The sequence below is a fragment of the Astatotilapia calliptera genome, chromosome 5 (assembly GCF_964374335.1).
Source record: "Astatotilapia calliptera chromosome 5, fAstCal68.1, whole genome shotgun sequence".
Classification (NCBI taxonomy): Eukaryota; Metazoa; Chordata; class Actinopteri; order Cichliformes; family Cichlidae; genus Astatotilapia; species Astatotilapia calliptera.
Genome location: NC_137426.1, coordinates 2175249 through 2247149, shown reverse-complemented (window position 1 = coordinate 2247149; position 71901 = coordinate 2175249). Strand labels below are relative to the sequence as shown.

Here is a 71901-nt window from a genome sequence, read left to right as displayed (position 1 = left end):
AATGCGGAAGCGCTCGGAGATGGTTTTTCCACCCTAGCAACAAAAAGTGCCCGAGAGAAGAAATGCTCTGAAAATGAGGTCATGGGCTCTCCAGTGCAGAACACGGTATCTGTGGACTGCAGGTCCTAACACTAATCTGTGTGTGTGTGTGTGTGTGTGTGTGTGTGTGTGTGTGTGTGTGTGTGTGTGTGTGTGTGTGTGTGTGTGTGTGTGTGTGTGTTTTTGTTTTAAAGCAAGCTTCTGATAACTTTAGCACTCCACGGCGGGCCACATGCTAACGTCCAGAAACAAAGGGGTGATATTACAGTGGCTACGTCCATCCTTTATATACAGTCTGTGCTGTTTCTGCAGACAAAAGAAAAACATGTGGATATTTTAAAACTTAAATATTACCAGCTAAGGTGAATATGATCTCCGCTAAGTCAGGGATGACTAAATAACTGAGGCAGAAATTTAATTAGTAAAATATTTTCCCCCTAAAATCAAAAGGTTTAAATTCTTATTTTTTTCACCAGAAAATTCAGTGAATAAGTGGAAAGCACAAAGTTAGAGTGATAGAGAAATTCAGTGGAAAGATACCCATTAAAAAGTCACCGTTCATCCATTCTCTTCCAGTTCAGAGTTGCAGGAGGGCTGCAGCCTGCTGCAGAGGCGGGTTACACATCGTGGACGCGTCGCTGGCCTGTTGCAGGGCTAACACTAGACCGCATCAAATACCCAGAAACTGATAAAAACTCAAATCAAGATGTTGCTGCCATGGAAACACACCTCTTCCTCTTTAACACACTGCACAGCACGCTGCTCTTACACCCAGGTCAGAAATGAATAGACCCACTGTGTCTTAACATGAAACGCACGACTCAATCAAACGCTGTCCAGGCCGAGGGTTTGCCCTGAAAAGACGGCTATGTTTTCACAGCAGAACAGAAATAAGCTTTTCTTTTTTCTAGTCCTGGAGGAGGAAGAGGAGGAGGAGGAAGCGGGTGAAGCGGGTGAAGCAGCAGCACTAACTCATGATTAGAAGTTGGAGGTGAAATTGGACTGAAAATGTGCTCAGAGACTCTTCTGCCAAAGCTTGGAAAAATACCCCCAATCTGCTCCACATTTAAACTGTAACCTGGTCTGTGTGCTTTACACACACACACACACACACACACACACACACACACACACACACACACACACACACACACACACACACACACAATCAGAGCAAATGCATCTGTACGAGTTTATCACGATATGCAAATAAAAAACCACGTACACACCCACATGCATGCTGTGAAGGACATCCACAGCTGCAAACGTAGGTGCCACACACGGCCTGCCAGATAAAACAGCTCTGCTTTACTTTTTAGCAGCTATTGGCTCGGCCACATGATAAAATTCTTCCCAAACATGTGTCACGGAAAAAGCTCTTTTACTAAAATGTGCAACACGGGTCAGCGTCGCCCATCCAGATCTGATAGCAATAAAAACCTGGCACAGAGAGGTTTGGAAGGAGCGGGGCAGATATGGAGAGGTGGCAGTGTAGAAAGATGTGTCCGATTTTATTGCTCAGTACTTTATTGATGCAGGTAAAAGTCCCACTAAGGTAAAAGATCTGTTTTCAGGAGTGACCTGCAGAAGAGGCCAGAAGCCATTTTAACTATTAGAAAATGTGCACGCACGGCCAAATGCAGCCTCCGCGAACTACAAATGAGAATTCGGATCTTACGCAGTAAAATATTGAAGACAAAACAATAAATTTTTGTGCAGCCTTGAGCTCAGTCACACTGAGAGAGAGCGAAGCATTTCTTACTTTGGTAAAAACTGTGCACCGCTGAATGAAATGTTGATGGCAGTTTTTAATCAGAAGGATTTAACATAGTCTGCCCTCCACAATCACATTCTTCTGCATGTGTATGAAGTTACATTCGATTGCTTTCATGAGGGACGGCCTCTAATCGAACATTTCTGCTTGGTTTTAGAAAAGTAGCAGAGACGTCAGATTACCAGTGTGGGGTCGACTCATTAAGCTGGTAACAGGAGCCAACATGAGTTTAAATAATGTCTCATTTTAATTTTCTCATGTTCAGGTCAGATTGGATGCTAAACTGACTCGCTGCTCCATGTTTTAAATTGTATTATTAGATGAATCCAGCCTGACTTCAGCCAACACAGCCGTTGTTTCTTCACATTCACTGTTGTGGTGCTTCCCCGAGACTGGGGGAACACGAGGCTCGAGTTAGCTGATTAGCAGCTACTGAACTGTGAGTGAGGCGATCATGAAACGGTAAATAAAACCTTGGTGTGTGGTAACATTAAGCTTTTGTGTTATTAGGGAAGTTTTGCTTTAGAAATCAATCTAGAAAAGAAACCTGCGGCTCCTCTGTGATTGCATTGAAGTTTTTCACAACTTCAGCTGTTATGATGAAGAACTGGTGGCTCAGAGGTTGAGCGTTCAATGCCTTCAAAATCTGGGAACCACCTTCGATTGCACCAGTCACTTGGTTGGTGGCTGCCTCTTTCCAAAGAATCTTGGCCCGACTCAGACTGACTAGTGGAGGTTTGTGAATAACTGCTGTCTTCAAAGTGAACACAGATCAATTGCCAGTCTGAGTCAGTTTGCATTCAGACGCCTTTAATAAGTCTCCTTGCAATATTTGAGTCAACTCAACTGGTTGTATTCTGGTTATATTTCTATATAACAGCTAATGTCATTTTGCAGTTCACGACATCACCATTTGGACTCTGAACGGCTGTGAATGTGTATTTCTGTGTATGCTGATGGATACAGATTAGCTGGTTTATCAGTTAACGGCTTTATTATCACAAACAGATCTAGTATTCTGCTGCACTTCATTCATTTAAATCAGATATAAAATTAAAAGACTCACACACTTCGGGGTTCAGTATGCATCAATTAAATATAAAGTTTTAGCACAGCAGCTACCACAGAACGGTTTTTATTTAGCTGTGTAAATGTCTTAGTGTGTTAAGATGTGACACCAGGGGGTCCTGAGCGTCATTATGTGACGAGTTGGAAGGGTTAGATTACTGCCAGACCTGGCAGACTCAAAATACAACTAAGAAGACAGAAACATTTAATGACTTAAAGAATGTGCAGAAGAGATGTACGTGAGGAGGAGGCAGGTGGAGAGTGAGCATGCAGACATGCTTCAGAGGAGGTGGAAGAGCTGGAGGATTAGCTAAAATGCTCAAGTGCTAACCTGAGCACTGCTACAAAAACAGCAGAGAGTGGGTGGACAAGCCAGACTTTATATACTTGCAGGTGAGTGTTTAGGTGATCATAATCAGGTGATCAGTCCCGCCTCCACCTGGCTTCAAAAGCCCAGACAAACCCTGAAAGTGAGAACCGAGCACGGAGTGAGAACAGGACATTTGTTTCATGTATAAGAAAGAAAATCTAGGCAAATACAGAAATAGATCATAATTAGTGATTCATGACCAGTTATCAAAGATTTACTCCATGAAAATGATAAAGTTTGGAAACACTCTGAGGTAACTTACATTATGAATCGGCATAACATAAATAAACTATGTAACTAACAACTTCCTAACATGAAAAATTCAGAGCCTGCAAATGCAAAAAAATGCGATTTCGTTTTTTTTTAATGTAGGACTCCATTGCAGGAGATCTGGACCACTAACCCTGAACGAGGTTGTGCGGGCCTGGATTTCTCTGTGGGAACATAAGAGCCTTCCGGGTGTGTGTGGTTCTCTCATGGGAAACGCACACACAAGCGCTTTTTGCAAGCATCATTGTTAAACAGTGTAATAGGGGCGACCATTAAAGTTGTGTTCGATGAAGTTAAGCCCTGTTAAACAAGCCTCCCTTTTCAGCGTTGACGATGGAGGGCATATGGTTCTGATTACATCCGAGCGGGGAAACACAATAGGCCTCTTCAGCCCGGCTCTTGATCCTGTTCGCTTGGATTCAGCCTGACACTTTGCCACAATTCCCGGCCACAAACAGCGACAAGGAAACCCAAAACCTGTAAACAGTCCGTGTTTCTGCTTTACTACACATTTCTGGGCCTGAGAAGGCAAACCGCGGAGTTCACTGCGACGTAATCTGATTATGGGCTCCGTGGAGGGAGGGGCTGACGTTGCTCGGGTCCAATAGGACAACGTCAAGGGTTACATGAAGAGTTCATATACAGTGTATGTCCAGTTACAGGAGTGCTTCTTCGTTAGGCACCTCTGATGGCATTACTTCATTATATCACACAGAGTTTCTGATGTCTTCCTGTTGGTGAAGATTGGTGAACCATTCGTGTTTGAAGCTGTTTACAATGCAGGAGTACAACAAAGTCCTCAGCCAAGTTCTTTTTAGTTACAGGAGGGTCGATGTTCAGAAATTCAGAAGACAAAATCATTTCTACACAAGTGAACAGCGACAGGAAATAGAATTAGACTTTTGAAGTGCTTTCCAGTAGCAGTGTGAGGAAATGTGGCCTGGAATTAACATGGACCTTGGGTGATCCAGTCACCTCTTCATAAGCAGGAAGCAGGAACGCACACATCATATTAAAATGTGACAACAGAGTAGTATTATGTTACGAGTGTGTCAAACATGGTGAGGAGGAAATGACCCGGCCCATGTTGTTTTTCCTTCTTCTAATTAATGGCAGATGAGGCAGTGCATTTGACTGCTGTTTTGAAGGTGACCCTCCAAACGTACTCAGTCACTTGACCGTCCAGGTTGACCAACCTAAAGAAGGTCCTACTTTAGGGTCCGCTGACAATAAATGGGAACATGATTTACAGATTTATCATGTTTAATTCAGTAAGACTGAAACTAGTGATTCAGACCATACGCTGATCATCAGGGTGTTCACTACTGCTATTTTCTGTCACAAGTTAGCTAACAAACTAATGTTCAGTCCATGTTCTAAAAACCTTTCACTCTATCACTAGACAGTGTCTATGATAGTTTTTGAGCATAGGGCTCCATGGTGCAAATTAGTCTTTATACATATAGTGTTTCATCTCAACTTTAACAGCAATACAACGACTTTGACCAATTTGGGCATCCTCCTCTCTGAACTTGGCTCCATCCTTTGAGTTTAATGGTTGTGCCCTCTGCCCTGTATGCATGGAAGACATGGAGCCCATCAAAAAAGATTTCCCAATGCCGCAACGTACTGCAACAACGTTCTGCATCAACATACTGCAACATACTGCATTAACATACTGCAACAACGCACTGCAACACCATACTGCGACGATGTACTGCAACACCATACTGCGACGATGTACTGCAACACCATACTACATCAACATACTTCAACAACGTACTGCAACATACTGCATTAACATACCGCAACAACATACTGCAACAATGCACTGCAACGTACTGCAACAACGTACTGCAACAACATCAACAATGTACTGCAACACATTATTGCAAGGTACTTCAACAACATACTGCCACTACGTACTGCAACACTATACTGCGTCAACATACTCCAACAACGCACTGCAACACCATATTGCATCAACGTACTGCAACAACATACTGCATCAATGTACTGCAACAACATACTGCATTAACGTACCGCAACAACATACTGCACCAACGTACCGCAACACTATACTGCATCAGTGCACTGCACCAACGCACTGCATCAACGGACTGCATCAACGTACTGCAACACTATAGTGCACCAAATTGCATTAACATACTGCAACTATGCACTGCAAAACCATCCTGCATCAACGTACTGTGACAACGTACTGCAACACCATACTGCATCAAAATACTTCAGTAACGTACTGCATCAATGCACTGCAAAAGTATGTTGCAGTACGTTGTTGAAATGTACCGCAACGTACTGCATCAACATACTGCATCAAAATACTTCAGTAACGTACTGCATCAATGCACTGCAAAAGTATGTTGCAGTACGTTGTTGAAATGTACCGCAACGTACTGCATCAACATACTGCGTCAATGTACTGCATCAACGTACTGCAACAACGCATTGCAAAAACATAATGCAACAACATACTGCAACGTACCTCAACAACGTACTGCAACAACATGGCATACTAACGATTTTTAAGATCTCTTACTGGGACAAAGTACACACTTAAAGTACACACTTAAAGTACACACTTAAAGTACACACTTAAAGTACACACTTAAAAAAGTTAATAAAGCACTGCTGCCTTTGCACACAATGTTTCTGTGTATGAAATGTAATTTTTCCTTCATGTTTGTAAAATCATCTAGAAGCTGACGTTTCAGAGCTGCAGTATTTTCAGTGCTGTGTTTGGGAGTTTGCAGTGACTTTAAAGTCTCCCATTAATGCTTTTAATATTTTGTTTGATATTATTTTTTTCTCTTCTTCTTCTGCCAATGATGTAGCTCAGCAGGTCATCTTCCTCCATCACCCTGTTCCAGCATCCTCCTCTGTTACAGTAGCTCTCTTCGTGTCCTTCTTCACTACATCCACAAACCTCCTCTGAGGTATTCCTTCTTTCCTGGTAAGAAGGATAAACATCTTCATCATTCTTTGTCCAGCATATCCACCCTCCCTCCTCCGCGCATGTCTCAGTCTCTCCTCTCTGAACTGTCCCTCTGATGGACTAATTTATAATCCTGTCCATGCTGCTGACTCCCAGTGAACATCTGAACATCTCCAAACCATCACAGCAGCTCCCACTACCATCTTTAAACCTTCCCTTTCACTCTTGCTGCTCTCCTTCTGTCACAAATCACTTCTGACACTCGTCTCCACCCACTCCACCCTCCCTGTACTCTCTTCTTCTCCTCTCTTCTGAACCTAGCTTTGTCTCTTTCCCATATCTTCATAGAACGGCTCATCAGCGTTATCCCTCTGTAGTCACTACAGCTCTACACATCACCTTTGTTCTTGAAAATCAGCACCAGGCATCCTCTCCAAGATTGTGTTAAACAGTCTGGTGAAAAACCCCACTGGCCTCTCCTAGACATCTCCATACCTCCACAGGTAAGTCATCTGGACCAACCATAGATTCTCTTAAATCTGCCTCCTACTTAGTAATTCTCTGTTGATATACTTTTAGTTATGTTGAGAAATTCTTATCCCCCACTAAAGCTTAGAGACACTGAAAACTGTAGCATCAAACTGACGTATTTAAGGAATATATACACAACATCAAGCCAAGCATAAACGGGAACAAAGTGAAACGTACATCTGAAGATGTGAGTTACAGTAAATATACTTGCAGCTTCCAAGACATTGTGTTTCCTCTTAAACAATCCCACTGCATCACAGGAGGAAGAAACACATACCGTGAAGTCAATTTCCTAATTATGCTTCATTTCCTGCCAAGCCAACACACTTTTCCATCGTCATAAATCATAGGAAATATCCGTCTCCATAAATCATACACAGAGATTTAAATCAGCTGTTTGTACAATCCAGTGCGTGTATCTCAGATGGGCTAATGTGTACAAAATGTGTGATAATTAAAGCCAGGCGGAGCTCTCTGTGGGGAATACCATTTCCCAATGTCTATCGAACAGCGCTGCGCTCGATACCTCCTTCAGCTGTTCACAGCTGAGCTTGCAGGGCTGCAGTAGCACAGATAAACCTCTCAGCTGATCCGTTAGCAGCTTGCTGTGGCAGCAGACTGAAGCCTGGTTTAAGATCACTTCACCGGTGACCTTTAACTGCCTAACAATTAAAAATGGCGCTGACAGGACCTGCGGTCTTCTCCTGAATAAAAGGTGTCAAGAAACGTTCTCCACACCGCTGAGCTTTCAGCAGCATCTCACTCTCTGTTTGCTGAGAGTGTCTGAGTTCCTGCACTGATCGCTCGTGCTCTTTCTCTTCATACATTTTTGTTGAGCTCAGTTCTGTTTCATGTTTTGCCTGCTGGAACACAAAAGCTTCACACATTTGGGACAAATAACATGTTTCTTGTTCTTATTATTCTTAAATGGATGCAAAGGTCAACAGGATCCTAGAGCAAGACAAACCAAAGATCAACCTACCTTAGCTCTGATGTCACTGCTGGGCACGCTGCCGTCTACGTGGGTGCAGCGGTGCGTGTAAATTAGGCATTTAGTTATCCCTTGTTCCTAAAATATCCACCTGTCCAACTGTTTCCAGTTCGGATGTGATACAGATACCTTGGCTTCTTCTATCTGCAGACGTCGAGTTATTAGCAATTAGGCCGTAATCCTCACTGGGAATGCTGTGCTGTGCTAGACAACATCAGGCCTTACTTAAACATTGTTTTAATTATTTTAGGAAACTAAATCCAACACATAATTATGTGCAACAATATACGCTCACTGACTTTATTAGTAGAATAATAAATGAAAACAGAAGCTGTTTCAGGCACGAAGCGCCTCCAACCTGCTGTTGTTGCTGTTATCGCTTCTGCTTTAGTGGAAGCTGGAAAAACAAAGACTGGGACTGATTCATACCTGATCCAGCTTCACATCCAGGTCAAACATCCCCATCTGTTACCTGTAAATGAATGATTTCAGGTCATTCCTATTTCCCCATATTTTCAGAGTGAATTGTCCTGATAAACATCCTTATAAATACGTTTGGAATCATGTATGATTTTCGTTCCACTTCTCACGTGTGCACCACTTTGTGTTGGTCTTTCACCTGGAATTCCAATTAAATCGATTCATGTTTGTGGCTGTAATGTGACAAAATGTGGAAAAGTTGAAGGAGGCCGAATACTTTTGCAAGCCGCTGTATAAGACCCATAAAGAGGGCCTCAACTTATTTATAAGGATGTTTATCAGGACAATTCACTCTGAAAATAACTTTTTCATATTTTGTCTTTGTCACAACAATTTCAGTGTTTAAAGTTAAACAGTTTAAGAGACAAAAACTTCATTTAGAAACATTAATATTAGCAGTATTGAGACAGATGTATGTAACATGAGTGGTATAAGTATTCTGTGAATCTACTCTCAAAAGTCCAGTTGTTGTTTTAAAAGAAAAGTTGCCGTTGCTTGGGTGGAGTTTTTTAGGTGGGTCTCTGGGTGGGAAAAAATAAACACAGTGAATATCTCTTATCTGCAAACACCATTTGTTACACGAAGCCAAAATTAGCCCTGTCAGGTCTGAGTGGACGGGTTCCTTCCCACATCTGAAAAGAATGAGCTGATTGTTAACCGGCACACAAATCAGACGCACCATAAATCAAAGAACAAACTGAATTTTCATCAAGTCAAAGCTGCAGTAAACCAGAGGTATTATGCATTTCATAATAAGGAAAACCACTCGGGGCATGTGCATCAAACTCGAGGCCCATCTCTCATTACAGGTTCTCGGTACGTTTGGCCTGCTGTGAAGCATCCTGTGTACACACCAAACCAAACATCCATCCATTTTCTGCAGCCTATCCCGTCGTGGAGACAACAGTTTAACCAGACACCAGACTCCTTCTCCACAGCCACCTCCCACATCTCTTCTGTGGGAACATTGACGAGTTCCCGAGCTAGTCTAGACTTTGACTGAGTGTCCTGGGTGTGCCCCAAGCTTCCTGCTGCTAGGACATGCCCAAAACACCTCATACAGAGGCATCCAGAAAGCACCCCGGTCCTGGAGACTGGTTGTGGAACACGAGCTGTGCCCGGCGATAAAGCTTGGGCTGTTTTCCCACCTGAGAGCTGACACTCCATGTCCCAGTAAGCAGCTCCAACAGTCTGGGAACGTTTTAGGTGACACCCATGAGACCTTAATGACTCACACGATGGTAGGCTGGATGACCTGTGCACCGCAGAGTCACATGTAGATTTCCTTTACACCTGTTAAGAATGATGAGAGACTAATTTATGCTTAATAGGCTGTGTAACATTCGTGATGAGTTCCAAAAACCTTGATTTGGCTCCATAAAGATAAAAATTGTTTGTTTTGGTCAAAGATTGCTTAAAAATGTCTCCTTTGATTGATGTTAGATGAGTTGGAGCTCACAGACTTCCTGTTTAACTCTTGACATGTTGCTCATTTCCCCGTGCAGCTCAACACATGCTAAACAAGCACAGGTTCAGGAATATGGGATCATAGCATATATAAGATGAGTTATAAGATGTCCATTTGGATATCCCAAACAGGTAAAATTATAAATAAGGAAGCAGACGCGAAGCCAGACCTAATGTAAAGGCGGTTATTATCAAGACTCAGCAGCTGCTGCACCATCGGAACAAGTGCTTTCTGGACTAAATGAGCTCCTGTTGGGGTTAAAACACAAACTGAACAGCCCTAATATTCTCAGGTTCCAGTCCCACTGAGCCTCTCTCTGCCTCCACCTCCTCAGTTCAGTATTTTGGGGATGGGGGTGGGGGTCATACCACTGGCATGCCTCAGCTTTGATTAAAGGAAATGCTTACATCAGTCCTTCTCCAAGAGAAACAAGCCATCCGCTCAGCACAGATGGTTTTATCCAATAGCTCGCAAGCTTCACGGGCAGGCAGGCAGACAGGTGTGCTCGCTGCTGACGGTAGGAGGCACACGCACACACGTTACTGCTGTTGCGTGCGTTCTGCAGCAACACCATAGATGCAGTCATCTCTACAGCTTCACACATTGTCAGGTTTTCCTCAGAGTCTGCGCTTTCTCGAGTAATCGGAGGAGGCAGAGAGAGATTATGAAACCACCAGACCAGGACGTGAACATGTTCAAGGCCCGTTATAAGGCACGTCTCCCTCAATGACTCTGAACAACAAAGAACTGATAGTTTCTAAAAGTCTGATTTAACAATTAGGAGAAGCTGAGAGTGATACTTTCTTTTCTACCGTTTATTGTGAGGAAATGAGAAAATCTACAATATTAAATATATTAAATAAATATATGACAGTATATGGTTATATGATATATTTTGAGCATGCACAACCAGAAGAAGAACCTGGGGCAGACACAGACTCCTGAGAGTCCCATTGGAAATGCTGGAGCAGAGCAGCTCTGGGGGTCTCTGCAAACTCTCTAGTATCCACAGCCCAGGCTCAGAGCAGCAGCTGAGGGTGGATGGACGGATGCTAAATGGACTGGTTCTTCATACCTCGCGCCTTATTCACAGCCATTCTTACAAGCGGTTTCTTCCATGCTTAGGTGCTTCCCATCACTCCGATGGATCCTTGGTTTAGGATATTTGGCATGCAGGCATCTATTCACCAACCTTCCAATCAGATGACCTTCTCTACCTCGTGAGCTGCAGGCACCCGGGATGGATAAATGCAGTGATGCATTTACAAGTGAGCTGACAGAGTTTCTTAAGCTTATCTGGATCTAGTTACTTGTAACTGTTGTGTTGTAAGTCTGCTCAGGCTGTTCGTTTGTTTTATGACTTACATAATAATAATTGGTCAAACTGGTTCTTCCTCAAGTGGCGATGAAACTCTTGAGGCTTTCTCCAAAACCAGTCAGTCCCCACAAACGCCAGTATGAACCCCCTCCAAGGTCATCAGCTGACCTTAACCCTGTGCAAACAGAGCTGTCTTTTTTAAACTGGTCTCCTGAGTTTTGACAGTTAGCACCTATGATAGCCCCTCTGGGGTTTAAAAAGATGCTGCTTTAAAGCAGAAACGAAGATGTTTACAGCGTGCTACAGAAATAATTTTGGTAACTGAAGTCCCTGAACTGGATCTTTGGACCAGTTTGTGCTGTTAGTCAGTTTTGGAGTAAGGTACATGTCGGAGTGATGCAATTATCTCTGTGGTTAGCCAGATCGTCTGAGACGTCTGTGCTCCAGTTTTATCTGATCTTATCTTATTTTATGGGGCTTAGTGCTAACTTACAGATATATGTACAATTTATTAATGCAGCTGATAATTCACAGCCAGCTCCGGCTCCAGAGGAAAAATGCTGACACTGAGATTTCAAAACGTGGAGTCCACAGCCCAGTGGGTTACATCACAGAGGCTTCGACCATCTTTTATATGTAGTCACCCAGATGATGAATTCAGCGCCTGCAAATCTACTTGCAGAGTCTATAATAAAGAGATGGAGCTGGAAATGAGCAGAACAGGTCCCCTTTAATAGGCACAAAGTTAAAAAACCTAACTCCTCGTAATTTTAACTAGACCTTTGCAACAGTTTATCAAGCCAGCCAAGTAAAACACTCATGTTCCACATCAAACAGTCATTTCTGGGTTAAATTGTAAATTTGGCAGCTGTAAATCTCACAAATTCCTCCGATAGTTTAGTCTGCAGATCCTCGAGGGGGTGGGGGGCAGAGGTTTTCACTGATAGGAGTTTGGAGCTCAGTCAATTAGACATTTTTTTATTGAACACGAGTTTATGCAGCTTTCCCAAATTTGGAGCAGGTCAGATGAGCACTTCATCCCTGGCTCGTATTTATACATCAGAAATTCTTGACATGCTTTACAAAAAGGTCTTGGATAAGGCATACAAATGACTTCATCAGATAAGTGCTGGAAAAGAGCATTTTTAAGTATAACACTTCATTTTTCCAAGGCATTTTAAACTCTTTACAACAATCAGCAACTTGATACAAATCTAAGAAGAAGGAAAAAGTCCGTACGAAACAGTCCAAACGAGTCTTTCTTCATCAGGTCGTGTTTCCATTATTTGGATTGTATTGGATGCATATTGCTCATCACTACCAACATCAACATTACACAGTGAGTGGGCGTTTCAGAGCATCACCTCCGTGAGTTTATCTTCATCTGTTTAGTCTTAAATAGTCTCTGGTATGCATTCTTGTAAGCCCACTTGAGTGTGAGGAGTAATGTGCGTTGCATAGCAGTGAGCCTGAAATACCAACTCCAGTTTTAGCTTTGAATATAATATTGAAAAGTCTTTGCTGTGTCTGCTACCTGCACCCGCACGACTCCACCACCATGTCCTCGTATTGCTTGTAGACGACGTTATTGGCCGAGTCGATGTAGAGGATGCTGATCGGGCTGAGCCGTGTCGGGACGCAGCAAGTGGGCGGCGTTGACTCCGGGTCCATGGAGTTAATCAGGGTTTGTATGATAGCGTGGTTGGTCGGCTCCAGGTGTGAGCGGATGGGAAAATCGCAGGCGCCGTCGCAGTGATAGGCGTCGTACTCCAGCGGCGCGATGATCCAGTCGTCCCAGCCCATCTCCTTGAAGTTGACGTGGAGCCGTCTCCGGTGGCAGCGCAGCCTGGCCTTCACTGTCTGGTGCTGGGATATGGACTGTGGCAGGGACTGCTGCACGGGTTTTTTGACTCCCCTCGCAGCAGGTGCCCGTCTCATCCGTCGCTGGGTGAACAGGTACTCGTAGACTGTTTTGTTGTCGTGGCCGGACCGCGCTTTGATCTCTTTGTAAAAAAGGTCACGCTTCTTGCTTTTCCCAAATGCTAAGAAGAAGGCTTTTTCCTTGTTGGTCCTGCCGTGTCGAGCGAATCCCAGAGCGCGAAGGTCCATGGGGCGACCGCCTCCGTGCTCCAGCGCTTCCAGTTCAAAGCACAGCTCCTGGGAATGCTGGCCTTTCTGGGTTTTGAAGCCCCTGAACACCTTCCAAACGTCAAACACTTCCCATGTGCTGCTGAACAGATCCTCTACGGCCTTCATCTGGACAAGAACGGCCTTTTGTTTGCCTGAAGCGCAGGTGTGCAGCCTTAGGAGCGGTGACGGGACTCCTCCTCCTTCTCCTCTGTAGCCTATCAAGACTCTGCGAGGGTCAGGCAGGCGCTTCCTCAGGATGTGTAGCTCGGCCCCCAGGAGCCCATCCCGTTCCAGAGAGCTGATGTTGAAAAGATACCTCTGCCGTCGCAGCTGGGGCCCACGTTCATCTGTGATTAGAAACGAAAGCGCAGGTAAATATTCACCGACAGGCAAAAAGAAAAATAGTGTAACAAACTTTTCTAACACAACACAGCAAGTAAGGACTGTTGAGTAAATGAATGAATCTGTAATGTGAGCCCCAGAGAGCCATCAGCTGATGGCCACCCGTCAGGTCATAAAGGATGGACTCCTGCATATAGGTCATGAAATACACTGACAGGTCCATACACTTCCATAACTGACTCTTTCTTTCTTTTTTAACTAAATCTTTTACGAGATCTCCCTACTTGAAATCTTCATTGAACCCATTTTAATAATCCAGATATTGTCTGATCTCAGATTTTGAAATATAAAGAAATACTGTACTTTCCTTCAGTGCTGCTCCCCATCACAGACTATAGACTTTTATTCATGACCCTTTTTATCATCACAATCTTGGTATTGAGCTGTGGGTCTGACTGTGAAACCAAGTGATGCTGAAGACTCACTGGACAGGGATTTGTGATTGGCATGTATTTAGCCGAGCTGGAGCCTAACCTGGATAAACATCCTTTCTCTTAGAATGACCATAATGTAGAAAATAAGTGTGCTCTTCTGCATTGGCTCTGCTGTTATTCTTTTATACTGTTGACATTTTCCCTCCAGGTAAAAATGGACCTAATAGTTTTTCTGGATCTTGTCTGTTTTATAAAAACATTACTATTGTTTAGATTTTTATTACCCTTTAAAAAAGGAAAGAACAGCATTCTTGACTTTATTTTGGGATTTCTTTTATTTTTGAAGACATCTCAGACTAAAACATCGTAATAGCTGCCAAGAGCGAAAATGTGAAGTGAACTACAGTTCCTCAAATATCCATTGATTCAAAGGTTTATCAATAACATCAAATGGTAAAATGTCCAACTTAACAACAAATATTTTTATATCCTGTTACAATTCAATTGGTTTTGGTTTCCATTTGCTTCCACTTATCCTTTTCAGGGTCGCGGGGGCGCTGGAGCCTATCCCAGCTGTCACCCTGGACAGGTCGCCAGTCTGTCACAGGGCTAACACACAGAGACTGACAATCATTCGCACTCACAAGTCAGACTCTTGCTTCTTTTTGTTCAACGGGCCAGTGTTTGAAATCTTGGTGTAATATTTATTTTATTCTGGGCTTCAACTTGCTCTCATTCCTGTTTCTTTCATTTCAGACACATTTCTAAATTGCAACATATGGTTTCCTCTGCTGACCTGGAAAAACACATTCCTGCATTTGTGTCATCGTGTTTAGATTAATCCCCGTTTACTATCTTGGGCAAAGCATCTCTTTGCAGTACGAAATGGCTCCAAATAGATTTTAGGATTGGTTTTACAATGTTTGTATTAGCATTTAGCACTAAACAGCTAGGCATATGTAGCTTCTTACAAAATACACCATCTTTGTTCACAGGCTCTCTGAAACAACCTAACCAATAGATTTTACATATTTAATGATGTTACTCAGACTGTATGGATGTAATGTAGCAATACAGACACCTGTTAATTAGTGCTATAGATGCAGTTTGCTAACAAAGGGCTACCAACAGCTGGCAACTGAGCTCTCTACCTTCTGGTCCAAATATGGTAACTCGTTGCTTTAAATAAATAAATCAATAAAAACATGGTGGTAGCCAAAATGTAAATGTTGAAGCTTCAAACCACAGATGCAAAAACTGGTGAATGAAGTCAGTTGCCATATCTACAATAAACTACTGCAGGCATTATGAAGGAAATCGACATAAATAATAAGAATGAGCATCCAAAGACTCGTGTTTAGAGTAACACTTTATGGTTTACTTTATATTAATTGTCCTGAAATTAAAGTAATGTCCTCACGGGTAAGTGAAAAGCTTTAAGTCCCCATAACATATGTAAAACAAGTATACACACTCATGCTGTGTGCACAGCATCAGAAAGCATGAACTGAATGGTGTAGATGGTTTTCTGTTGTTGTCAGTGAGGGAAACTGTAAACTTCCCTATCCAATGAAACCCAGCAGATACATGTGTTTTAAATTCTCTGTGAGGACCCAGGTCGGCTAATATATTCCCATGATCTGAGCCTAATTTATCCCTGATCAACCCTGAACCCTGAAACGAATTCTGAACCTTCAAACAGACCTCTGAACTACTGTCCTCATGTTCCACACATGTCCTCACTTCAAAGGTCAGAGAAATCACTCCGGTCCTCGCAAAGTTAGCTGTGCATATGCACACAAACTGCTTACATGTTCTCACAGCACCCCCTCCTGCTGTCCAGGACTTTATCATGCATTGAAAAGTACATTAGAACCAGGCCGGGAGACCGCAACGCTCTGTAAACAGGCCTGTTATTGTGGACCTGCAGCTATTCACAGCAGACAGACAGCAAACACACACACACACTCCTCTTTGGACAGTCTGATTAAAGCTGAGAGGAATTTGGTTTCACAAACTCTCACGCACTTGTAAATCAGCGAGGATAAATAATGTTGGAGGGATGCAGAGCTCTCAGGTGTGGTCTTTATCACTTCAGAACGCTCAGAAAATCAGTCTTTCAGGAGCGGCTTGGAACAGATTATTGTGTATGTAAATGCAGAACACACAAGATTAAATGTTTGGCTTCTTAACTCTGACTTCATCCCTCTACTAACAGCTTTCAGGATGTCCAGTGGGGGCGGGGCTTTAAAATAGCTGACAGAAGGGCAGCGAGCAGCAGCAGAGCTCTCAGGTGAGATGTCTGGCTTTGGCCCTTTGTCATCCAGTGAAAACTTATTTATATTACAGGGCTCACTGTGCCAAAACAAGACTATCCAAAATTTACAAGATCAAACCAACCTCCTGAAACCAAACATCTCTGCTTTGCTTCTGAAAGGAGCTTTTTCAAACTCATTTATTTATAACTCAGTAAAATTATAACTGACCAAAATTAAATAAGATTTACATTTCTTTTTGTCACATGAGCAGATATATCGAGGGCATCAAACACGTGGTCCAGGGGCCAAAACTGGTCCAGGAAAGGGTCAGAGTTGGCCGACTGGATGAGTTTATTAAAGCGTGTAAAGTACAGCGTTGTTATGGGTTACTGTTCATGGAGTAGTTTTACTCAGGAGTTAAAAGTTAATGGACAGTTTTATTAAGTGCTGTTATTAAGGGCTTTTAGCCTTTATCTAAGCAGGTGAGTGGAGAGTGGACAGGAACGCAGGGACAGAGCGCAGGGGAAGAGATGCAGCAAATAACCCGGGTGGATTCGACTACTGCAATAGCCTAAAGTATGTGGGTCACCTGCTCAAACAAAGCTCCAAAACACCAAGATTTAGTCAAGAAAGACTCTAAAATTCAAATGTTTTGTGATCTATAAATTGAAAACTCAACATTTCAGGCTGATCACCACTCCTAAAATTATGAAAGTAATATAACTACACAAAAAACCTACTTTTGTCTGGAAAATGGCGCTCACTTGCACACATGGCTTCAGCTTTTTTAACATGCTGGCCCAGGTGAAGAAGATTTCTCACTCTGGGGGAAAATGACCAAATCACTCCTAATCCCAGGCGGGTCACCAGAGCTGAGACAGAGAGATGGACTATTTAACTATTTGCACCAACTAACCTAACCCCACTAACTACACTTTGGGTGGTGGGAGGAAGCCAGAGTGAACTCACAGAGACACAGTGACAACATGCAAACGTCACACAGAAAGGCCCGATGGTGGAGTCGAAACCAGGTGTTCCTACCGAACTTTTAGTCGACTAATCAGGGTTTTAGCTGCTGTGCTTCACACACAGCATCATTGGAGGCCCCAGAGCAACGCCTTGCTCTAGGGCCCCTCAGGAGGTAGGTTCAGCCTTGCATGTGGCAGGAAGAAAGAAAGGAGCGGCAGCAGTAACGGAGGAATAAAGGCAGAAAAAAGGAAGCGAGTAAGAGTGAATGAAAGGATAGAAGGTAAATAACGAGCGTCGGGGTGATCAGTTCCTCGTCTCAGCATGTGGACGAAGTCAGCAGCGAGTCGCTGAACAAATAAAGGCCACATTAAAAGTACATTAAGTGGTGGAAATGTAAACCTTCAGCAGCAGCAGGAACATGAAACTGCGCTCATTTAAAGACGCTTCTAAAACTGTTTTACATCGTAAAGACAACATGACACGGAGGGCTGTGAGCACTGTTTATTTACCCTCACGAGGCCGTATATATCACTGAGAGCCGACCAGATGTTAGAAACACACGGCAGCACACACACACAGACTCACAACTGCAAAGGAATAAATATACATAAATATGTGCATACATGTGCACAGACATGTTCCAGACGTTAAAACTGCTGAAAGTTTGACAGCAAACACAAATTATTCCTCTGCTACACTACCTGCTGTTACCAGACTAATTAGTTATTGGTCATTAGAAAAATGCTTATTAGAATGCATTTCTAATTTCATACATGTAAACTCACTCCCTTGGTCCCCACTGTTTGGTTTTCTCCCACCAAAGTACCAGATATAGACAAACATAGCTGCCATCACAGCTTGTAACCCCCTCCTGGCTGGTTACAATAAAGCCCATAAGCCCCGCCCACCGTACGCTTGCAGAGGTGACCCGAGCCAAACTGAAGCCAATCTGAGAGAGCCATTCCACTTCCTGTCAATCTCAAACTGGCTGAAATTCAAGTGTGCAGCGGAGGGTGCCCGTGAGAAAGTCCTCAATAAACAGGAGTGAAAGGAGCTAAATAATTATTTCCAGCTGTTTGTAGAAAAAAAAGCCCAAGTTTTATTTTAGTTTTCACAAATCCAGCATCGATGATGTATGCGGCCTAAATTAAATCTACACTGGTGTCCTTTAGGGTTTTTTACACTGCAATTTTACAGCTGAAAATGAAACATATCTATTGGCTCAGCCGGTTCTGTCAGAAAAATCCCAGAAGTGCACCCTCCATGAACCTGGAAGTCCAGAGAGTGGGATCTTTTTTTTTAAAAAAGGTGTATGTGTAAAGATTAAAAGCTGTAATCTGGTTTGATGAAAGTAGTTGTGATACACCTGCAGGCCTCTGTTTATAACTGAAAATCAAACACTTTCACATTTCTGTGTTCAAATGCAGTTTAAAACCTTCCAAAATTAAATGAAGGCATCATCTCTGTTTCTGCTAGAGATCAACTTCCTTCAAATTCAAGCCAAGCTGTCTTTTTCTTGTAATACCAGTTTGCACCACAAGGTGGTTTAATGAGTCAGTGTCAGCTTTTACATAAACATACATACATAAAGGAAGACTGAAAGAAAAATAGAATAGTGCTTCTGATTGGCTACGCCTCTCAAAAAACAGATTAAACAGCAGGTGGGTGTGGCTTCTGTGATGGGAGGACCATATAAGGATATCTAATCTTACTGACATCACACAGATCCAAATCTAGAAAAAAAATATCTAAAACTGAGAGTTCAGAGTAGCCTTAGCTTTTGGATGACTGACCTCAGTATTTAAAACATCACATGACTGCGTACTGCTGGAAGAGGAGAAAAACTAAAAGGAGAAAATTACGTCCACTTGAACTTCTCGGCTAAATCACATCCTCTGTTAGCTCTGGATGGAGCTTTTTCTTTAAGCTAAGCTAATTGGCTGTCAGAAAGGGAATCTGACGCCCAGTTTGTTGAACGCTCCTTCTCATCATACTCCACTCACTGCTGACCTCCTGATTTTAACGCCACAATCCTCAGCCTGTGCCCTCAGCACCACCCTCATCTGGTGCCCCCCACACTGGTCTCCAGTCCCTTAAAGCAGCTCTCATTCTGTGGCACCTGAAGTTCCAGTGACATCCTTTTTATACTCCCCATTTTTTAATTGTTAATGAATTGTGGATGTGAGGTCTGGACTTGTTGTGGATTCTAAAGTAAGACTTTAAAAGCAGCTAACAGCCACTCTGCTCATCCTCTGGCTCCTCAGATCTCCTCTAACCTCCTGCTCCAGCTGCTTTTTTAATCCCCCAGAGTACCAGGGGCACAAACGCATCATGAAGTAGCTGTCCTGCTGCCCCCACAGCGTGGACCCCCACCCACCCATCACAGCTCAGCTGGGTGTGTGTCTGCCACCATCCCTGCACTAACAGCGTGTCACTGTGTTTCTTTCATGGGACTGAAAAGTGACGTGGGAGCACGCAGAGAGGCTCGTGGGTGATGCGGTTACCTTGCCCTTTATCCACGAAGCTCGTGATGGTGTTGGCCAGGCCGGCCTCGTGCAGCGCGCTGCCGTTGACGTCACCGCTGGAGAGAGACCAGTACAGCGCGAGCATGTAGTCGTGCGGCGTCACGAGCGGCTGTTTGTGGCTCGCGGCCCCCCGCTGCGCCGCCGGAGCCGGCGCACTATGGGCTCTCTGCGGGGACGCGGTGCGCGCGGCCGCAACTTTTCCCAAACTTCTCCCCGATGAACCTCCACCTCCTCCACCCGCTCGTGCATGTGCGTTAATGGCAACGGGAGCGTGCGCCTTATCGTGCGCATCCCCGCCGAGGAGCCGGGAGCGCACGGGATCCGTGCGCCCTGAGCTGGTCGCCCTGGTCGCCTCTCCTCTGATTACCGGCGGACCTGCGCGGACACGCGCCGTGGGGCCGGGATGCAGGTGAACCAGGGTCCAGCAGCTGAGCAGCAGAGACAGACGCGTCACAGCTTTCATCCTAAAGCGCGTTCGCCTCCCGCCAGGCTGTCATCGTAGCGAAGTGCAGTGAGATCACAAGGAAGCTGAAGTGGCAAAGAGCAGTAAATCCGAGTGGGTCATCCTCACGAGAAATGCACAAAAGCTGCTGCCCCCGCCTGAAACTCGCCAGAGACACGTGCCAGGCGGTGAAAGCAGAGACTGTAACGGACGTCTACAAGCAGAAGAAACAAATCCCGCACAGCTTTATTGTCCCACGCGTCATGTGTGAGGAGCATAGTGCTGGAGAGATGTACCCGGCACAGCAGAACGCAAAGCCCGGGCTGAGAGGCGCATAAACACTCCGCGGAACTGTTGGAAGTCTTGTAAGAAACTTCTTTAAATCCCCCTTTTTTTCTCTCAGAGGGAAGAATGGCGTAATGCCGCAGCCCTCCCTCCCTCTCTCTCCCTCTCTCTCTCCAGAGTTTGAACTCCGTCCAGTGAAAATATTTCACTCACACACCAACCTGCAGGTGCTCGAAGAACTCCTCCAGCGAACCTGAGCGCAGGAATTGGAAACGGAATTCCAGAAAACTGGTTTAATTACCGCGTGATGTCATGCTGCCCAAACTCATTTAACAGCGATATTTCTCCTCAAATCTTCCTCCCTCTTTTCCACCAATGACTCACTGAAGCTGCAACACGGAAAGGACCCCCCCCCCCCCCCCCCCCCACGCACACACATACACGCGCGCACACACACAGGAGGGTGATGAAAAAGTTCACATCACTGAAAAGAGCCAGAAAGCACAGAAATAAAAATCTCCACTCATCGGTTTGATCTGTGTTGTGTTTCTCAGCAGTACAGATTATGACACTTTTCTGTTTTGTGTCTCTTTGTTCTCATTAACAGATATTTTTATCGCTCAGCAGCATCTCTGGATGATTCTTTGCTTCACAGTTTTTATAAAGGTAAAAAAAAATCCAACCTTCTAAACTGAAATCTGTGACATCATTGTTGGTACATCCACCTTTCACGTTTTCAGTCGTCAGCACTGTGAGCTGCCATCCTGTCCCACTGCATACTCAGGTATCGATGCAAAACACGAAACACTTGCTTCTCATAAACCTGCTTTAAAAAGCCTTTATTCTGTCTTCCAGCAGCCACAGTCACTACTTTCACCTGTCATCTGTCAGCATCTCACACTTGTTTAGAAGACATGAAAGAAGAGTGAGACACGGGATGAAGAACAATGACATCAAATTTATTTAAACTAACATGAACAAAAACCACCACCAGTGAGGCTGTGCGCTGGTGGAGTCATGTGGAAGAAGAGCTTCAGAAGTCTGGTGACTCCACGGTCTGCTCCATCCACCATCACCCACTGCACTGTGGCAATAGACCACACAGACAAGACTATACAGACTATACAAGCAAGCAAACCATCACAAAAGCTTGTGTTGGTGTTACCTATCCCAGCATGCCCTGCACCACCACAGCAACCAGCGGAAGGAGTTTCCGGGTAGAGAAAAGAGACCACATGTTTGTCACCATGTCATCAGCCAGCCTTCATGACTGTACCGGTAATTGTTTTACTGTCATTATCCTCTCCGTGTTTTATCAGAGCTTTCCCCACCAGGAGGCAGCGTTTTCACAGCGTGCTGGAATATCTTCAGACTTCTTCTAACTCAACTTCAGCTGATATCTTCTCACAACATGACATAAACGTTATTTATTCTCCTTCTTTTCATAGCAGACGGTGACTTTGGGAGGTTTAAAGCTATTATAAGTACAGAAATTTAAAACGAGTTCCTTCAACATAACAGATGTCCAGGCTGTGTGGACCACCACTGATGGGACAGTGGAGGGGATTAACCTGTGCCGAGGACATTGCTGAGACACCACTTTGTGCACTATGTCCACTTCCACTGTGCCGAGCTTTGTGGCTGTCATGTTTACCAGAATGGGCCTTTAGGTCACTGCAGGACTTCCTGGGAATTTTGGCATACTGACTAGTGTGATCCTGGAATAATTAATAGCATACTGGTATCTGAAGTCCCTGCTAATGTCACAAATGCCTTTCTGTTGTGTCCCCTGGTGTGCAGTGCTTTAGCTTATACGTTAAGTATTTTGCATAATTATAACTGTACCTAAATCTTAAGAATTGGCCTCAGGCAAATGCTTTGCCTGAATATTAGTAAATATGTCGTTTTGGGCCACAGTTAGTACCTGTCATGCTTTTAGCTTGACTGGTGTTGTGGGGATTTGTTTTTCTGTTTGCCTCTTGTACACCGTTAAACTCACTTTGTGTATTTTTTCTCCATCTATTTCTGTCAGTAGTCTACACAGCCATCAACGACTGTACTGCATTACAGTTTTAATGTATTACATCTATTTAATTTTACTATATTATCCTGTTTAAATTACAGTTGACACACTTGTGGGTCTCATATTTGACTGTTTACATTATTAAACATTAAAAGATTATAAAACCTGGAGTTTTCACACATCCATGTTGACAGTGTTTTGGTCTGCTTCTCTTCTCGGGGGACGAGGCGGTCGGTTCTGATTCTAACACTGTTTGCCAGTTTAATTTATGATGCCACGAGCAGCTCCAGCTCGGTGCCATAAATTTAGTTTCGACCAAGCTCAGGGAATAATTAGCAGCCAGGGTTCAGACCCGGAGCTCCCGGCAGTGGAGCTGGTCTCTGGTGGTTTGTAACTGGAGCTGGTTCTGGTTCTGGTGCCGTGTTTGTCTTTCCCTCTCTTTATTCTCTCTGACCTCAGCTGCTTTTCTGCCCCCCTCAGTCTCTGTGTGCGCTGATCATTGACCATGACAGATGGACAGGAGTGATCGGATGATGCTGTCGAGGATCGCACATAAACTCAAAGTTGTTGGGATCGGCTCGACTGGATGTGACCGGTAACAGACTGCGCTGTTGCACATTCAGACCTGACTCCAGGTGACAGCGCCTTAAAAACACATCACAACTGAACGTCATTAATTGCTGACCAGTGTGTTTTTACGGCATACGGTGAAGCACATGAGGCGACTGATTTGGTGCTAAGAGAATAAAATTGAACTGAACTGAATGAATGTTACAACAGTGTGTGAAGGAGCTGCAGTAACGGTTTTCTGTGTGACTTTATGGGTCGTTCATGTCGTTGTGGTAATATTTCGACCCACACTTCTTCACAGTTCATTGAGGTTTGTGTGGATTCATTTGTGCACATCTCGCAGCATTTCTGTCTGGTTGAGGTCTGGGCTTTGACTCGACCGTTGCAGCAGCTTAATTCTTTTAATTTCCAGCCTTTCTGTTGGAGATTTGCTTCTGCGCTCAGGATCATCGTCCTGTTGTTGACCCAGTTTGGTCTGAGCTTTAGCTGCCAGACAGACGACTTCACATTTGACTCTAGAATACTTTGGTTTACAGAGGAGTTCACGGTCAACTCGATAACTGCAAGCTGCCCACGTCCTGCGGCTGCAAAATGAGCCCGCATCATCAGCCCTCCGCTGCTGAGCTGACAGTTGGTCTGAGGTATTTGTGCTGACATGCTGCATTTTGGTTTGTCCAACTGTGCTGCTGTCCACGATGGGCAAAAACCTCCACTTTGTTCTCTCCTGTCCGCAAGACATCGTTCCAGACGTCTTGCGGTTCGTTCGGATGCAGCCAAACTTGTTCTTTACAGACAGAAGAGGCCACGAGGCTTCCAAATAAGCCACACTTATTCAGTCTTTATCTAATTGTGCTCTCAAAAAGTTTAACATGCTAACTGAGGCCTGTAGAGCATTTTTGGTTGTTTGTAGTTTCTTTGAGCGTTGCACAGTCTGGCCGAGACGTGCTGCAGACCAGAAAACTGCCAAAACCTCGGCTTTGATGGAGGTGCTGACACTCAGTGATGATCAGTTAATCAAGTGCATTTGATCAGCAGCGCCTGGCTGTTACTTGAATCCCAGTGGAAGCAGTAAAAGTGGACCTCACTCATGCGTCTGCATTTCTGATATGTAAACCTTAGAAATGAACGGGGTGTACTTTCTTTCTCCAGGACTGTATGTGTGCACGTCTGCAGCTCTCTCACTCTCTGAGAGGAATTCCTGCACCGTGTTTACTCCGGTGCTACATACGCTTTCAGGAAGGCGTTCTGCTGTGATTGAATGTGGTACAGAAATAATCCCGATGGACACCGCGGGGGTGTGAACACTTTTTATAGCCTGTGTATATTTGAGGGCACTTCCTGTATCGGAGGAATCGTGGGTGTGCGTTTGAGCGTGAAATGTAAACAGATCCCCCGGACCTCGGATCCCTGCTCTGGACCCACCGGTCTCGCTTCAGAAAACATTGAGCGCAGCAGATTGGGACACAGTTTGGAGAAAATGTGGTTTTCCTTTGGCAGGTCTGGCTCGTGTGGCATGCAGGACGCGGGGAACATTTCATTCTGAAAGATAAGTTGTTGACATTTCTGAGTCTGAGACATGCAACGAGGATCCCAGGCCAGAGCCAAAACCAAGGACATCAAGTGCACATGGAGTCTGATTCGAGCCAACTGACAAACAACCGTTTCCAGTACGCGGAGCTGCTCCGAGGCGAAGAGCTGCCTCGCTGCTTTTTATTCTGGCGAATGTCAAAGACACAGCGAGGGATTTATCCTGACGCTCATATCAACAGTCTGTCATAAGTTATGATTTTATAACAAACTGCAAGCGTTTGGAGTCGGTGAGCATCACACCCTGGGACTCCATCAGCTCCAGACCAACAGGCCAAAGGACGGGACTGCTCCAACTGTCAGTAAATATATCAGCGTGTTCCCGAAGTCCTCGCTCAGGTCACCCTCACATCATATCATAGGTCCTGTAATTATCAGTCTAGTTCTTTCTCTGCAGGATCCTTCAGATCATCTACAAAAGTTTACCCCTTCAAAGTCGGATGAAGCTCCAACAGTGGTAAAGGTTTGAATGGTTCCACCCCTTCACGGCCTTTCTGACTCAGCTCGGTCTTTTCCAGTATTCGGCACCGCAGACATCCATGTGAAATTTTCTGGGCTAAAATTCACAGTTTGGATCTGATTAAAAATACAGCCAAAAGAATTTCACACTGCTCCAAGTGTCACAGTCTGAGGCCAAGATCTGCTTTTGTTCAGCACGACTTTCTCCGTAACCAGCTGCATCGCGGGACACGTTTAATGTGACATGAAGGAGCAGAAACAAGCATCGATACTCCGGATGTTTGATCTTTTTTCTGACCATTCGCTGGAAAACACTTCAAAGAGTGCATTCTGGGTAAACTTTCAAGGTTCACATTACCAAAACACGTTACAGCGCACGAAGAGGCTCCTGTTACGTCATACCCAGCGGTTTTAATTAGCTGCACTGCAGCTGCAGTAATATAGCCGATGTGGACAATGATTATTATATTGTTGTCTGGCAAAAAAAATCCTTTTTCACCTTTGATGGTGCGAAAAAAGCTGCCGTGACGTGAAACATGTAAAAGTGTGACTCAGTGTTTCGTTCAAAAGCTTGTGTGTCAGAAAAGTTTCATCACATGAAGACAAATTATTTTAGGGCTTCATTATATAAGCAAAAGATCAGCTGTTTCCAAGAAGGTCAGGCGGGAACGGATGTGACTGATTTTACATGAAAGGACGCTCAAGCAACAATCGGGAGCTTCTTAACCAGCCAGGGATGCTGTGGGCTAGAGGTCAAAAGGTCACTAAGGTCACTACATCCTCTGCACTTTCCTATATCCAGCGGACAGGTTTCTCAGCCAGTCGGAGCCCCTGACAAGGCGATATCTGACCATTAAAACATTTTGATTTAAGTATTTTTAAGATTTTTTGGATCATTTTCATTCATGGATGCCTCAAAGAATCTCAGGAAGTCATGAGAAGAGCAGAATGATATTGTTCATTCGTTTTTTGTTATTACTGTTAACATCTACAAGCATTAACTAAATCAGATAATCTGCAGATAAGGCTTCTTTACCCCGAGCTGCTGGTTCCTCCTGATGTGCAGCTCTTTAAAATCATCAGTAAAACTGAACTTACAGCAAAAACTTCTAATATCTGCTTCGATTAGAAGGAAGCTCGTTAACCAGCGTTTCTATTGGTGTTCTGGGGACTGTAAAAATGCATATCATGTTTTACTCAAGACCTGAAACCAGCGACTGAACCATAAACTCCCCAGGAAAAGGCTTTAGTGAGGTCCAGTGTTGGGACTAACGTGTTATTTAGTAACGTGTTACAGTAACTAGGTTATTATTGTGGTAACGAGCACGGTAACTAGTTATTATGCCAAAATCAGGAACAGGTTTATCGTTACTGGGATTTAGATAGGCTCGTTATTCGTTACTTCGTGCGTTGCATTCGCTTACCTCGGAAATCGGAACACGGACCTGGGAATGATGTCACACTCGAGTAAACGGCATTCTGGTTAGAGAAGTCGGGAATCCAATATGGCATTGCCCACGAAAACAGTTGTTTTGCTAGCCTACAAAAACAAATTACTTCTAAACACATTTGCAGCTCATCTGCAGTCTGGAGTTACCTACATCTTCCTACTCGGAAGGCAGAATTTCCAAGATCCGAGTACAATCGAAAGCACCACGACTGCAGTTTTCGTGTTGGACATAAAAAGTGCACGTGACGTAGGCTAGCATCATGGCGGCAGTCGACGACGGTCCAGGCGTGGGAGTCCTCTCGTGGAAATGTGCACATTCAGTCAGGGAAGCAACACATTAATAAGAGAATTCTGAGTAAAACCAAAGTTACTTTCCCTAGTAACTAGTTACTTTGAAAGCAACGAGTAATTTGAAGTAACTGAGTTACTTTTGATAGAAGTAACTAGTAATGTAACTAAGTTACTAATTTAAAGTAACTTACCCACCACTGGTGAGCTCAAAGGTCAAGTGAGCAGCAGGGTCCTTTTATCATAGACAACTATTTTGCAACCAGATGTGTCGCCCCCTGCTGGGCATTAGAAAGACTGCACGGTTAAAGTTTCACTGGCTTCTTCAGATTGCTTGACTTTTAAGACCTCAAAGATTTATCAAAGATTAAAAAACAAACATTTCAGCAGACGCGCCAACATATTATTCGCCTCCCCTGTCCTGCTCGTGTTACACACGTGTGGTTTTCCACATTAATATGTAAAGACACATGTCCCATATATCATATTCTGTTCTTAGTACGGCTTCAAATGTCAGAGCAGCGTCACACTGACAGAGAAGATCACGATGAACGGTTAAAGCGCTGCTGTCTTTGCCACGTGCAGGAACAGGACTAACGCTGTAGGGAGGCGGGTGTGTCGGCTGATATTTGGACAGACAGGGGTGAGTGACACTGCTCCACCACGCAGCCAGACAACGTCTGCCGTGAGGTTAGACCAATAAAACAAAGAGTCAATTTGTCAGCCATCATCGTCCTTCATCACGGCGAGCCGGGCTGGGAGACAGGTCCTGCTGTCACTGACGCTCTGTGGAAACCCGCCGCTCTGTTTATAAAACCATAGGACGAAAAGGTTTGTTTGGATGGAGGGAAATATGGAATATTATGGTTGGACACAGGTGTCGGAGGCCCAACACCCAGCTTTTATTTTATAATTGGAAATATTCGTCACACTGTGCTAATGGAGTTCTGAATGTAAAAATAGATTTAGGTTACACGTGTTCCTCGTCTTTGGGGATGTGCAGACCGATTTTCACTGGAAACTGATTCCCATTTCAGAGTAAGTTTTGGAATAGTGTCTGCTGGGCAGGCGGGAGGATTTGATTGGAATCTGAACAATTACCATTTCCTGTTATTCAGCAAACTGTCTGCTCTTCCTGTGTTTTAACTCCAGGGCCGTGTCTCGGAGCGGGTGGTACCTGATTCTTCTTCTCCTACTTTCAGCTGTGCCTTTTAGAGGTCTCCACAGTGGATCATCTTCCTCCATCTCCTCCTATCCCAGCATCCTCCTCTGTCACACCAACCCTCTCCTTCACGAACCATGAAGCTCCTCTGAGGTCTTCCTTGTTTCCTCCTGCCTGGCAGCAGGTAAAATACCTGTTGGTGATGTAAAGTGGGCAGGTACTAAATAGGGTCACCTAACATTGCTAGATGAAATCAAAAAGACCAAATCATCTGCAAAAGCAGGACAAGATGCTGCCGCAGCTGTGAGTCTGTGACCTCATCTCCTCCCGTGGGAGCAGCAGGTCACAAATAATGCAAAGTGAATGTAAGCAGATTGTGAAAGCAGTTTGGGGAGGACTGAGGGGAAATCTGGGCTGGGGAAAGTTTCTCATCTTGAATCTGGAGATAAAAAACATATTTGCCCTGTTTAGAGCTCCTTTACAGGTTGTTTTGGTGAAATGTCCCTTTAGGGTTCCTGTCCCCGTTTTTCCCTGACTTCAGCCGCACATCATCTGCTCAGCGTTAGCTCTGTGTGTACATCCATGTAAGCCTGTGTTCTCCAGGTGTCACTCTGCTAGACCTCACTTTGATCAGACTGAAACGAGACGGGATTGAACGGTCGGTCTGAGAGGCGCTGCGTGACGGCGACAGGTGGTTAACTTCGGCTCATAAACAGGAAACAGCAGGAAAAGGTTAAACTTATCTGCATGTTATGAATGAAGCAGATCAAAGTACTGCTGAGGCTTCACTTTAAGTCCATTTACTGACAGCGGCTTACATTCAGTGTTGTAAAGATCACTCAAAAGCTGCAGTACCCAAACACATTTTGAGGTACTCTGAGTACTTCCATATGATGCTACTTGATGCTGCATTTTGCTACATGTGAGGGAGAACGCCTTTGAAATGAAGTCTTTACTTTTTTCTGTTTTCTTCCTGTTCTTCTTTCAGGGTACTTCCTGTTTTATTTTGAAGGTTACGTCCTTGGTTTTCCTTATTTTTACTTCCTGCCTTTGTTGTTTTCCTGCCCTTATTACCATCAGGATGAGTTCACCTGTGCCCTTCAGTCCCAGGTGTGTACTTGGCCTCAGACTTGCTCTGGTTGGCTGCTGAGTCTTTGTAGTTTTTTTCCTCTTATTGTACTGCATGATAGGCTTTGTGTATTTGTTTGTTAAAACTAGGGATTGCAGCACTGGGCAGCAGAAGCACTGCCCAGTACACCCCAGTTAGATGGAGGTAGAGAGGGCCAGAGATGGGCAGTAATCCGATTACTTTTTTCAAGTAACGAGTAAAGTAAGGGATTACTATTGCAAAAACGGTAATTAGATTACCGTTACTTTCCCGTAGGAACTCTGCGTTACTGCGTTACTAAAACCGTGATTTTTTGCGAGAATGTCTCATGACAGTGACGTAAGCGAGTGCGACGTTCGTGACAACAGCTGTGTGCAGATCAACAGTGGATCATATATCGAGTGCAGAGAGAGTATGAGCGTGCAGCGTTTAAAGCGTGGAAGTACTGACCTTACTTTGAGTTTGATTCCATAAAAAGTCACAAAAACATTAGTGTCCGCTGTGCGTGGGAAGAAAACTTCTTTTTACAGCGAAAAAACCCCCTAAACTTCCAACAAGCACCGAGTAGCTACGACGTAATGGGAAACTCACAGAGAAACTCGCGGATTCTTCCACTGACCGCTGCACACCTGCACCAGGGTAACCCTCCGCCTGCCTCACTCCTGCTTTACAGGTGAAAATAGAGCAACAGGACCGCTGAGTCTTTGACTTTATTTATTTTCTGCTGTGTTTTACTTGCATCTATTTGAAAGACTGAGTGTAAACACAAAAAATATTTTATTTTATGTGCTGGAATGTGCAGAAAATAGGTTTAAATGTTAAACTAATTTCTTCCAGTCAGAGAATGTTGCATATAATTAAATGTTTGCTTGATGCATAAAGTTAAAAGATTAAAAACTAATAAAACAAGTTTTAAAAAGAGACTTTTCCATTTGATTACATTTTGTATGATGATTATGTAGAAAAAGTAGAATTGGGCTGAAAGATCTATCACTTTATCACCTCTTCAGGTTGTAAATCGTGTTTTTAAAAAGTAACTAAGTAATTAATTACTTTTGAAAATAAGTAATCAGTAAAGTAACGGGATTACTTTTTGGGGGAAGTAATCAGTAATTAGTTACTGATTACTTTTTTCAAGTAACTTGACCAACACTGGAGAGGGCAAGGACCTTAAAAGTTCTCAGGACACGCATCAGCCCTCACCTGGTCTCGACGTTCACAGGGACGGCTGAGGAAACGTGGACCTCCTACAGATGTACAGCTGAGAGCGTCTCTCATCCAGTCTGAGCATAGCCTGAAAGCTGGCGTGTTCAGGAAGCATCCACTGAAAAACTGCATGGTTCACCCCAGCAGCAGCCTTCCTGTCACTACAGGACATTTACACCACCCGGGTCATCGGCAGGGCCCACAGCATCACCATTGGCAGCACACACTGCTAGCTCAGCCTGCTCAAAGGAGGCTAACACATAGCACATCAGACTGAGCAGGACAGCTAGCACTGCCCTCCTCCCCCTCCATCACTCCTGTGCATCAGTACTTCAGCATTAGTATAATGTTCTGCTGCTCTGCCTCATCTGTGCAGGTCTGCTTACAGTATTTGCAAGAGGCAGAAGTACTCCAGCTTTAAGACACTTTTATTTTGTATGTTAGTTTTTTTTACTTTGCATGTGACAATAAACTGCATCTTCATTTCATTTAACAAAATCAACCAAAACGACGACACGGAGAACTCGAGCACTTTAAAAGCCTTCCTGGCTCCCTGACACACGCTCTGCTCCCACTCCAGAGGTTTCTGGGACTTAAACCCGAACAGGCCACTCTGCTTTCATGTGTGCTGCTCACGTCGGCAGCTCTTCCAGTGCCCCCTTCAGGGCTCGTCCAGGTTTCTGCGAGGAGCAAATTGAGAACATCCTCTCTGTGGCGAGCGAGCAAGTAGTTTACAGGTTGCAGGTGGGCCAAACAATGTGATACGGATCACTGCGAGAGTCTGTTTATTCCTTTCTTCATCGCTCACAGGAAAAGGGAGGCGGAGGCCCGGCTGAGTCAGTGAAGTCCTCGGATAAAGAAGAAGAAAGAGAGAGCGGTAACATGGAAAGTGTGACAGGTCTGGATATGGTGGGTGAACGGTAAAGCTTTCGTGGTGACCCTCGCAGAGAGCACTGAGCTTTCCTGTGGGAAACAAAAGTCAGAGGTAAAAACAAAACGTACAATCAGACGACCACATTTACGTCAGCCTGCGTTGTTGTTCGGGGGGAACATCTTAGTTATTGAGCGGACATTATGACTGACTTGTTTCCTGGAAAATGTCTGAGGTGGCTGTTGTGTGTCAAAAGGAGTTTGTTTGGTCGTTGCCATCGTCGAGCCGTTCAGCCGTCACATTCAGAAAGGCGCTCTGCAAATTTTACTCAGTCATTTAAAAAGCTATGACGGGCTGAGAGGTCGACTCACGGCAAAGAGACAACATAGTCCAAGACATCGTCTACAGCAAAGCCGACCACATCTGAGATCGTTTTATCTGTCAAAAAAAGAAGAAGAAGCTGTAACGCAGACTTTTTACAGCAGCACTGACTTTCAAAGTTGGATTACTGTGTATGTTCATTATTATAATACACACCTGTGCAGGTAATGCACTAGGAGATGATTAATGGGGTTTTTTTTACCCAAAATAAATTATGGAATTTAATCAGCTGCTGATGTTACAGTGTGACTTCAGTTACTATGGATTTGTATTAATAAAACACACTAATTCTGTAATACAGGATCAGTTTGATAACATACATGATAACATTGTGTTTAGTGTAACTCCCCATTTATCATTATTTATGCTGCCAAATTTAAGATTTTCTGTTATGAGTCTCATTTCAAGTCCTCGCTGTCGCTCTGCTGCTGCCATCAGCTGAGCTGTGACATCACGCAAAATATTATTAATGAGTCTTTGATTCTTTATTTTTAACCAAACGCCACAAATATGGCTGTTCCCTTATTGCTGTGCCATGTTCACCACAGTGGACGTTATGTTAAATTTAACTCGCATTGCAAAAAGTCACGTAGTAAACGTCTGAAGCTTTTCTGTTTGCATCAAATGATTTATAATCACTTACTGGTTATTGGTTAATATCGTGTGTATTTGGCATCAGTTAATATATGCTTATGAGCTAATTTATTGGTGGATGATCCACTAACATCTGTAATACACAGCTCAATCTGATTAATGTTTGCTGGAAACACTTTAGACGTCTTACCTTAAAATGTTTGTGATGTATCTGAAATGTCTCAGTGCAGAGAAACACCTGTGCTGGCAAATGCAGGTAGATCCATACTGTGAGAATATGGACAGTGACACACTTTTTGTAGTTTTTCCTCTTTGCACAAACACAGTGAACATTAAATCGATCAGACTGAAGTGCAGACTTTCATCTTTAAGTCAAAGGGTTAAAAACATCCCATTAATTTTAGGTGCAGTCCCCCAAAAGATTAGTAATGGAACACGTGACAAAAAGAGCCACTTGATAAAATGGGGTGGGGCTAAACAAAAAAACAAAAAAAAAAGATTAAAACTAGCAATGCACACCTAAAAACACGTCAACATACCCACAGGTAAAATGCTGCCCTCTGCTGGTGAAAGCTGCTAAGTGAAATTACAAAAAAGCAGCTTCACTGAGTTTTCTTTGCCCAAAGCACACAGCAAGGTTTCAGCTCACACCTGTGTCCATCTCACCTGTGTCCATCTCACCTGTGTCCATGTCACCTGTCTCCATCTCACTTGTGTCCATCTCACCTGTGTCCATCTCACCTGTGTTCATCTCACCTGTGTTCATCTCACCTGTGTCCATCTCACTTGTCTCCATCTCACCTGTGTTCATCTCACCCGTGTGCATCTCACCTGTGTGCATCTCACTTGTGTTCATCTCACCTGTGTCCATCTCACCTGTGTCCACTGTGTCCATCTCACCTGTGTGCATCTCACCTGTGTGCATCTCACCTGTGTCCATCTCACCTGTGTCCACTGTGTCCATCTCACCTGTATCCATCTCACCTGTATCCATCTCACCTGTGTGCATCTCACCTGTGTGCATCTCACTTGTGTCCATCTCACCTGTGTCCATCTCACCTGTGTCCATCTCACCTGTGTCCATCTCACCTGTGTTCATCTCACCTGTGTGCATCTCACCTGTGTCCACTTTGTGCATCTCACCTGTGTCCACTGTGTGCATCTCACCTGTGTCCACTGTGTCCATCTCACCTGTGTCCATCTCACCTGTGTGCATCTCACCTGTGTCCACTGTGTCCATCTCACCTGTGTCCATCTCACCTGTATCCATCTCACCTGTGTGCATCTCACCTGTGTCCACTGTGTCCATCTCACCTGTGTCCATCTCACCTGTGTCCATCTCACCTGTGTCCACTGTGTCCATCTCACCTGTGTCCATCTCACCTGTATCCATCTCACCTGTGTGCATCTCACCTGTGTCCACTGTGTCCATCTCACCTGTGTGCATATCACCTGTGTCCATCTCACCTGTGTCCATCTCACCTGTGTTCATCTCACCTGTGTCCATCTCACCTGTGTGCATATCACCTGTGTCCATCTCACCTGTGTCCACTGTGTCCATCTCACCTGTGTGCATATCACCTGTGTCCATCTCACCTGTGTCCATCTCACTTGTGTCCATCTCACCCGTGTCCATCTCACCTGTGTCCATCTCACCTGTGTCCACTGTGTCCATCTCACCTGTGTGCATATCACCTGTGTCCATCTCACCTGTGTCCATCTCACCTGTGTTCATCTCACCTGTGTTCATCTCACCTGTGTGCATATCACCTGTGTCCATCTCACCTGTGTGCATATCACCTGTGTCCATCTCACCTGTGTCCATCTCACCTGTGTTCATCTCACCTGTGTTCATCTCACCTGTGTGCATATCACCTGTGTTCATCTCACCTGTGTCCATCTCACCTGTGTTCATCTCACCTGTGTTCATCTCATCTGTGTCCATCTCACCTGTGTCCATGTGTTCATCTCACGTTACTGAGCTCTGATTAGGGCCTATCCTTGTGTGTGATGCACAGACACGGGTACCTGCATACACACATGTATGTACATGTCTAGCTAGCATTAGATGATAACAGAACCAATGGGTGATGCTTCAGTCACTGCAACCAGTTTCTCTGGGCCGAAACACCTGACCTCACTATGGACACATCAGCTCGTTCATCCAGTCACTGCCAGATGTTGATGCTCACTCCATCTGTCCCCTAAAGCTAGCCCTCTCCTGTCAGAAGCCACCTCTGTTGATCCTCCAGTTTCACTCCGTGTCTTCCTGTTTGCATCTGAGTCCACTTAAACAGTGGAGCAAAGCAAAAATCGACCCAAAGAACACAAAGAGAAACAAAAGGGACCAGAAAGGCGTCTCTGTGACTCAGTCTAAGAAAGGTCAGAGTGGTATCACAGTAGTGTCCAAAGGTCCACTGTATTGTTAATAATTCTCCTCCCTCATCTGCTGCAGTTTGTTTTCAGAGACCGTCCTGGTATTCGTTAAAAGCAGTAATAAACCTTTAAGATTCTGTGTGGTGAGAGGGTCGATCCTCACAGAAAGAGCTCCTTCTCTGAGGCAGAGGCCTTTTTGCTTTTCCACCTGAACCACAGGTGCTTTTCTACAGCGCCGTCATTCACCTTCACTCAGGAAATGTTTGCTCACACCTCTCCTCTTCCCTGAAACCTGCCTGCTCCGGGAAAAAGAAATCCCACTCTACATCCCGATAAACTGTATGTAAACACGTCTCTGATGACGACGGTGGCAATCGCAGTCCCCTTTTCCTTTAAACGCAGCCACGGTAACATAATGATGCTGCATCACAGCGTGCAGGTGTTTCTGTGTTTCCACAGACGGTGACTGTCTTCTAACCCCACGAGGACTAAACATATTTCTTCCAAGAGTCATAATTACAGGAATGAACTGACTGAACAGCAGAACTCAAGACCAATGCACATTTGAATTCTCAGGCTAAGAAACAGGTAAGTCTCGTCTCTGGGAGTCACCAGGAACCTGCCAGAGAGGAGAGAGCAGTAACGTCTTGATGCAGCAGAGAATTATGGCCCAGATTGTTTACAAACTTGACTTGAATTCGTACTTGAGTTATCCTTGTGATTTATGGGCGGGGCAGCACCACGGGGGGGGGGGGGGGAGACAGCACAGGTTTCAGCCGGAAACAGAGGAAGCAAAAGCAGCATCCCTGCCCAGAGCGCCATAATCAGGACAAAAATCATTTTAACAGAAACAAATCAAAGACTGTTTATACTTTTTACTTTTCTGCAGAATCCAACACTCAGGCTCAGGTTAGCACAGTTTGGGTTTTAACCCTGTAAAGTCTGAGTCATGATATAACTGACAGATTTTTTTATTGAGTCTTCTGAAAATTTTTAAAAGACATTGAACATCATTTTGCACATAAAATCTTTCATGTTTTATTGTTTTTGCTACATTTGGCTTTTTTTTGAGCGATTTATTGTCACAGTTTGTTTCTGACTCGAGCAAAAACAAATAAGCGGGTTTAAAAATCAAACTGATGATGCAGAGGTCAAAAACTGTGTATGTGTCAGATACGATGCACTGTGGGCTGTGTGTAAGTCATCTGTTGTGTTAGTGATAGTTAATGATAATTTCTGTGAATCAGCAGGTAACGTCCATTAAAATAAAACAAAAGAAGAAGAATTTGTTTTAGTGGTGGAGACGCAGAGTCCATCAGAGACACGAGGTTAGATTTCCAGCCCAAACTCCGTGTGTGACCCTCTCTCCTCCTCTGCTGTCTGTAGAAACATAAAACATTTATGGATGGATTTGTGGAACTATTTGATGGCTCAACATGTCAGTGAGTTATTAAATGTTTCATGTTAGTTTTGTAGATGTTATTTTTATTATTTACTTTATTTATTTAGAGAGCACCAAATCACAACAACAGTCACCTCAAGGCACTTTATATTGTAAGGTCGACCCTACAATAATACATACAGAGAAAAACCCAACCAGCATATGACCCCCTATGAGCAGCACTTTGGCGACAGTGGGAAGGAAAAACTCCCTTTTAACAGGAAGAAACCTCCAGCAGAACCAGGCTCAGGGAGGGGCGGGGCCATCTGCTGTGATTGGTTGGAGTGAGAGAAGGAAGACAGGATAAAGACATGCTGTGGAAGAGAGACAGAGATTAATAACAGATATGATTCAATGCAGAGAGGTCTGTTAACACAGTGCATGAAGAAGAAACACCCAGTGCATCATGGGAATCACCCGGCGGCCTATTGCAGCATAACTAAGGGAGGATTCAGGGTCACCTGGTCCAGCCCTAACTATATGCTTTAGCAAAAAGGAAAGTTTGAAGCCTAATCTTGAAAGTAGAGATAGTGTCTGTCTCCTGAATCCAAACTGGAAGCTGGTTCCACAGAAGAGGGGCCTGAAAACTGAAGGCTCTGCCTCCCATTCTACTTTTAAATACTCTAGGAACAACAAGTAGGCCTGCAGAGCGAGAGCCAAGTGCTCTAATAGGGTGAGCACTTATAGTTTCTTCTTCTCTTTTTAATATTGTGATTTGGAGCTTGCCTTTCACACTCATGCTGCGTCTTCACTCTGAAGATTTATGAAACCAAACATGTGCAAACAACACCTGTCCTGAACATCCTGCCTGACAGACCTTGAATACAGTTTATGACACCCATTTGCTCTTCACGTCTCTGCTCGCTGGCCAGACGATCGACAGTCCAGCTGTTAGTTTCTCAGATATTTCAGTCTGAGTGGGCTGAGTGATTTCAGGGGAGACACGAGAAAACAGGGCCTTCAGTAGCCTTTCCTTCATCCCTGGCTCTTTTCCACCTTTGATTTGGGGACTTTTCACTTTTATTGGACAGTTTAGCGAAGAAGAGAGAGCGGACCCTCAGTTTAGGATTCCTAGGGAGTGTGGATAATTTTGGTTTCTGTTTTTACTTCATATGATAAATTTCTTTTCTGTAAGCTTCGGTTTCCCTGTGTGCTCTTCCTCATCCTCATCTCATTTCTTTGTTAATCACATCTGTTTATCTTCACATCTGTATTGATATCTTGTTACTTTCCTACTTTGAAGGTTAGTTTTCCTTCATGCCGTATGTTAGGTTGGCTGGACTATTTATACACTGGATGCTGATCAGCCAGTTCTGTCTCCTCTCCTCCATCGTACAGTCGTTCCTCTTTTGAAGTTTTTTTCCCCGCTTTTTAAATGAAGTTTGCTCTTTGGTTTGCTCAGAGTTTTCACTCTGAATATGGATCCAGCTTTAAATGGAGCAATCCACGATTGCTTTGGAGATCAGCGATTAACGTCAGACTGTCATCAATAACTCTATTTCCTCAGAAATATTATAACATGAAGCTGATTTTGAAGTTTCTCTCCATAGCTCCTTTCCTTCGACTCACCTGTGTGACCTCCTCCCCTCGGCCCCTCTCCAGCTGCCCCCTCTGTTTTCGGCACATGGCCCTTGTATTACCTGGCATGTGAATGTGGCCGTTTATTTTCACAGGGATATGTTTTCTGGCGATCTCTGCCAGAGACAATATTATGCTGGAAATATACAGGTATTAACTGTTAAGATTTCAGATGGTCAAATAAACCGGGGGCTCTGCGTGGCTCAACAGAGGCCAGATTGTGTGTGAACAGCCTGCTGCTAATGAAACGCACGGGGGAGGGGGGGCTGCTCAATCACTAATAATTACTGCGCCCTCCCTCCTTGCATCCATCCGTCTATCCATCCTTCCATCGCTCAGTCCAGGTGATTTCCACCCGCCCCTCTCATTCATCTTCCCTGCCTTTGATTTCAATGTGACATTCATTTCACGCTCATTTCCTCGCAGACACTCACTCGGCTTTTCAAGGCCCGCCTTTCATTCGCGGCTCGGAGCCACTAAACACTCTCTCGTGCGCTGACCTTTGGCGGTCGAGGAGCTGTGGAGACAAACAGCGCTCAGCACGACGTAAATGATGATGGATCTGTTCTGGCAAGCTTCGGGCTCGAGTTACGCGGCAGTTACCGGCAGCGGTTTTCCTCTGAGGGCGCAGATCTGTTATTACACACAGACACTTAATGACTCTCAGGGGGTCGAGCACAAGGCGAGATCAATTGTTGAGCCGTTAGTTAGGAGTTAATTACTGCCTCGGGCAAAGAATTATTCAAAAGCAGATATCACACAAGTATTAACGCAAATAACAAATATGGTGGCAGGAAGTGATTCACAACGGGGGGGGGGGGCGATCGTGGCTCAAGAGTTGGGCGTTCGCCTTGTAATCGGAAGGTTGCCGATTCGAGCCCCGGCTTGGACAGTCTTGGTCGTTGTGTCCTTGGGCAAGACACTTCACCCGTTGCCTACTGGTGGTGGTCAGAGGGCCCGGTGGCGCCAGTGTCCGGCAGCCTCGCCTCTGTCAGTGCGCCCCAGGGTGGCTGTGGCTACAATGTAGCTGCCATCACCAGTGTGTGAATGTGTGTGTGAATGGGTGGATGACTGGATATGTAAAGCGCTTTGGGGTCCTTAGGGACTAGTAAAGCGCTATATAAATACAGGCCATTTACTTCGTGTTGACCATGCTTGTGCTGTTGGAACACAATTATCTGACCAATAATATGCTGCTGTGTGCGTCAGGCCGGCCAAGGAGTCTGAGCTCCAATGCTGATGAGCGAAATTCTGAGATTCTAATTGGTTGTTCTGAGTGCTAATAAGCAAGTAGCACTAACACGTTTGGTCACTTCTGGTTCCAAGAAACAACTTGTTGGGCTTCAAAGCAGAGCTTCACTAACCACAGTGAGTGGGGCCACAGCAGCTACACCCATCTTTAATGTACAGTCTATGCTTCAGACACATTTTCAGTGTAACTGCTGGAGTGTCCTTGGGCAAGACTCTTTCTCTGAGTGTGGCTGTTAGTAGCTGTGTAAAGCGCTTTGTGTGCTCAAGCAGTCGTGCAGAGCATTAATGAATCTACAACAATATCTGATGACGCACAGGTCTGCCCCAAATTAGATGAAAAAAACCAGTAAAGTGTTTGAACACGTCTTCAAGTTTCCAGCACAGCATGCTTGCACAGCGCTGTCCGACCTCCCAACAACTGATTCACACTCCGTTGTGCTACAAACAAACATCGCTGCCTGCTCCAGTAAGAGAATTAAGAGCTAAGGTCCAGTGACTTCAATTGTTCTCTATTTAACTAAACAGGTTCTTTTGTAAAACTAAGGAGATGGAAACAAGCTGTGGGAGGCCCCTCTGAGGCTGACTGCAGGAGCGCAGCGCCATCTGCAGGCACAGATCTGCAAAATAAAGAGTCAAAGAAGACTGAACCCTCTGTAAACATTTAACTCATTTTAAGTGAGATCTTGTTTGGATTGGAGAACTTAACTGTAAATACAATAATGTCAGAAATATGAACACAAATGCAAAAATATCAAATATTCTAAATGTTAATAAAATATAATTAGGCACAAAAAAGAATGAGAAATGCAAATAAAACATTTTTAAAGTTCAAAGACTGAAAGGAAAAACTGCAATAAAGGAAAAAAAAACTGATCAAACAACCATGCATGTACACAACAATACAGAGGATCCCAGGCATGAACCCAGCGCCCTGTGAGGGTTAAACCTCTGAAAATAAAGAAGGGTTTTTCTTTTTAGTCTTATCAGTATGCAGAACTTCAGGTTTACCCTTTGTTCAGGTGCTAAGAAGCTGATTTTCTCCAGCTGCTTTCACGTGGCAGGTACGTCGTAGAAGACTCAGGTCTGTGGTGCATGATGAGCTGAAAGCTAAACCGCAGCCACAGCTGAAGCATATCAGGGAGGAGTACATCAGAATTTTGTGTACGACCAGGACTGCTGAGAGACTTGATGATGAAGATGCTGCAGGGCTGCATGACGCTTCAGAAATCATGATGACTGTTCTCTTCTGCATGAAGCTGTCTTCTCCCCTCCACACCTGACACTGAGAGCTGACTGGTGCTTTGAACTTCTTTTTTTAAATCATGTTAATGTGAAACTAAGTTGGTGCCTCATCCTGAGCACATTGCTCCAGGTACACTGAGGACATCAGTGCACTTTCACCGGCTGTGGAAGTTACATCATGCAACAGTTGGCGGCCATCAGAGATTTTATTGGTACTTCGGTTTGGTTTTAACTTCGACAGCATGATGCTGCCTATGACATCACGTAAAGACACAAGCTGTTAGCAGCTAAAAACACCACCTTAACTGTTGATGGTGTTTCTTTTATTCGTTGCTTTTCTTCTTTCTTTCTTTTATTTTTGGTTGTAAATCCAGTGTGCGCTCTTTCTGTGTGGAGTTTGGCTCCAAACACATCCATGTTAGGTTAATTGGTCATTTTAAATGGATCGAGGTGTGAAAGTTGGTCTGCCTCATTGTGTTACCTCTGATCCAACCTGTCGACCTGTCCAGGTTGCACCCCGCTTCTCGTCCTATGACAGCTGGGATAGGCTCGATGGTCGAGCAGATCATGGCTCCATCTCCCCTCCAGCCTCCAGGAACCTGAGAAGGCTCGGATATGTTCCATCTGAGGAACTACCTCAGTCCTGAACGTGAAATGTTTTTTCATGCAACTCATGAACTGTTGTATTCAATTGTGACCAGCAGGTGGCGCCAAAGCCTCAGTAAAACATCCGCCCTGCGGCCTTTAACTTTCTCATTACACAATACTGAAAAATCTCCACTGAAGACTCCAGAGTGCACAGCTGTTGAACAGCTGCTCATCATTTGTGGTTTTCACAAGAAGTGAAAGCGCAGATTCTTGAGTTTTCCAAGTCTGAATATATATTTTATGGCCCATAAATTATGTAAAATGACAGAAGTTCCTTTAAAATCTGAGCCACCGCTCAGACTCTTCCCTTCGCCTTTGTGCGGATTTTATCCGCAGTTGACTTTTATGAGAAGTCTTTATTCAGAGAATTTACCCAACCTGCTTTTTTCACTGATGTTTTAAAGCTGTTGACTTGATGAGTCGTATCATCAGCTTTTAGTGTCTTTTAAATATTTTTCTTCCAGTCTGTCAAGCAGACAGACGTCATTTATACCGTGTATATATATTTTGTTTTAGTAAGTTACTAAAAAGTCTGCTGATTATTCAATATTGATTTCTGCCCAGCGGTGTAAAGTTCTCCATCACCTTCTAAGATCACACCAGTAATGCACAAGTCAGCACCAGAGTGCTCCAAAATATTTTTAAATCACTTATTAAAGAGATAATTGTGTTTCTGGTAATTTTCACTACAAATATTAATCTCAGTGAAAATCAGGCAGTAAACTGGCCTCCAAAGCCAAAACACGTAACTAAACATTCTGATCGAAATTGTAATTATATAAATTATATCATTAACTCACACTATAAACAAAATCCATAAAATAAAATGGAAGCTAAAAATAGACGTAAAAGTTAAAATCCAATAAGCCTTTTTGTGCTAGTGGTTAGCGTTAGCTAAGGCTAATTTTAGACATGTTCTTTAATAAAAATGAAATACTTTTGATATCTGGTTATCTTAGTGACTGGAGATGTTAAAGATATAATATCAGTCATTGTTATATAATTATGTATAATTAAAACACTAATGGTGTTACTGGAAGGAACGTTTAAACAGAATTTAAACATATTTCCTGTTTCACATTAGCCTATTAGCATGTTAGCATGCTACGTTTAGCATTTAAAAGGATAATAATGAGAATCTGATGTTTTAATGATCTTAATGTGACAATTTTATAGGTTGAATCAAAGAGAAGTTGTGACTTTATGGGGCTGCAGTGAAATTGTTGTTATTTTTTGTGACTGAAGTTTTTAAAGGTTAACGTTTGATCATTAACCTGATAAAGTCTTTGGTTGTTATTATGAGGAACCCCTTACGATTAACTAAGTCTCACTTCTTTGTCGCACGTTCTCTTCATGGGCATATAAGTCCACCCCCCTGCTGAATTAATGTGTTTCACTTCCTTTTTTTAATACCAGGCCTGTAGAACTTGCTTGTGACTTAGTGGTTTTCGGCATGTGACCTTTGGGGCTTCCCCTTATCATGGGATAATTACAGCTGGCTTTGTCTTTCACTTCTCATCTCTCTGATATCATGGAAGCTTTCTAAATGTCAGATGTGCGGGCGCGTGAGGGCAGGTTCACTCGGACTTGCCTTCAGTCCTTTGAACAGTTTCCTCTTTCACGTGCTGGACTTCACTGAAGAATTCGGTTTTTCCATTTTTGTCATTTGGATTTTCAGTTTTGCAAATCATGTATGAAAAAACAATCCATACCTTGGTTACAACTGGTTAGGTTCAGGTGATAAAGGCAGGGTTTTGTTTTGAGTTTTGAATTCCTCTTTGGAATTCATTATTATTCATATTAGGTTTCCTTGTCCTTGTGAGGTGGTGTTTTATTTCTTGAACTTGAGCTCTCACACTGCAGGCCTACTTGTTGTTCCTAGAGTATTTAAAAGTAGAATGGGAGGCAGAGCCTTCAGTTTTCAGGCCCCTCTTCTATGGAACCAGCTTCCAGTTTGGATTCAGGAGACAGACACTATCTCTACTTTCAAGATTAGGCTTCAAACTTTCCTTTTTGCTAAAGCATTAAGTGTAGTTTGCTGGGGGATTCCCATGATGCCCTGGTGTTTCTTCTTCGCTCGCCTTTTTCACTCACTATGTGTTTATGCACGATCTGATATCAGATCGTCCATGTGTTTATACACCCGTCCTCCTCCCTTCACCCCAACTGCTCGGGGTGGATGGCCGCCCCTCCCTGAGCCTGGTTCTGCTGGAGGCTTCTTTCCGTTAAAAGGGAGTTTTACAGTATAAATTGCTCTGAGATGACTGTTGTTGTGATTTGGCACTATATAAATAAAACTGAATTGAAGTCCTGAGTTTTGCTTCCTGTTTGGATTCCTTTATTGTAGTGTCAGTGTCAGGCTGTGCTCCTCTGTCTTGCTTGTGGTTTGTCTGCGACTTCTTGTTAATCCTCGATCTGATAATCTTTTGTTCTAATTTTTTTTACGGTTAGTCTCTTTTGATGTCGAGGTCTTGTTTCCTTTTTCTCGTCCTTTGTGTTTGTTCGTTCAGCCCTTATGTGAATGTGTGTGTGAATGGGTGGATGACTGGATGTATAAAGCGCTTTGGGGTCCTTAGGGACTAGTAAAGCGCTATATAAATACAGGCCATTTACCATTTATTGTTGTATTCTTCTGTGGTTCAGCCGAGTTACCGAACTAGACTATGTTCATTGTGCATCTTCTACATGAGCCAACTAAAGGTCTCGCCTTTTCTTTTACGTTTAGGTCGACAGAACTCGGTTAGCTTTAGTGAATAAGATCTGTGCGGTTTGGTTTAGCCTGTATGAGCCAAAAGCCCGGATTTGTGAAGTCATTTCCTGTTTCAGTTTTTTATCTCTATTTCCACTCAGGCTTCGGTTAATTATAATTCCTACTTTTGTTTCCTTTCCTGCCCTGTTGGTGCCACATCTGTGTTCAGTTAGTGCTCGAAAACACTGGCTGAAAGCTTGACATCATCTTCCTCAAAAAGCTGGGCGTGACCAAAGAAAAACTGAAGCGTAGCTGGACAGATGTTTTCCACGTAGATCAGAGGCCTGATCAGATCATCGCCTGTCGGAACGTCTAACACGGACTTCCAGACAGCGTCTTGATGTCGTCTCAACATTACTTTACATTAGAGTTATTTTTCACCAGCTGATGGCGATTCAGCTTCTAAATGTTTGTCTTGTATAGTATACGAGATACATATACATATATAGTATAGATACATCCTGCTCCTTACCCATTTTGGCAACTTGAAACATTCCAGCCATATTTTTGTTTTTGGGGTATTTTTTCTTGCGTTGCTGTTCTTGGTTGTCACATTTTCATGTCTTTTCTAAAGGCGCTAACAACTTATGTGCTGCAGACACAAACTGTACCTCCTATGGTGCATTATCTGTCACAAAACAGCAACAATGTGCATCATTGAAGAAGACTATTTCACAGTTTGCCTTGAGACGAGGCTGATCACACACGCACCTCGGGTTGCCATTAATTTCCCCAAATTGCCTTCTTCTGATGATGTCAGCACAGAACAACTAGAAGTCCAGTTGTAAAACTGACAGATTTTAGGACTGTGCAGTCAGCTAATCTAATATCTGATAACTGATAAAGGAAAAATAATCTCTAGTCTGTGTCCCACATGAGCCCTAACCCAAAAAAGAAATGCTAAAACTCCAAGAAGGATGCTTTGGGGTCTTTTACACGGAGACCTATATCATTGTGTGTGGCTGTGTTAACAGAAGCTTGTTGTGTATTCTCAGCTGCTTGTGGTCCTGCTGAGCAGGACTTTACCTGCTTTATCTTGTTTATGCAGCTGCTGATCTGATCTGACTGTGAGGTGAGTAAAACCCCAAACCGACAGTTTACCCACAGTCTTAGATAGTTGGATAAAGATATGACTCACACTTTGTAAATGGTTCAATTTTCAAAGACTTATGGGGGATTCATTCACCCATCCATCAATCCTGAGCTGACCCAACGTCACCAACAGGAAAATCCCACTTCCTGTTTTAGTTAACCCAAACAATGCATCTTTAACAGCGTCTATATTAAAAATTTTCCTCCGTGTCTGCACCTAATATATCCTGATCAAATTTGCATAAATATGAGCAAACAAAGGCAGACAGCTTTCACACATGGCCGGGTTTTCCCGGTTCAGCCTGTCTGTAAATGTGTGTGTGTGTGTGTGTGTGTGTGTGTGTGTGTGTGTGTGTGTGTGTGTGTGTGTGTGTGTGTGTGTGTTATCTTTTCTAATCTGGAAATGTGTCTTTCTTTTGTTTCGTCTTTAATTTTGTTCAGTGGGTTAGAACATTTCAAAAACACAAGGAAATCCCCACAACTGATTTCAAACATAAACAACATCAGGGTAATTTCCAAGAATGAGACTCACACACTCTGATAATCTTGATGTTTTTATTAATATGAAACCTGTTTTATGTCTCATTAACATTCACATCATTTTTTTTAGCATTTTTAGCTCTATGTGTGCTTCACTTATTGACATGTGGCAAGTTTTTCCATTTCACTGCAGTCTGCAACAGAGAAGCCTTTAAAACAGTTACGCAAGATATAAAATAAAAATAAAATAGAAAATAAATGTTTTTTTTACATTTTAATTTTATCCGGGTTAAAATAATCTAACTAACCATGTGTGCGAAACACAACAAAAACATTTTCAGTTTCTCAGTAGTGTGAAGTACATGAGGCCTGAAGTTTACTTTCACACTCTGACGAGGAATTTTAGATTTAAATTCATAAAGTATCATAAAAAATCACTTCACGACACGCAAACACACATGAAGCTCAGGCTCTGTTACACACAAAGCTCGTCCCCGACACTGCAAACCGGAAGAAAAGTGAAAACGTGTAACGCAACAGGTCATAAAACAACCTCTACACGAAAGGACAACAAGAAAACGGTTAGAAATCCCGGAACCGGTTTCCAAGGATGAAATAGTGAACTCATCTATGCTTTAAGCCTCGAGAGACCCGTGGAAAGAAAGTGAAAGGGGAGGGAGGAAGTTTAGCGGAAGATGTCGTCACTCAGAGATTTCCATGAAGCAGCAGAAAGCCCCTGCTGGCAGCGACGCCCCCTTACTGGAAACAAGCAAAGCTCAACGCTGAATGAATGCGTCTGAATTTCTTTCAAATATGGTTTTGAAAAAGTTTGGAGCACCGGGAAGTGTAAAACACAAATCAGACCTATTGAGTCCCTCAGACCTCAGCACACTGTGTCAGATAAGTTGACTCCCTGTGGGTCTCTGTGGTTATACAATGGCTCATTATCAGCTTCTTATCTTGGAATTAATGACGATGAACGACAGCAGCTGTTGATTGAAACCCTCTTTTTGATTGATTCGGCGCACAAGGATTAATCTAGATTGTCTAAATCTCTCGGTGATACCACAGAGATGATAATTACCCCAAATGTTTTGCAGATTTACATTAGGAAGCCATTTTAAATCTCTCAGGGCGGCAACCCTCCGCATCTTTCTTGCAGAGACACTTAGCAGATGTAGCAGATAAATGGAACAAAAGTGGATAAAAACAACAGGATGTGTGTATTTGTCCCCGCGGAGAAACTAAAAACCCCATTTGCTTCTTGAATTTTGAAAATGGACACCATTCAGCTGTGTCCTCTTCGGCGTCTTTGCTCCAGAGTTTCAACCATTTGGTCACTTTTGTGATTTCTGTCTTTGTGACTTTGGGGACGTCAACTTGTGTCATTGTTAACCACAACATAAAACATAAAACACTATAACTGCAATGACGCCGTTATACACTAGTTATCACTAGCTCCATGATTTATAGATGCCCAGCTGATAAATATGAGCCTTTGTCAGCATTCATTGTACCACATGCAGATAGAGTAATCAAACCACCGATTTATCTACGACCCACTTTAGCCACAGACACCCTTTACACAGCTATCTTCAGTAAGGAAAGATCAAACACGAATATGAATACACTTTTTCAGTATTTAAACATGAAAGACAAAAGCTGCGCTTACAAATCCTTTAGAATTATTCATTTAAAAAAATAAGTAATATTCATTCATTCAGCGCTTATTTTATTTTCCAGTCCCTGTTGTGTTTCTTTAAAAAATGAATATTTATAAATATGTGTAAAAGTAATACACAAAAAAGAACTAAAAGAAAGAAAACAAAGTGAATATTATGTTTTTTACTTATTTATAATTATTTGATTCATTAAGTTTTATTATCACTGTTAATATATTTTTGTTTTTCTCGTTTTAAATATATTTGTACTGAGTTTTACATTCATGCATTCACTTAAAAATGGCGTTTTAAAAAAAATAACTGAGGTAAACAATAAAAGAAAAGGTGAAATGGGCGGAGCCAGCGGACAAGCCTAGCCTGTGGAATGTGCTGATTTCCACACGTCATACGTACGCTGGCCGATGATTGGTTTACAGACTCAAGTAAAAAAGACCAGACAAGCCGGCGGCTATTCAGTAAGCGCAGCAGCAGCGAACGAAAGAAACTTTACGGGAGAAACGGTGACGGTACCGAGAGGCGGACGGCTGTACTGTGTGTTATTTGCTGGACTATACTGGAACACAGCGGCGGGACACTGAAGACGCTCAGCTCGCTGTTTTTTTTAAAGCTACAAATCCCCGTTAAGCTAACGTTTAGGGCGACATTCCCGCTTGTTTTTGTGAACTACCTGGAAGAACAGCCATGCTCACCCTGTGCCTCGTGTTGATGTTATCCACTGCCTCCGTCTTCTCAGAGTCGGTAAGTAGTTTCTCCAGCGAGCAGCTCAAATTCAAACACTCGTGTATCTCTGTTTCGGGAGCGCTACCTTGCTGAGGTTAGCCCTGTGTTTGTGTGCTGTTAGCGGGAGCCGGAAGGCTGTGATTTACCTGTCCTATCCCTCTGTTTAAGTACGGAAATGAGAGTTGTTAGCCACTTAGCTTCTCCTGGGCTATGGCAGCTATTATCCCGAATGGGGGGGGGGGGTCGTCACTTTTCCAGGATGAATCCCAGAGACACTTCCCAAAGAGGATCAATCCTGTTTGATCAAAGAGACAGTTTCCCGCCCCCGATAATAATACAGATGCACGCCAGACTCTCTTGTGTCTTTGAACACTTCTCCAGGTTGTTGCCAGTGTGAGCTAATGGGGAAATCTGAGTGCAGACTCCTTTTGGAGCCACTGAGACTTAAATGGTGAATCCATGTGTTGTTGTTAGAACAGAATTTGACTTTAATTAGTAGGATTTGTGTGTTATGAGGAGGCTCGCTGAGCTGGAAGGCACCAAATCCCAGTTTGAGTGAGATCCATGTTACGCCCCTTCCATTCTGATGCTTTCCCATTAACTGTCTATGAATTAGCTGACCAGGGGAGCTGGATGTGTTGCAAGCATGATTAGGTAAGCCCTGCAGCGTAGGTAGATCCATATTTGCTGATGATTCATGTCTACACGTGTTGCAAACGGGATGTATTTGGATTTAGTTGGGCGATAAAATAATTTTTAAAGTTCCAGAGACACTGTATTGAAAGTTTTCCTTTCTTGATAGTTAGATTGTTCTAGGCATAAATGTGAGGAGACATTATGCAAAAAAGACAAGTCTTTAATTGTTTTGCCCAAACATGCGTTACATTGCTTCTGTTTTGTTGCTCTGATTAATCATTTTTAGTGTGATTAACATCAACATTGAATGCTTGATGCCACCCACATACAAAAACATGCACCCTGCCCCCCTCCACTCAGGCCAGTTGGTCCATACGAATGGTGAGAATGAGCAAAAAGCAGTAAGAGCTGGTTTAACTGCATGTCTGACATACGGCAGGATTTGTTAAAGGATGCTAATCTCAGAGCAGATTGTTGTCTGTACAATCACGCTTTAGTTTGTGCAACACGTCACAACCATTTGTAGACACATTTGTAGGCTGGAGCGGTTCTCTGTTTAAGCAGCATAACGGTTATATTCGGGGTTCTGGCTATTCCACCGTTCCACATTTTGGTGTGAGAAGGGGTTGGAACAAAACATGGCGGCCTGATTGGGCCTTACAGTCTGTTACATTCCTCAAAGTATCTCCTCCTCCTCCTCTTCTTTCTTTTGGTCCCCCCTCTGGTATGTGACCTTTGGTGACCTTGACCGGCCCTCTCTGGGATTTTGCACACTTGATGGGGTCTCAATGGGGCCTCGGGGTGACACTCCACTTCTTTAACACAGCTAGCCTAGTGTGGTTACACCTACAGCTTTCCCACCAAAACATTCCCCCTTTCCTTCCTTAAACGAGCTCCAGATATTGACCCCTTTCTCTCCCGCGTGTCCTTTCCTTTAATGCATACTTGGCCTCTGAGCTATCACAATACTTGCCTCCTTGTGGCCTTTCCTCTCTGCCCACGAGGTCATTATTGGTATGTGGGTTTGGCATTCCCTGCTAATCGATAACAATGTTCTTTTACCTGACAATAGAACATGCTCTGAATGCAGAAAAAGGGTTTTTTGAGAGCCACAGGCACGATCGGAATGTTTTTATCACGGGATTGAGTCGGATTTCATATCAACTTGGATGCCAGCAGGAACTTGGTGCCATTTCGCTTTGGTCAGCTTGTCTGTTTTTATCAGTTTGTTCAAGATAGCGTGGCATGCCAAACAAACCCTGTTCTCTGTTCTTTTTATTTTCCATTGACCTCAGCGTTTTCTGCCCATGTATGGTCCTTCGCTGCCCAGCCAAGGGTGAAGGTGAAAAAGATAGGAAAGACCAGCCCAGTGTAATGTTTGTGCTAATGTGCAGGGCGTTTTTCTGAAATGTCAAAAATGTTGAGAGAACTCCAAACACATGCCTTCAATTATGATATAAGACAGAATAAAACAACATCTTGTTTAACAGGCTGAAAGATGAGCTTGTTTGGCCTTTAATAAGGGTATCGTTCATCTTTATGGAAATAGAAGTCCAGTTTTTATGATTTAATTTAACACATGTCCTTGAAGTTGAAATTGTGGTGGTTAATCGGGGTAAGAAAAGTCTTCTTTGCCCCAGAGTTAATCCATGTTGCCCCATCAGACCCTTAGCTTGTTGCCTCTGGAGCCCATTTGTTAGAACTTGTTGGAATGTGACTGGTTTTGCAGCCCCCCCCCCCTCCCGATCATTTGCACCAGAATGAAGCAGGTTTTTAAGGCTAGTTTTTTGTCTCCTTTGCATGATGGGGTGCAGGGTGGTGCTTGATAAATACTATGACTAGGATGTAATAATGGTTCCTGCTTTGCTGCCCGCTGGTCTATAAAATCCCTTTGGGCCCAGGAATGTTGGCACACAGAGAGAGGAGGTTTTTGTCCTTCCTGCCCACGACGGAGTGCAGTCGAATCCGATCCCCCGGACTCCCTCCACCCTTTTCCAACCACTGCATACTCTGGCAGCTGTAACGGGAACTATATGAATGCATTCAGGGCAGAAGTCGACCATAAAAACCCTCCAATTCTGGTTATATCACTTTCAGCTGACTTTTTTTTTTTTTTTTTTTTTTTTTTAAGACAGGCAGTTTAAAGATGCTGAGCAGTCTCTGATTATAAGCCTCTGCTGTGTGCTGTTACTCTCAACAGGGGCTCTTGCAGATTTTAAGCACAAAAAAAAGTTATATTTTATATACATAGTTAAGTAAAGCGAAAAGCTGGTTATGCTCCAGAAACACTTGTTGCACATATAAAATCTGCTTGACCAAGCTATTTCAGCTTATGGCTTTCACCAGTGTCATCATAAAACATGTTGCAGACAACATTTTAACTGCTCCAGACTTTATGCAACCTCCAAAGTATTTAAAGTTGTGCAGGAAAACAGTTTATCTGCCTTTAAACTCATGCATCTGGTCAGCGTTACAGTAAAATCCATTAATTTGTGTTTAATACTTCAAAAATCTTACATTGTAACGACTGGAGAAGTTTAGACATTGCTTTCGGGCCTGGAAGTTGTGTTTTTATTATTTTTAATTAAATGACAGCAAACCCCTGCTGCTCCTTCATCGTCTATGACTAAAATTGGCAGGGCTTGTTTTATTCTGGGGATTTTCTTGCAAACTGGATGGGGAAGGACTCTTATTACCAGCTGTAGTCCGTGATGGTGGAGCTGGGAGACCTTTAGCGCTACATGAGCACCAGCAAACGAAACGTCACTCACGAGGTCCTACTGGAACGAGAGCGGGGAAAGGCTGGAGCTAGCTGGTTGTATGCTGATCATGTTGTTGTCCTGAGGGAGTTTATGCGGTGCATGCGTGGACAGCGCTCCAGTTTGGGGTTTTTTGTTATTTTTATATATATATTTTTTTTATGTCAGGGGAATGTGAGCCTCGCTGTGATTCCTCTGGGAACGGCGAGCCTCGGAGGGAGGCCTTTTAATGTCAGCCTGTGCCGTCTCAGTCTCCTCGTTCTTTTGCACGTTTGTTTCAGGATTGAAGCCAGACTCTTTCCAGCTATCAGCTCCCGTCCACAGCACATGTATTGGGCATGAGAAATGATAATCAAAGCACACCATCCGCAGGCAGGAAGGCAGACATCCAAATGATATCGACCCAATATTTCTAATGTATCTGCAATGGGTTTTTTTGTTTTTTGTTTTTTTTTGGTGATTATTAATGTGCGGCTGCTTCTGCCCGTTGTTTTCACTATTGATCAGCCTGTTAGTTGTTAGAAGATGGTCAGATGGCTGAAGTCTGAGGTGACGCCATCAAAATCAAACATAGTGGGCTAGAAATGGCGTGCGATGATAATGTCAAACAACAAAGATTTCTTGAACTGTGTGCATAACCATTACCCTGAAGTGTAGCAACCATCATCCTTTCACCAAACTTTGAATTGGCCCTTTATTCACAGACGTGAGGATTATGGGGATTTTTGCTGATTCTCTTTTGATAAATAATTTCCCCCAGGGATCAATAAAGTATTCTGATTCTGATAACGGCTCATTGTGTTTGTCGGCTTCTGGAAATTTACTTCTTACAAACGAAACCCAGTTGATACTCCACAAACGGCACCCACCCACTGAGCAGAGCTCGCAGGCTGCTTTTGGGTGGCGTGAGGGTTTTCCCTTATTCGAATGCATTTCAGCAGTACAGCACCTTTTTGATGTGGTGTGTGTGAGGTCTACCTCGCGACTGTAGACCGCAACCGTCACATTAACCTTTAACTACCTGCACAGGATGCTACATTCATTTCTAATCCACTGAGTTAATCAATGATTAACTTTGGAAGTTTTGGATGTTTGAATGAGTCTCTGGACTTCTAGTGAACCCACAGACCACAAAAGACCTTTGACTGTGGGTTTTAGGAAAGAAACTCAACTTCACATGCTGTGAACTGAAAACACTACAACTCTCTTGTAGAAATGAAGAGTAAAATTAAACTCCCACTGTGTACGCTTCCTCTTTCAGTCACCCTCAAGCATTATAACCAACTGCCTTCATACACACCTGCATGTTTCTGCTTTGATTAAACTGTGCTTCTGACATCTGCTCGATTTAATGTTTGGAAATGGACGAGTTGGCACGATCTCTGTAAAAGAAAAGGTGTTACCCTCCGCATAATTAAAAACGTCTTTGTGAAACCTAAAATGTTGCCTCTTTTGTCAAGAAGCAAGCGTAAAGTAAACTCCTGAAATCACCAGAGCACTAAGCTTCACTTTGACTCAGTTACTATTGTCCTTCAATGAATAAAGACAAATATTAGTGAAATGAGTCAAATCTTAAAATCCAGTGTGATAAAGAGCCTGTTTTCTGTGAGACTTCTTAGATAAGACGGTGGCTGTACAATCAGCCAGCTGTGCAGCAGACTGGGGCGATTTATTCTCTGCTGACGGGGCTAATTGAGCTTTAATGAGCCCCTCCTGAGAGTTTGATCTTATCTGTGCAGCTTTTGTTGGTCCCTTCCTGCTGCTGCCGAGCTCACCCTGTCGCATCTCTGACCGAATCCTCGACTAATGGTGAAAAAGGCCGGATGCCTGCATCGTCTCGAGCTCTTACTGAAGCTTGCGTCCTCCATCTTCCAGCGCTTTAATGCCACTCCCCCAGGCAGCAGGAAACAGGAAATGTCCATCAGAAACAAATCAGCATATTTGTTCTTTGTGCATTTAAGTAAACATCTGAGATATTTTTACTTGAATTTGTAGGAAACTTTTGGCTATATTTGGACATAAGCAGATCTGAGGTCAGCTTTATCAGACCGCTCAGTCAAATTAAACCTCCGTCCCTCACTGATTAGCACACTGTCAACATACAGTCACAGCTGATTAACAGATCAGTCTCAATGCCCAGCTTCATCCGGCTCTGAGTCGCAGCATGAATAACTAACTCGCACCGAGAACACGATCTGTAATCAAAGAGTGAGTTTCACTCTGGAAACCATGCTGCTTATGTGAGACCAGAAATGAGCCCAAGTAAGTATTTTGAGAGCCCATAACTTTGCAAATATTTGAAGTATGAAGGTAAAATTTTACTCCAGTTATTTTCAGGGTCAGCTGTTTCTGAGGAGAGTCAGGAGGGAGGCACTGATTGTTTTTGAACATCAGGGAAACGAGGTAAATGGTGACGGACTCTTACACACCTCCGAGCCGTGTGTGTGTTGCGTTGTGTCGGACTGAGGAATGTGTTCCTCCACATAGGTCAGCTCGGCAAAAAGCCAAAACCTCGTCGATGCAGCCGCCACATTCCTGCCTCATCCGCAGTGAAGCCAAAGCACTCTAAGCACACGCAGACGCTCGACTCGGAGCTCGGGCCAAACCAGCGAGGCTGCTGTCAGGTCTCTTCTGGCCTCACAGGCTGAAGGGGCCTGATACGGATGATAACGGGTGTCTTTGTTTTTAGGAGCTTCACCCATGACATGCAGACAGGGTTAGAGGTGCTGATGAAAAGTCTGAAATACTTGCACAAAAGGCTTCTTCCAGTTCCTTGGAATAGATGGAGACCCACTTCCAGGGAGTTTAGTGTGGCTGGTCTGGTGCTGGGAACTCCGCTATAGATAGATCCGGCGTAGGTAGGAGGAATCTGGAGCTCTGCTGTCAGTACGGAGAGGAAAATGTAGGTTAGTGTTTGAGGATGACCACATTCAGGCCTCCTGAAGGAACAGCTGAGCTGATATGGGTCAGCTTTATGATTTTAACGAAGCAATGATTTTCACTCCTCCCGTGGCCTTTGGATTTCTTTGGCGGTTACGTCAGAGGTCAGGAGTACATCTTACCAGCAGATGAAGTGACACAATGCTGGTGCAAATCCTGCTGGCTCAAGTATCAACGGGGGGGGGGGGGGCTGAAGAAATGGGAGACACTGAGGAAGACGAGCACTGCTTTGGCCTCTGAAAACTGACTTTTCTGGACAAAGCTCGTGAGATGCCGGACACGGCAAAGAATAAGGAAGCACATTCCTGTCTTTTCACGTGTTGAACCTCCTCCAGTCGGCCGTGTGAAAGGACCAGATGCCCCTCTCCGTGCTGGCAGATGGAGGGATTGTTTCCAGAGTTTAATGAAGGGAGGCTGCTGGAGGCTTAGCCCAGTTACCTTGGTCATTGATATGCTCTCGGGGCGTCCACTGGCATTGTTTGGTGTCAGTAGAAGGGACGGGCCCTAAAGCTGGTTGGTAGGACTCCTGGCAGACTGCTTTTTTTTTTTTTTTTTTTTTTTTTAGCGAAGCTGAGCAGTTGGAGGGTTTTGGGTTTTAGGACCTCCGTGCTGTAATGGGCAGGATAAAGAAGGGTGTGATGGGATGGAGGTGTGACGTGTCTGATGGGGCAGGAATGGAGTCTACAGGGAGGGGGCGATGGCGTCTCTTTTCAAAGGCTAATCAAAGAAAGCCGATGGCTTTTGTTGTGCTTACAGTAACAGAAAAGGTCACATGACAACAAAGCACAGCAGTTAATCAGCTGGCTGATGGACGTGGTCGTTTCACAGATGTCAGCATCACTAATGTGACTTTTCTGTATGCGAGGACTGTCTGGGTCACATGGTTGGTAACCTCAGACTGTAACCACGTGGCACAAGGAGCTCTGCAGTTTGGGCCTTTTTATAAGACAAAGGGCAGCTGTGTTCAGCTGCTGGATTGACTCTGACCTTTGACCTCTGTGTTGGCTCTATCTGAGTGAGTGCTGTGATGAGTCAGGCTTTTATAGAACGAGTTATAAAACGTTAAAGCGGAGAGAGGAGGCTTTTTGTTGTTTTCTTCTTAAACGAGTCCATGTTTGGTTCTGTGGGAATGAGAAGCGGAGCCTTGAACAGAAATCTTATCCCATATTTCTTTCCACTGAATCCATTTGGTTGGTTGGTTTGGCTGCCATCCATATCCGGCTGCTTATCAGCTGTTGCACATTAGGCCCAAAACATACCAGGCTGTGAATCACTGATGGAGGACAAAATGGGGATCTGTTAACAGGCTGTAAAATGGCTGGTTGTGATTCTTCTGTCTGTAAACTCTCGGGACTTCCACTCTTCAGCTTTCACCGAGTTTTCCAGGCCGTTTGCAGGCGTTTGCGGCCTCCCCCCGAACCGCAGCGAGCTCTGCTGTAAAGCACGTAGCCGGACTTTGTGTCGCTGAAGCTCATTCAGGCTGTTTGTAATGAACACATTCGGCTTGATGTGAAGGAACAATGATAATCTGTCCACTCAGGCTGTTTGTGGCAGTGTTTCCAAGCAGATAAAGGCTGCTTTCAATTAAGTTTTAACGCGAGCTGAAGTGGAGAAACGGAAAGTTTGTTTGAAGAGAAAAAAATCACAAAGGTATCGCAGGACCTTTAAAACTGTAAATCCTTGAAACAGACACTGGCAGAGTAATGCAGTTCAAATGAAAATAACAAGCAAAAAGGAAAAAGTTCAAATAAATAAAACAAACCTTAAAATGGCTACAATAACCGAAAATTAGTAAGAACAGGAAATAAACTGTTCTGATATAGATTCAAATATAACTAATAGACTGTGACTATTCTTATAGACTAAGTTACAGGTATATAAAGTGCTTCAGGTGTGTTATGTACCCTCTGGAGGACAGACGGGGTCTTTCTTATTACTCACACAGTAAATGAGTGCGTGCCTGCTAACAGTGTAACATGTGCTGTGTGGCTGTGACTGAGTGGACCGCTCAGTAAAATGAGTGAGCGCTGATTTTCATGTCGATTTGTTACGTAACCTCAGCTCGGGCGCTCCTCTGTCCTCTGTTTGCCGGTCCGTGCTGGTTTAGAAGATGTACACACACACACACACACACACACACACACACACGCTGTGTTCCCTACCGATCTGTTTTCAGGCTGACGTTGGACAGTTTTTACAGAAACTGAGGCTTCCGGCGCTCATCCTTGGCTCTGTTTGTTTTTCCTGGATTTGGAACACCGTTGTTGTTTTTGTTGGGACTTGGCCTGAACCCCGTCCCAGCTCCGGGAAATTATAGTAAAAGTAGAATATGTCGCACATGTGACGGTAACATCGGAGGCCTTATGTAACGCAAGCCTCGAGCTTTTGATCTTTTCTGTTCTCCCGAATACGCCGGGCCTGCCGGGACAGGCCTCAGTCAGCCTGAGAGGCGTACGCTTCTTTTCTTTTAGCCCTCCGGGACGCAAGCGTCCAAGTTACACCACGCAGGGGTTAAAGGTCAGAGGAACCGGGAAGGGGAGCGTTTTCAACACCCCAGGACACAGAAGGACAAAACGTACTCTTACTTTTTTGTTTGTGTGGAACTTGAAAAATGCAAAGTGTTCCTGTTTTTAGAAAAAGGCCCACACCCACTCCACAGACTAAGGTTCGGGTCATTAACGTTCCTTAAGTTTGACAGGAGACTGTGACTAAACGCATAAAACCCGCCAATAAATCACTGAAATCCCTCGAGTGAGGCAAGAAAACGTGTTTTTGTAGCAAGAAGCAGAGAAATCAGGTTTTCTGGGCTTTTAAAACCATCTGTAACCGCAAATCGAAGTAAAACGAGCCTCGGGGGGGAATGATGTCAAATATAACAAAATGAAGGGCTGTGAGTCCTGCTGGTTTACCTGATTGAATCAGCCTGACTCATACGGGTCCACACGGAGGCTTGAATGAGCGTAATTCCTCTAATGTGACTCAGAGGACGTGTTGCAGCAGGACTGAATGGTTGCGAGGAAATGAAGAGCCAGCAGTCACCACTTTTCGGCTCGGGATTACTGACAAAGACAGGCAGGCAGGCATGAATGCACACATACAGGATCACGGCTCCCTGCTGCACATGTAAGGGCTTTAAATGAGGACATAATAGAGCAGCGATCCTCAGCCGGGCTACTACCGCCACAGCTTTCAGGACGGACATGAAAAGACATGAAGAGAGAAGAAAAGATCAAATTTGTGTGGAAATGGATGCAGTACAAACCTTTAGCTGCAGCTGTTTCCAGCTGTTATCGGTTTGGATGTTTCTGCTTCAAGGACACAGACTGTGAATGTTTTCAAGCACTTTTAAATGATTTAAGTGTCCTGTTTAGTTCAGCTGCCCTCAAACCCAAAGATTGTTGTCACGAAGCATAAAAACATAAACAACAACAAGTTGTTCACCTTTAAGGAGCCGCAAACTCTTTCAAATTTGATGTTTGCTCCTGGATTTTTAAATACAGCTCTGTAAGGAAAGCCAGGAAAGAGGGACTCAGACGGGAAGAAATGGAGTAAAGTGCAAGGGAACGCACACAAAGGAGGCCTGAAAGTGTAGGAAACCAAACAAATTGGAGCAGGAGCGGCGAGTCCTCGCGAGCCCACCTTGTTGCGAAGGAGTCGCGGTAAAATGGCCGCCTTTGTTTGAAAGCTCTGTGCAGGCACAATGGGGCATCCCCTCCCCTCTTTCTTCTCTGCTTTTTAAAGGCAGCGGCTGAGAGGATTACCTTCAAACACGTCGTTACCACGCCGAGCGGCCGAGAACACACAAACAGGGAGGCCCCGGGCGGGCTGGGTTAACCCTTAAATGAAGACTGGGATGGAAGTAATTAAGAGCCTCGTGACGTACACGACTCGATCTGTGAGAGAGTGGACGAGGATGTTTGTGGGACATCCGGGAAGCTTTCCAGTGTGATTTGTGGTCTGCTTTTGTTCTCGCTAAATGGAAAGCTCAGAAAAATAAAAGCTTGTTCCAGTTTTCCCGACAACATAATCACCACTCTTCTTTTCCTGGAAACTCGATTGGCTGCTTCCTGTCGGACACAAACATCACATGGGCTCCTCCTCGTCTGCATCGCGTTCGGTGCTGTAAAACACATCAGGCTCATGTCCCGTCTCACTTTGATTCTGTGTGTGTGTGTGTGTGTGTGTGTGTGTGTGTGTGTGTTAATGATTAGGTGATGGATTTGGGGAGGGGGTGTTAATCCCATTCCTGCAGCTTAGCGGGCAAATGGTCACTGAAATAAACTCTTGTAATGTGATTAAATGTGGCTGATGTGCCCTCACCATGTTAAGCTTTGATAGGGATGGTAACCATGGCGACTGGGCTGATTGAAGGGGCCTGATTGGGCAGGCTTGACCAAAAAGTTACAGAGAAACTGGAAGCATGTCGGCCTATCAGACCGAAGGAGTGTTAGTGAGATAAAGTCCCTCTGAGCCTCCGTCTGATGTCCCAGCAGGTGAGGGAGACGGAGACATGGATGCCCATGAAGAGCTCGCAGACGGCCGGCGTGTCGACACGTGGCGGCGATCTGGAGGCGTCTGGAGACGCCCCGATTGGCTCAGACTTCGGCTTCACAGACGACGACGCTGACAATTACACGTACGACGATGAAGACTACAACGACTTCTCTGGATCTGGTGACGCAGGTCGGTCCTGACGAGAAACACTCAGCGCAGCGATTTCTGACGTTTACGTAGAATCTGTAAGATTAAATGAAGAATCTGCTTCTTTCCACAGACACGCCCATGTCACCTGACGAGACGACAACAGTGAAGGTGAGAAGCGTCTGCACGTGGAGTCTCCTTAAATACTTAAACCCTCAACCATGCAGCAGAGGCTTCACCAACTCTTTTCTCTTCATTTACAGCTCGACATTATTGACAATAAGATCCCCGAGCCAGAGCGCCCGGTGCGACCAACCGTCAACGAGAGAGATATCGTTGAGAAGAACGAGATCCCTGTGCTGGGCAACGACGATCGCAGAGAAGACAACCTGTCCAATGTCCTCATGTCCCACACCGGCAACGAGAGCATCACGAGCAAGACGGAGTTCCTTGCAGGTCAGTCGTGCTCTTACAAACATCTTTGAAGCAGCCAAAACGTAACTTTGAGTTTTTAAATGTCCAAAGATGGAAATGCTGCCCAAGTTTTAACATCAGACGCAGGAAAATTTCCCTAAGCTGTGATAAACTTAAACTAAGAACAAGAGCACGGTAGCGCTCGTACACGATGTCAGATGACGTGATTTCTAAAGTGTAGGGCTGACGAGGAGCTTCAGAGCTCCCTCCCCAGAGGAGCAGGAGGAGGCTCCTGTCTGGGTGGAAGGAGTAGGAATCACTGTCACAGCTTAAAAAGTCTCATCTGTCGCTTTACTTTCTCTTCCAGCTCTGACCGCGACCCTCGCCGTCAGCCTGGTGCTCGCCGTCCTCCTCATCCTCTTCCTCATCTATCGCATGAAGAAAAAGGACGAGGGCAGCTACGATCTGTCGAAGAAGCCCATCTACAAGAAGGCCCCCACCACAGAGATCTACGCATAGACCCCGACCTCCTCCTGCTCCTCCTCCTTTCACAACCACACACAATCACACACCTCACTCCCTTAAAAACCCAATCAGGGCCGGCGTCTGGCCTTGCCATGCCTCATCATCATCATCATACCTCCTCCTCCTCCTCACTTTCCTCCAGCGGAGCGATGCTGGGTAAATCAGAAGAGAAGCCCCGACAACACAATCGACAGACTGGCTCCTCCCTGATGTGCGCTTTATTACCGACGCTCTCTGAACCAATCAGAGGCTTCGCTTTCTCAGAAAAGGAAAATGAGCGACAGGAGTGGACTGTCTCAGCTGCCATGACCTCACTTCCTCTCAAACAGGACAAGACTCCTCCCTTCTTTCCTTTAAAAACACTAAAACGGTACTTTTATCGGTCCAGTTATTTATTCTCTCCTCTGAACCTGCAACTTCTAAAGACTAACGAGGTTTTCATGAGATTTTTTTTTTAATGCCATAATGAGAAAAACAAAGTTGGTTTTAATCTGAAAGTTGTGCAGCGGTTTCATGCTCCGTTAGAAGTGACCCTGTATAGAAGTGTTGTTTCTGCACTGTAAAACGATCACTTCCTGTTCTGTAAACCTTCAGATGCAGCAGAGTTCATTAAAATGACCTTAAAAGGCTTTTTATTTCCCTTCAAAGCTCCTGGTATGTTTGGTTTCTCCTCAGCACATAGCACCAGACGAGTCGTACCAATCCCTGAAAGGAATTTGCAAACGTTGGAGGACCCCGGGTTATTCACCAGCACGTCATAGCGGCGAGGCGTTGCTGCACTCCTCAGCATCGCGCCAGGCGTCGACACTTTCGGATGTAGACTCGCTCACTTTCCTGCAGAGAGTTCGAGGATACGAAGCTATATCCGAATAGCTGGTTAGCTTAGCTTACAAAGTGAAAAGCATTAGCCAAAGCTAATACAGCTAAAGGCTATTATGTGTGAAGTAGCTGTAAACTCATCAAATTAATGTTCTCGACATATAATGTGCAGATTTGGGTTTAACCACCTTTTTAAGCATAAAGTCAGTCTGATGGCAGCATTTAAAGTCGGGTTTCCTCAGCTAATGCTATGCTACAGTAGCGTAGCAACGCTAATGTAACATTTGGGGCTTTTTTTTCCCCAGTTTTTCATAAATTAAGATGAAAGAAATGAAGCGTAAATGTGGTCTTCGGTAATTCCGTTAGCTGCTTTTTTTTTTTTTTTTCTTTTTTTTAATTAATCTAGCTAGCTGATTTATTTGTGCTAAGCTAACTCTAATGTAATTTTGACCAAACGTGAGTGGCTTATATCTTTTCTAAAACTTGCCAAATTAAAATTGTAATTCCTTCAGTTCTTTCAGCACTGACGTGCTAATCCGTGTAAAAGTTGAGCTCTGTGATTGCAGAAACAGTACTTTTTTCTTTCTTTGATATATATTTTTTTTCTCAATCATGGGGTTGATGCTTCTCTCGATAAGCTACACGACTGTTTGCTGTTTAGTTTTTATATTTTCAGTCACAGTTCTCGGAGCAATCGCCGACGCCGTCGTAAGCCGGTCCAATGCATCCAGACTGCTCTACCAAGGATTTGTACATAGTCATTAAATATCAATTTTTAAAAAAAGCTTAAATATATTAACTTGGTACTCAGCCGTGTTCTGGCAACAGAAATATCTACCAAATATTTAAATGCCAAATTGTTTTGTTTTTGCTCTTTGGTGTCCTGCAGTAACCTTCATGTGATTTACTGTAAATGTAAGTTTTGATACTACCGATGCTAATACTAACGCCTCTAATGTCCTCCAGTGTTTTATTTTCCCTCCTGTAGATCAACTAGTTCCCCTCCGTTATTATTTTTAATTAATTTAACTGTCAAATTATTTTATTGCCTTCCTTCAGGTTCGGGTGTTCACCCTTAAGCTGTTGTATATGTGATTTTTAAAAGTTTTATATACACTAGTTTCAGATTTCCAGCAAATAGTTTTGAAACTTATTTGGTAAGAGTGTCTATTATCTTTTAGACTTTTTGCTTTTGTATTTATGGTTTTGTTTTTTGTAGAAGGATTGATTATGTGGTTGCTGTACGTCTCTTCGTTCGAGGGATGTTGTGTCGATGAGCCACGTTGCCGTCAGCAGACCTCGGGTCGATTCTTGGCGACTCACTTTTGTAAATCTGAACACGACCGGCGACGCGAGCAGCCGCACAGTTACGAAAACACTCGAGGCCTGATAACTGACACAATGCTGCTGCCCGTGTCCTCTGGTGTGCCGGGAGGAACGAGCTGACCTCTGACTCGGGCAGAGGAGTAAATCTGATCAGATTACACGAGTTTAAAAAAGAATATTTCAAAAAGCAGTCTGTCGTCGGCCCCAGGTCTGAGTCGGTAAACATGGGAGGGTATGTTCTGCTGCTTAATGTCACAAATACCACACGTGAATCATTGGAGTGGAGCCAATGAATCATTGGTTTCTCAATGCTGGTTCCGATTTATTGAAAATAAAGTTATTTTTATGCACATTAACATTTTAAATGTGTGTTTTGTTTTATTTCCTGAGGGAAAGATGATTTAAAGAGACACTTGTCACTTCACCTGATCACAGGGGGTAAATTCCCCCTCAGCAGTTTTCTTTCTAGTTGTTACTCTGACAGCGTAGGACTCCTGCTAGCTTTGCTTTCTTAGTATTTTGTGTTGCACAAACAGTGCAGGCGTTGTTGCCAAGGAGACGAGCACAGTTTAAATGCACAAAACCTTTTTAGCACGATTTATTTTGTGTTCGGCATGAAGGAAAGGCAGATGATAACAAATGTACTTCGAGTAACTGAGGAGCTGCTTTCACTGTCAAAGAGAGTCCAGGTGTGTGTGTGTGTGTGTGTGTGTGTGTGTGTGTGTCGGATCGAACTGACAAGCCGTTGCCTGCCAGCTTCAGCGCAGCCGGGAAAAACACACTCCACTAAACGCCAAAACACTGACGAATGCAGCTCTGCTGGGAGGGGCGCACACATTCCAGCACACACATATTCAAACATTATCCTTCACACACGCTTTCATAACCAAGCACACGGCCGCGCGGGTGGGGGTGCTGGCGGGGGCACTTTGCACTGGACCTATTTGTTCAAAAACAAGAACAGGCGAAGGTTAAAGTGCCACTTTTTTTTAAATCCTCTTTGATCCAGCTCCACCTGTCTGCTCCTGCTGGATGCTGAGCAGGTGAAGTGTGCGTGCTTTGCATCAGGTCTGAATGGGGACTTTCCTTTCACAAATTTGGTCCTGATAAAGTTCCCCCGGTTATTTTTATTTGGTTTAAATACAGATGTGCCTGCATAAAAACAGAAGGGGGCAACTGCCAACATGCTCCAACGTACAGCTCCAGAAGCACGGCCGTTTCTACGACTTTTTTCTTACTGGGTGGGAGAGTGAGATGTGACTACATGGAGGCACAGACAGCCTGCCTGGAGTTTGCCAAAAGGCACATGAAAGACTCTCAGACCACGAGAAATAAAACTCTCTGGTCTGATTGAACAAATATCCCCTACAGGGAAGCATGGTGGTGCTAACATCTTGCTGTGGGAATGTTGTGCAGCTGCAGGAACTGGAAGACTAGTCGAGGTCAAAGGGAAGGGAGAGGTCACGGGAATGCCGATATGTGCGCCGACATCACTGGTGATGCTCTGGAGCGATCGGGATTCATCTGCCAACCGGACAGCAGCCCTCATTAATTAGCACAATTTTGATGTAACATTATATGTGATCAGTTTTGGAATAAGGCTGTAACAGGACAAAATGTAGAACAAGTGAAGCTCTGTGAAAACTTTCTGGATGCTCTGTATATAAAGCATGTAGAAGCATCACAATACCTTTGCTAAACTGAATCATACTTGCAAGATTAGGAGGCAGCTTCTCGCAGTTAATTGTCACACTGCCACTAAAAAGGGCTGCAGGAATAAATGCTCATAGTAATAATAATCATCTAAGGAGCTCGGGAAGAAATGCAACCTTCAAGAAACTTAAACAAGTCTTTTCTTTAGATTACTATGACCTGGATATCATAGGAGTGATCGTTCCTCTGTTTGAATGCAAACAGTCAGTAGACATTCATAACTAAAGATCTACAGGTCACAGGATGAGGTTTTGCTAACGAGAACTGCAAAGGCAGAAAATGATCAAGCACAGGATGTCAGATGGAGTCAGATAAAACCAGAAACCAGACTGTGTAACGTCACTGTGAGGTTTCTAAGTTTCAGCTGGTAATCTGTAACAACGGCTGGTTTTCACAGGCAGTAGTTTCAGTGCAAAGACCAAGTTTCCAGATTTTAAGCTGTAATTTAAAGGGGGCTGGTCACTCAGTTCCTTTTTTTAATGCTCAAAAATGTTAAAAATAACTCAAAATAGCAATATCTTCAAGGACCTGGTGGTCCATCATATTACAGCAAGCGTGTTTGGGAATCCAGAGATCAGGGACTCCAGCCACCTGATAATTCAAACTTAATACAGTTTAAACAGGTCATTTATTATTCAAATAAAAATGTTGTGAGGGTAAACTGGCCCCTGATAGGGTCCCCCGTAACAAACTGGTCCTCGGTGTGGGGCCACACAGAGCAAATCTAAAAATAAAATAAATCAAGGTTCCAGTTTACCTGGAACAGGGTCCATCCTGCCCGGAACAGGATCTCAGACCAGACCCAGGATAAGGGCAAGCGTCAGGTGGCCGTGCCTATGGAGCCCAGCCGGGCGCCGCGGTCCTGGTGCTCTGATCCCCAGCTTCCTTAGGCCCCGGGGCAGACCCAGGACTCCCTGGGGAAATTATATCTCTTGGCTGGGATGGGAACAACTTGGTGCTCTCCCTGGATGAGCTAGAAAAGGAGGCTGGGCTGAGGGAAGTCTGGGCTTATAAACCAGATAAACGGCTGAAAATGGATGAAAGGATGAGATGTTGTTTTTGTTGTTGTTTTTGTTGTTGTTTGTTTGTGCCCGATGCCCTCCTGATGTGTGTCTCCTCCACGACGAAACTTGAATATGTGAAACACAAATGAAGCCAAAAACATGTAAACGTGTTTATTTCTACTGTAAAGTTTTAACCTGGGAGTCTACGGGGACCGACTCATGCTGGAGCCTCATGTGGACACTGCAGGAACTACAGCCTTTCGCGCTTCTGGGTTAGCTTAATTTTTCTGTTGCAGAGGACGACGTGATGTGTTCAGGTTATTTTAGGAGAGTGTGATTTAAACACAGATATGGCACTAACATGACTGTTGAGTTTTAGTAGCTTTGTGGGGACCCACAAAGTTGAGGAAGTCATTTTAGTATCATTAAAATATCAGTAGGTCTAACTGGTTAATGAGTGATTACAGTGTAGGGGCCTGGGTTTATAGTGTCATTCAGGTTTTCTGTGTTATTTTAGGAAATGTTTTCCGTGGAACTGAATGAAGTAAACATGGTTTTTCCTCGGTACTGAGTCATTAACCTAATCAGGTAAGCACAGATATAAACTTCCTTGAGCCCAAATATAGAGCACAGAGTCTGCAGATGTATCCTGAACTGCTTTGTGCTGCACAGAAAACACATTCTTTTCTTATCTGTTGTTCTGGCAGTCCTTTTCATGTCCACACACCTTCACACACAACCTTCGCTGTGTCTTTAGGAACATTTACGGGAACTTCCAAGACGTGTTGCACCAGGCAGGGTGTTACTGGCTCTTTTGTCTTTTATCCTCTGAGACTCAAATCAATGAACCAACGGTTGCAAAAGAAGATTTCAACATCTCTCTGCACACTTATCGCTCTGCATCTCTGCTATGGTTTCTTTGCTTATATAAAGAAAGAGATAACATCTGACACTGAGTTGTGGATTCAAATGAAACAAAATGAAAAATTATCATCCGCAAGATCTTGATTTCTGTTTTTTGGAGCAGTTCAGAGCCTGTTAGCGGTGTGGTCAAACATTTAAAGCTATTAAAATGTTAAAGTTCCCTTTAGAGGAATCAGAGGGATTAATTATTGGATCAGCTCTGAAACCTTTTGTGTCAGATGCAGTTTGAGCTTTAATCTGCACCTCTCAATGGCAGCTCATTAAGCCATTGAGAAGTTACTGTCACAAGCATCAAAGATGAGCTCTTTGTAGTCCATCTTTGGACATTGCAGACAGACGTCAACAACATCCGCTACATACGGAGCCTGCTGTAGGTGCTGTCAGTGTTTGCACCTCCACCTTTTGCTTTTTAGCCTCTTGGATGAGATTAGTGGAGTAGTTGTTCCCAACTACTCTACACAAATTCCTATGCTTTAGGAATTTGTGACAGCTATACAATACAGCCATGCAGAAAAGGTTATTCCATTATTGCATCAGAGCTCTTTAAAGGAAAACAGGGGAACCACATGACCTCTGGTCTGGTTCTGGAGTTTTTGAACCAGAGGAAGTTAAAGGTCAACAACAGCGTTATTCAGCCAGGCCTGACTGGTTTGGCATAAAATGGAAACTCTGCTGATGTTCCAGTGTAGCTGTTATCACATTCCACTAATGTGTGGTCATATTTGCATCTGCCTGTTTGCTGCATTGATGGAATTAAAGCATCAACACTTCCTCCTCCTCACGTCGGTGCCAAAGTGACGTCATTGCGTCTGATATTGAGGGTTCTTGTTTATCATCAGATATGCACTGATTGTCATTCTTTTAAAAGTGAGTCCTGCCAATAACGATTTTTATCAATTTCAGATTTCTTTCAATGAATTATAACAGACAGCATATCAAAAAATAAATCAATTAAAAATGGAATTATAATCATAAAAAGCATTTAAACTTTACATTACCCCCCAAACTGCAGTAAGTTACAGGATATTTTTCCCACTAAAACAACATGAAACAGTAAGACTCTGCTACTGGAATGAAATGATACAAATACACCTTACAATATAAAGCACCTCAATGCGCTTTATATTGTAAGGTACAGAGAAAAACCCAACAATCATATGACCCCCTATGAGCAACCACTCTGGCGACAGTGGGAAGGAAAAACTCCCTTTTAACAGGAAGAAACCTCCAGCAGAACCAGGCTCAGGGACAAAACATGTTCCAGTATGTTTGTAACTTCACCAGATAAAAGGACGTCGACTCTTTTTCATTTGTCTCTGTAATTTCCCTCATAACTGTTTTGATCCTTTGCTCATACTGAGGCTGCTAGCTTTAGCTTTAGCCGTTTTGCCTGTGTTAGCTTCTTTGAAATGGATGATTTAAGTCTGATTAGGTTTGTTGAACGTTTTTGTGACAGTTCTTTGCACTTTACAATAAACTTTGCTTCTTTAGCTTCACTTTCACGCTAATGACATGTTAGCATGTGACTGCACCACTGTGCACAGATCATACATGGATGTCAGTTTTAATATAGGCACATTTCAAACCAGCAATCTTGTCTTTAAATTACTGAATGCTGTTTGGTGTTAATAAGACAAAACAATTAAAATTGTTTAAATAATGTAAATTTAGTCGGATTCATATATGTGTAATATGTGTTATTGTTTTTTTGAGGTTGTATTTAAACAGATATAGAACCTGCTGAGGACCAGATGATTTTTGCATTTAAACTCACTTATCTGTTGTATTCATGTTCTATTTTGCATAGGAAACTGTGGGCAAGTTCGTTCATGCCAGATGTTCAACTTGAAAACCTTGACCTGGACGTCATCTGAAAGCAGCCGACATGTTTCCACTGTTTCCTTCTCCCGACCTCATCTGCATAAACGTCTTCCTTCTTCCGTTTACTCCATTTGAATGTTGGGAGGAAGTTAAACTGACAGCATTGTTCAGCCAGCTCTGACCTGACGCCAACGTTGTTCCAGTTGCAATCGATCGATTCATTGCATCGATGGGATTAAGCATTAACACTTCCTGATCCTCTGCCTGTGCTCTTTATGCTTTTTGTTGTTTTTATTTCCTTTATCTTATGAATATGTTAAAAGTTTTTGTCGTCACAGGGACTTTTTGTTCCATAAGTGGGTCAGAGTAAGCTTTAGAAAAGCAGCAGCATGTGAGGGCTGCTTTAGGTTCAACGATAACATTATATATATATAGCTGGGTTATATATGAGGTTCAGCCTCATCACGCAGGTGAGTCCTTCATCTCTCAATGTGTTGTAGCTCAGGACGCTCTCAAGCTATCAGCTATTTTCTTCTGGATGAGCACAAATCACAGTAATATGTCTGAATAAGTCAAAATAATATGGACACCCACGTGTGTGTGTGTGTGTGTGTGTGTGTGTGTGTGTGTGTGGTCTCTATCTTTTATTCTCTTCTTTTGTTTTGCAGACACACACAGGTGTTTGAAATCTGACATTTTTACAGTTTATAGATCGGCATGTCTGGATTGTTTTACCTTTATCTGGCACACACACTCTCAACACTTTGTAGAAGCTTTCAGGTAAATAAAATGATCCAGTGTAAGCAGCCTGTGTCACTTGTCTGCAGTGCACATACCAAGCAGCCATGCAGGTGAAGCAGGTCAGGTTACACTTTAATTTTAAAACAGGAAGTAGCCGAGTTAACGCAGGTAAATAAGTAACTTTAAAAAACCCAAATATCTGGGCTAAAATCCACCTTTAAATGTTGGAGAATGATCACACAAACTCGTTTAACATTGGAAGATTCACAAACCATCCACCTCCTCAGGCTCTGTGGGAGGCTGTGAAACTCACTTTAGGGTCTTTTCACTCCATAAAGTTGATGTCTTGTGCGTTTTGTGCTGTTAAAATCTGTCTGGATGTTCTAAGTTTTGTCTTTTTGGCCACAGAACGACCTCCCCTAGAAATCTGTGACATTTTTACTTTTGATGTAATCGTTTAAAATCTCCTGCTAGGCTCTCGAGTGGGTGAGACCCCCTCCACAAAGCAGATCACACAAACTGAGAGGAAGCCGGGGCTCTTAAATCTGTCAGCACACTCACAAAGGGTCAGAGGTCAGGTGACGACAGATTACAGGAACCAAGGTCCTCAGAAAGTGTGTGCGTGCGGCCTGATGGATCAGTGTGTGTGTTTTGTGACTTGATTACAGCCCCTTAACATAAAGTCGCTCAGTTTCCATGTTTATATAAATTTTCTGCCCGTTATTCCCCCTCAGGTCAAGGTCTAAACTGTTTTTTCCCCACAAAATGAATAAAATACTAAAATAAAGAGTTAAATGTTTGAAAATCTGTTTGGATGCAAGAAAAAATGGTCTTGTAATTCACAGAGAAATGAAAATGTCCAGTGTGTTACTCAGAAGTGCAGAATTAGTCTCCGTGCTCAGCCTCTTGTGTATAACAATTAATGGCTTGACTGGGATTTGTTTGCATATAAAGTGCTGTTAACACCCTTCGCAGATGCTCGGCAAACTCTGTATTTAAACGGCTTTAGCAGCTGCAGTCATTTTTTGCAGGAAGTCTCATAAACATGTCTACTTAAAAAATGGTGCCGTGATTTATTGAAACATGTGCAAACATATGCAGATACAGGATATAAGGCAAAGAGGAGTTTGTACAATTGCAAAGTTTGTTAACAGTCAATATTTGGTACGAGCGCCTTTATTCTTCAGCAGAGTGGATCATCTCTCAGGTCCTGTGTCACATCTTATTTCTGAAGCACATGACGTTCAGATACTGTTTATCTGCACTGACCTGCCTTCTTTTGTCCTCTCGTCTAGTTTCCAGCAATGAGCCAAGTTTCATTTAATCACAAGGAAATCACCTTATTGCTGCAAAAATATAGTTTTATGTCTTTTAAATTGTGTTATTTTGACATTTTTCAAATAAAGATACTGCAGGACACGACAGGCTGCTGGTAACAAAGAGCCTAAACATACAGCTTAAAGTTGGTTAAATTCACTTCAGTGTTATTTATGCCAACAGTCACCTCAAGGCACCTAAATAAGTCTGTGTAAACACGACAACTGGGACACCCATTGAGCTTTACATGGTTTAGCAAGCAAACAAACAAACAAACACGCCTCTGACAGTCGTCAGGTACGAGGACGGGACTGATAAAGAGGGAAAAACAGCCAATGGGCAAAGAAAACATTTGAAGCACTTCCAGAAGCCTGGAAACTATCGAACAAGACCAGTTTCAGATTTAACAGCTCTATATTTTATATATGTTGTGGCATTAAATATAAAAATAAACAAACAAATAAATACTTTTCAAAAATCTGCTTTTCTGTTTTCTTTTGTTTGATCTAAAACGTAATTAAGAACATGTTTGCAGAAATGTCCAAATTCAAAAATAGAAGAAGAACTAAAGTCGAAAGAATAAAGCTGCTGACAGTCAGCTTCTCCCAGTGATTAGCCTGCAGCTAATGTCACCACCATCTCACCAGTGTCCCACTGTGGTCTCTGAAATGGGAAAATTATTATTATTAGTCAGCAACACTGTCATTGCTGTCATCCGTCTGCTGTCCTGGTGCTTTTCCATTCTCTCTGAGTCTAGGCCACGTTGGGGAGGTCAAGATATGCCCGTGGGTGGAGCCCCAGAGTCCCGCTCGTCAGCCGCCACACCTGTTCCTCATCAAACTCATCATCTGTCAGTATTTTTTTTTTTTTTTTCGCCTGTCCCATTTGGTTCTTTAGCCATCAGAATTGTTGTCTGAAGACCAACAAGGATACCCAATGGATTTACTTTGCCAAATGGATCATCGTGGCATTGCCGTATTGGTCCATTTGGTCGATCTTTGTTTTTATTATTTATTATATTTTATTTTCAGATGTTACAGACGGGACAGACATGAGTGAGAGATAGGAAAGGGAGAAAGAAAGAGGAAGGAAAGGAAAAACAGAAGGGGAGAGGGACAGTGAGAAAGGGGGGGAGAAAAAAAAATCTCCTGGATCACCTGTCGAGAGAAGAATAGAAAACAAGCAAAAAAAGACAAAAAAAACAAAAAACAGAGCAACATACTAAACACAACACCATCGCATTAATCTAGCTAAGTGTAAACAGCAGTAAATACTAAATATTCAATGTTGTTGTGCAGCACGCAGGACAGATGTGCTTCGAAGTAGCAGCCAAGAAAGGTGTAATTTGGGTCTACGAGCAGTGAACACCCGTGTGCATACCTGTGTGGATCAGCATGCTTGTATTCCAAAGGTTTCTCCATGTAACGATCTGCTAGGGAGTGTGGGGGGGCCACAGCCCCGTCCTCCAGGGTGTGAAGCGGGTATGGAGGAGATCAAAACTCCAGACATCCAGAGGCCCCCAGAACACAAGAGACCAAGGAAGACCAACAGAGGGGCAGCCGCGCCACTGTTCCAGTAAGAGCTGAGGAGAGTCCCAGATGAGGGCTCACTCAGCAGCCGCGGAGCAGAAGCCAGGGGGAGTTGCAGTGACGCGCCCGTGAGCTCCGCCGGCAGCCAGCTGCGCCTGAGTGACCGAGCCCCAGGCCGAGAGGCCGGGGGCACCCCACCTCCGAAGTGGCCCGAGCGAGCCCCAGGCTCCAGGCCCCGATAAGCGGCCGCCAAGGAGTGAGCCGGTGTGTACCTGAATGCCCACCCCCAGACACAAAGAACCACCAACGCACCGACACCTGAGGGAGTCCGCCACCGGCAGGGGAAGTGGTGGTAGGTGGAGATAGGCCTCCAAACCTTGGAGGGCCTGAGGTGTCCCCAGAGAGGTGGCGTCTGATACCCAACCTGACATATAGACACAGACATACAGGCACACACAGACACAAACATCCATTTCCACCCTCATGCTCTCATATGCACTTCACACTCAACCAACGTGGAGACAGACATAAAGAGACGCTGTACACACGATCACACTCCCCAAGCGTACTCTACAAACCGGGTCTAGGTACCCTTGCCCCTGGAGGGGGGAACTGCACCCAGACCCAGGTGGTGTTTCCCTTTTCCCTGCGGTGGGGGGAGGCAGACAGCCCCGACTCCGCAGCAGCAGGAAGGCCCCACACTCCAGACCGCAGTCGGACGGCCAACTCCACCTAGCCCTCCTGCTCCAGCAGGCCGCAGAGAATGGGGGTGGGAGAAGACTCCAAACCTCCCTCCACCCGCTCATTGTAGTGTTGATGCATGTGTGTTCTAAGGTGCAATTAAAACCCAGGAGGGCTTGGAGCTACCTGCCAAGGAGCAGCAGGTAAGCACATGGTCCCTCCTGCTAGCCCTCAATGACTAAGTGTATTTAAAATTGAGAGGTGGGCAACGATGCCAGGGGTGAGGTGTACACCCTGATGGTACTTTGGACTCCGTGATTGTGCCCATCCCCAAGATCCTATATGTATGTGTAATGAGGGTGTGAGTAATGTGAATGTCTAAGTTGTGGGATAAAATTGAGGCAGAGGCAGCCAGAAGGGGACAGGGGGGGGGGGGGGGGGTAGCCTCCTCTGCACCCTGGTGACATACCCCTACTCCAAGGCCCTGCATGTGTGGGTGGTTG

At 43.9% G+C, this 71901-nt stretch overlaps 2 protein-coding genes and 1 long non-coding RNA gene across 4 annotated transcripts; 2 read left to right on the top strand and 1 right to left on the bottom strand.

The window, feature by feature from the left end:
* Positions 1 to 11976: 11976 nt before the first annotated feature.
* On the bottom strand, positions 11977 to 20902 carry gdf5 (growth differentiation factor 5). Its single transcript, XM_026166320.2, has 2 exons — positions 19903 to 20902; positions 11977 to 13742 (listed from the first exon to the last, which is right to left on the bottom strand). Exons 1-2 carry the CDS (start codon positions 20384 to 20386, stop codon positions 12796 to 12798), a joined length of 1431 nt encoding a protein of 476 aa, XP_026022105.2. The 5' UTR covers positions 20387 to 20902; the 3' UTR covers positions 11977 to 12795.
* Positions 20592 to 22837, top strand: LOC145428645 (uncharacterized). The gene is made up of 3 exons (XR_013908955.1): positions 20592 to 20730; positions 21258 to 21316; positions 21506 to 22837. It is a non-coding gene; the product is annotated as an uncharacterized LOC145428645 (long non-coding RNA).
* Positions 22838 to 47302: 24465 nt separating this feature from the next.
* On the top strand, positions 47303 to 60170 carry sdc4 (syndecan 4). Of its 2 annotated transcripts, none has more exons than XM_026166551.2 (5): positions 47303 to 47626; positions 58437 to 58626; positions 58718 to 58755; positions 58848 to 59040; positions 59366 to 60170. In XM_026166551.2, exons 1-5 carry the CDS (start codon positions 47570 to 47572, stop codon positions 59515 to 59517), a joined length of 630 nt encoding a protein of 209 aa, XP_026022336.1. In that variant the 5' UTR covers positions 47303 to 47569; the 3' UTR covers positions 59518 to 60170. The 2 variants fall into 2 exon arrangements, with proteins under 2 accessions (XP_026022336.1, XP_026022335.1); XM_026166550.2 differs by having other exon boundaries at positions 47343 to 47626; positions 58434 to 58626.
* The last annotated feature ends 11731 nt before the right edge of the window (positions 60171 to 71901 follow it).

What these genes read in the sequence shown, in the direction of transcription:
- sdc4 (XM_026166550.2), top strand. Translation starts at nt 47,570, where the DNA reads ATGCTCACCCTGTGCCTCGTGTTGATGTTATCCACTGCCTCCGTCTTC. An exon ending in ACGAGACGACAACAGTGAAG is followed by an intron (nt 58,756 to 58,847) that starts GTGAGAAGCGTC and finishes CTTCATTTACAG; the next exon opens with CTCGACATTATTGACAATAA. An exon ending in CAAGACGGAGTTCCTTGCAG is followed by an intron (nt 59,041 to 59,365) that starts GTCAGTCGTGCT and finishes TTTCTCTTCCAG; the next exon opens with CTCTGACCGCGACCCTCGCC.
- gdf5 (XM_026166320.2), bottom strand. Translation starts at nt 20,386, where the DNA reads ATGAAAGCTGTGACGCGTCTGTCTCTGCTGCTCAGCTGCTGGACCCTG. An exon ending in CTTCGTGGATAAAGGGCAAG is followed by an intron (nt 13,743 to 19,902) that starts GTAACCGCATCA and finishes TTCTAATCACAG; the next exon opens with ATGAACGTGGGCCCCAGCTG.